The following is a 72,089-nucleotide window of genomic DNA, read 5'->3' as shown; positions in this document are numbered from 1 at the left end:
AGGGACTAAGTTCAAAGTTGCTAGCTACTTAGTTTCTGATATTGTCTTAATCTTGTTCATACTAAGTGTCGGTTTAAATCGAAAGGTACCTTCATTTATGCATATGACTTTCACGAACAGCTTCGCTCCTCCCTTCTATCCTAATTTTAACCCACATGGGAGATTATTGTTATTTAGCTCAAAATTATGCTTATTTGGAACCAAGTTCTTTAGCAAAATAACCCCTTTTTTATATAGTTATTTGAAAAAGCATTTTAAAGTGAAAAAAAACTATGTTATGAAAATTGTTTAGTCCTATATTGATCATCTTTGGAAAACTCCATGAGTTTAAATAGTGCAAGATGGGATTTAGGAGATTAAAGGGGCACTTTACAAGGTTAGAGAAAACATCAAATACTTTAGAATTTCACCATCAAGTCTTCATAATTTCTTAATTGCAGCAAAGGAACTAGATGTTCCAACTTTAAGAAAGTTAGTTTTGGGTGTCCCTACTAGATAAAATTTGACATACTTAATGTTGGAGATTGCCTTGATATATAATGATGTAGTTCCACGATATAATGTTGATAATGCATCATTTGATTGGTTGCTTGAAGATGAAGATTGGGATAGAAATCAAGATATATGCATTTTCCTCAAAGTGTTCTATAATGTTTCTCGACCTTTTTCAAGGACTCAATACCCTACTTCAAACTTGTTTTTCTTGGAGATTTAGAAGGTGAAGGAGGTATATGATAAAAAGGCGAATAAAAGTTTTGGCTTTATGGGAACAATGGCAAAAAAAATAAGGAAAAAGTTTGAGAAATATTAGAGAAGTTGCAATTTGTTAATGACCATTGCTTCAATTTTGGATCCCAGAATAAAAGATAATTTGGTAAATTTTGTACTTTCTATAATCCATTCTAACAAGGAAGAAGAAAAATATGTTCAGTTACTGAAAACTACATTGCAAAAGCTTATAATGATTATGTTGCTCAGCATGAGAGTCAATATACGATAGCAATTGATTTTAATATTGGTACTTCAAGCAGAAAGGACAACAATAAGGTTGGCAATAGTGGTCGGGATTCCAAAGCATGCAGTAATATTAGTAGTGAGAGTGTTGATTTCTTTGTTTTTTTAAGTAAGGCAGACAATATTCCTTTCCAATACAAAATCAGATCTTGCCATTTACTTGAAAGATAAATTAGCCAAATACAATATAGATGGACATTTTGGCATTTTAGCATGGTGGAGGGATAAAGAAGCAAAGTATTGTATTCTTTCGCAGCTAGTTTGTGAGATATTGAGTATACCCATCAACACAGTTGCTTCTTAGTCGACTTTCAATACAGGAGGTCGAGTGCTTGATGACACTCATGGTTCATTATTACCAAAGACAGTGGAAGCTTTAATTTGTACTTCAGATTAGATAAAGACACATCAAGTTGTTATAAATGTAATTATAAATCCACAAACTAAATATCTTCATGTTAATTTTTGTAGTTTTAATTTTTATTATGATTGATTTAATAAAAAAATTTGTTTCACATGTTGGTGATAATGAAGAACTTGAATCACATTTCTTTGAGCAGTAGACGCAAATGTATCACTTCACATTCATACCTGGTATACAATTCATTATGCATTTGCTTTAGTTATTTTAAAATTTTTATGTTGGTTTATTATCGTTAAACGCATTCAATTATTTCTTAAAAAATATTGTAAAAGGTAATGATCTTTTAAATGTAACCACACAAATGGCTAGGAATATTGAATTTTCTATATCATGATTATGATTATGATTATGATGTATGAGCAATGTTCAGGGTTTTGTTTTTAGCTGCTTTACAAATTTTAATGATTTATGACTTGAACAGTTGGACATGAGAATGATTTCTTTGTTTTTTATTTTTTCTAATAGGTCTACAATTTTGGCTATGTTTTGGGAGAAATAGAGGATCAAGGAGGGATCATGAGTTATTAGTAGTCAAACTGTACATAATTGATTATTTGATTCATTGTGGACTGTACATAATTGATTATTTGATTCATTGTGGACTGTACAAATTTTTTTATAAACTGTATAGAATTAATTATTTAATTACATTCAATTTTAGTTTCTTTATTTGATTCTCTTAATTATAGTGATTTAAATTACTATTTTATACATGATTAGGATTGTTTCAATAAAAAATACATGCTTAGGATTAAATATTGTGGATCCTTTAACTCATTGTGGCGATATCCTAGCTTTTACCATATTATAGTTGTTTATTGGACTGAGGATAACCACTTGATGGTCATGTGCAGATGTTATATACTATTTAAGCATTGATCTTTTGAACAATTCTGTCACTTTTTTATTTTTTTTGCCTTTGAAATTTGAAGAAAACTCAATTTAACTTTGTGGTTATAGTTTATAAGAAGCAAGGTTTATAGATCTAGACAATATGTTTAAAAGTAATAGGACATAAAGCAGAGCATGTTGAAGTATCTCAAGAGTGCTGCTAGATTGTGAATGCAACCATCTATATCGCAGTCAACTAAATTTGGATTTTCTCCTTGCAACTTTAATCTTATTCACTTAACGTGGTATCTTTTTCACTATGAAGATATATTGGTATTTTAATTTTTGTCCTTTTACTTGTTGATTTGGAACCTATGTTGATAGAGACACCAACAATGCAATACAGTTTGAGACCCTTCGTTCTCATGGTTTGAAACTTTGAATCTCTTGAAATGTCTTCTTTCTCTAATTATTTTATGACATCCTTGAAATTGACTTTAGGTTGGATCAAATATCTCAAATTGATTTTTCAATAATACCACCACTTTTTGAAATCATGCAACATACATAAGTAGTTGTATGTGGTTGTGAAGATCCATTTTTCTATGGAATGTAAGAATTGTTGGCATTTCAATGCTAGGACTAAATCTTTGTATGATGTGTTAAATTGTGTAGTTCAAACGCATGCACAAAAATGAAACATGCACATATGCACAAGTGGATACAAGTAAGGCTGGTAAATGTGCCGAATAATGAAATAGAGGGTATTCAAGCTTGGCTCATTTTTTGTGGCAAGCCAAGTCGAGATCAAGCTTTTTTAGATAATATTAGAGCCATTTTCTAGGTTCAATCGGGTGCCAATAACAGAGAATGTGACAATAGGTCAAGCCGATTTACTTGATTTTTGCTTGGGCTCAGTTATCACATGTTTGAAACTATAGTCGAGCCATAACGAGCTGACCCGAGTTTGGCTCGAGCTCGGCTATCACGAGCTGACCCAGCTCGGTTATCATAAGCTGACCTGGTTTGGCTCAAGATAAGTTATTACGATCTGACCCGAGCTCATCTTAGCTCGGCTACAAGCCGAGTTCGAACAAGACTAGTCAGGCTCATCTTCGAGCTCGAGAGCCATAACAATATACTTTTCAGTCGAGCTGAGCTTCTTGAGCCTCAACTCAGCTTAAGCCCGACTTGTATACACCCTTATCTGCAGTGGCAATGGTGAGAGTGTGGGAAGGATAGATGAGGTACTTGAGTAAGGGAAGGATGGCATATATAAATGAGGTGGAGAATATTTTAGAGTAAATAGAAGGTAGAGAATAATGTTGATGGTTCTCAGTTGAAGGAGATGAATAGGGTGAAAAGTGCAGAGGAAGATGCTTAGGAGTCTAAGGAGGTGAAAGATTAACCCTTAAAAGAGTAAGTGCATGCTCCGAGGAAGAGGTCGCAACAACAAACAAGGTTCAATGCTTGTGGACAAGTACTTTTTTCATTAATTATTATATGCAATATGTTTGTAAGATGTTTGCAATCAATTTCAATGTTATATTAAATCATTCATTGAATTATCATATATATATATATATATATATATATATATATATATATATATATGTATATATATATATATGTATTTGTGTTGATTCTTGCAATTCAATCTTTAAAATGCTATATATGTAAGTGAAACATGTATGTAAGATCACTATTTTTAATAAGCAAATCATTGATAAATTCATCGTATATATGTGAAGCATGTTTTTAGAATAACTAGTTTGAGTATAGATATACATTTATTAAATTATCATATGTGTGTGTGAAGCATGTTTGTAAGATAACTATTTTAAATATTGCAATTCATTGACTAATTTGGGTATGAATTTAAGTTTGAATTTGAATCAAATTTGAATTTAAATTAAATTTATATTATAAATTAAAAAATTTATTTTATGGGTTTAGATTTTCATATGAAACTTGAATTTAAATTTGTATTTTAATTTAGAATTAAAATTTTAATTTTTAAATTGAGTTTGAATTTCAAATTAAATTTTTTGCTTATATTATAATTTGAATTTAAATTTAAATTTTAATTTTAAGTTTAGATTTGAATTTTAGTTTTGAATTTAAAATTTATATTTAAAATTTAATTGTGACCTTAAATTTGAATTTGTATTTATCTTTTAAATTAAGAATTTGAGTTTGAATTGGGATTATGAATTTAGATTTAAATTTTAATTATGAGTTTAGATTTGAATTTAAATACTAAATTTTGAAATTTAAATACTAAATTGAGAATTCTAATATAAGTTTAAATTTTGAATTTAAAATTTAAATATTACAAACATTGAAGCATGTTTATAATATTGCAATTCAATGATTAATTTATCATATATGTGTATGAATTAAATTTTATTGTTATATTCAATAATTAAATTATGATATTTGATTAGTTTCATGCAAAATTTATTATGATTGCAGGATTCACAGGCTCAAGAGTTGAAAAATCCAACAAGCTCTATGCATTGATTCTACTAGTTTCAAGCACATGAGTGGTTCTTAACACTAGCAGAGGAAGCGAAGAACTGGTCAGATCGAATGCAGTTTTGAAAATTCTTGGAGCTCACACCATGGCAAATTAGTCATAGTCACGTAGATTCCATGGTGCAGTTCTAGAATCCAGTAACCAATACATTTAAGTTCTTTGGTTTTGAGATGACCATTACCTTCAAAGACGTGACACGCAACAGCAAACTAAAGTGCCTTGGAGAGCTAGTGAATGCACCTCGGTTTAAAAATTTCAAGCACCAATGTCAAGTTTTATTGGAAACACCTAATGATGCATTTGAAGGTGAAAGATTGAAGTTGTCTTCATTGAAGAATAAATATGATAGCAATAAGGTGAAGAGAATGAAGAGAAAATTAACTTGTGTTGGAGGAAAGGTCGGTTATAGGGTAGACAATCAGTTGAGGGCACTCATGCTTTACTTCTTAGGCACATGTCTATTCATTGACAATGGTGCAAAGTCGATCCATACATCATATATACAACTAGTTCAAGACCTGAATCGCATTGATAAATATGCATGGGGAGCAGTTTTACATGTGGTTGTTCAAGCCATGGACCTTGCAAGGAAGGACATTTGGTTTCATAATATAAATGAAGTTGAATGACAAATTGGCAATCGAGTGGTCTACCAGTTTGGGTATGCTCAACAACAACCTCATTACCCTCACGTAGTTAGTAGAAGTGTTTCAACTTGTTTGAAGGATTGGTCAAACAATTACCTCATGTTGTTCTCCTTTAAACTTGAAATTTGGTGTGACGGCAATAATGACATCGGCTTGTATTCCATGACACATGTCGGCCATGAGAATATAACTGCTGACAACCAAGAGTGTCCAAGTAGTTTCAATGCAAAGAGGAGCATTAAGATGGCACTGCACTCATACATATATTAACTCTATTTGTAAATTTACTTTCATTATAAATTTATTATCTTGTACACTTATATATACTTTGATTAAAAATGAAATGAGAAGAAGCAAATCAGAGCGATGAAACATAAGCAACGAAGGATTGCAAGTTGATAGATAAGCATTAAGATGATAATATACTTATACATATATTAACTCTGGTTATAAATTTACTTTCATTACAAATTTATTACCTTGTATACTTATATATATACTTTAATCTATGAAGGAAAGAAGGATGAGCAAATTGGGGTGAGGAGATAGAAGCTTAAAAGGACTATAAGTGGAGAGAATGCTGACTTAGTTCTTGCAAGAGCTAAACTCTAAAGGTTGCAAGATCTGCTTGAAGCAAATGATGTTACTATATATAATCAACAAAAGTTTTAGCAATCTCAGGAAATGTTGTTCTCTTACAAGAATAGGGAGCTTTAGGAGCTAAGAGCATAAAGGAAGGATATGTAACATTCACAAGAGTAGCTAGCCTTGGATTTATTGCAGTTGTGATCAAATTCACAACCAATTTTTTGTTGTATAGATACATTCACAACCAGTTATAAATTATATATCTTTTGTTTCATTGTTTAAAGGTATATATTATGAATGTGTAGATGTATATATAAATTGTAAAGGGTTTTTTAATTGAATATATGATTGTATGAATGAGCAAGTTTATTTTTTAATGCATAAAATGAATATATGGATGAGTAGGTTTATTTTGAATAAATAAATAAATGATTGTATGGATGAACAAGTTTATTTTTTAATGAATGGAATGAATGTGTGGATGAACTAATTTATTTTGAATAAATAATTGTATAGATGAGCAGGTTCATTTTTGAATGAATATATGGATGAATAGGTTCATTTTGAATAAATTAATAAATGATTCTATGGATGAACATGTTGATTTTTTAATTAATGGAATGAATGTATGGATGAGTAGGTTCATTTTGAATAAATGAATAAATAATTGTATAGATGAGCTGTTTTATTTTTTAATGAATGAAATGAATATATGGATGAGCAGGTTCATTTTGAATAAATGAATGTATGATTGTATGGATGAGCAAATTCATTTTTTAATGAATGAAATAAATATATATATGAGCAGGTTCATTTTTTATTGAATGAAGTATGAATGTATGGATGTAAATACACATTAGAGTGTGTGAAACCATGGACATTCACACATTAGAGTTGTGAACTTCAAGACATTCGCAACTAAGGACAACTTTATCAATTGGACAACATTCGTGCATAAAAATGTGTGAACCTCAAGACATTCGCAACTGAGAACTTAACCTTATCAATTGGATGACATTCACATATCAGAGTGTGTAAACCTCAAGACATTTACACATAAGAGTGTACAAAAGTTATTTTTTAACAGGCAAGAGGTTCACATACAATCGACACATATTTTGAAATATTGTCATGTATTTGCACATGTCCACTTCGAGAGTAGCGAAGGTTGAGACATTCGCATAGCATATTTCAGAACTACATGTATTTGCATATGTTATTTTTTTAGCTTTAAGTTATTATATACTTAAAGAAGATTTTCATACAACTAACTCGTGAAGGTCCTAACATCTGCAAATATGTGGTGCGAACATGCAGACCTCATCCTCAGCATAGACTTGCAAAGGTTGGGACGTTCATATCATATATTTGCGAACATAGGATTGTATTTGTGAATGTCCTCCATTTATAAACTATGACCTATATTTGTGAACATACGCTTGCATTTAGGAATGTCCTCCATTTGCGAACTATGACCTATATTTATTAACATAGGCTTATATTTGTGGATACCCTCTGTTTGTAAACTATGACCTATGTTTGAAAATATAGGCTACTATTTGTGAATATCCTTCGCTGCAAATTATGACCTATATATCTGTTAGTGTATAACTTTGTATAACCTGTGATCATATAACAAATGCATAACTTTGTAATCAAAGTAAATTTTACATAAAAGTAATAATAAAAGTAAAAACACAAAAGGACATTCATAGGTTAATAAGTATTTAAATTTACAAAATATCTTATTATAATATTGTTAACAATGACTCATTAAATCCCACGTTTCCTTCATGTCAGCTTCCTTATCAAGGTTTTCTACCCTAGACCTTTTGTGATAGTTGGCTTTGCTTTTCTTTTTCTTTATTTTTTGTTGTGCTCGTTTTTGTTTTGCCATCTCTTCCTTTACCTTCTTCTTGGCTTATTCTTTTTTCTTATCTTTCCTCTTTTTCAATTTTTCATAGTATCTGACCAGACGCTTCTTGCACTTTGTTGCATCTAACTATAAAATATTATTAGCAAACAACTATTTAGCCTACATCATAAAAACAAGACATACAAACGTGCACCTGCATGAAATCGAGTTTCATGTTTTTGTCCAAATATTGCATATACATCAGAACAAATATACTATAATCTATCATATAATAATTTTATACGAAGTCAACAATATGTACATATATGTATTGAGTTTAGATACATATAAAAAGTAATTACCCATTATCTTGTTGAGGAATACCAAAAATGGGGCAGGCCATTCAATCAGAGTAAGCATCGCAGCCAAAACACTATGCAAAAAAATAAACATGTAACCCAATATTAATCTTACCTAATATGAGAGAAAACCTAAGATATTAATGAATAAATAATGCGTTTGTATTAGATTTTTGATGTCCTAATCTGCATTAGTTATATTTTCTGTGGAATTATAGAGTCTGAACTCCTTTTCTTTCTTGGGCATCTCCCACATAACTTAGTGATGATTGTCCCAGTTAAGAAAAATTAAGATCTGCAACATAAATCTAGTTGAAAACATAAACACATATCATATGTGGTGCAAATGTAAGTATGTAATGTTGTTTAACGGATACATTGTCACATTCTTCATAACAATACAATAAATTTTATTTCTTCAAGAAAGAATAAGCAACTTCTTTCGTATTAAGACATTCGACCATTTGTTATGAATAATGTTAAGCAGTTAGTTTCTCTTAGTCAGTAAAAAAATAAGACTATCACTTTAGAGATTCAGTAAGAAATACGAAGTAAGGTAAATGGTCTTTGATAGTTTTGTTCATGTTGTCATGTCTTGAATGTGATTCTCAATAATTATTTTTATTAATCTATACAAATGCTACATAATCAACATATGTGAGACATTCATATTAGATTCAACCGAGTCTATATGCAAATGCAATATGCAAACCTAATACTTACATCATTAGTCAACAAAATTTTTATTCCAAGATCATGATTGTGCAACTCTACTTCTTGGGCACCATGTGGCTAGTTGTCATCAAACTGTTTTCAATGTCAATTGTAATTGAATATAAATGCATACATGTAATACCACTAATTGTATACATACATAACTTGTTTCATTTTACATTTTACCACAATTGGATCATTGCTTCAAGTTGGGGCTTTGGCTTCTTTGTTGTTGTAATGTTTTCTTCTATATGGTATATCATGAAAGACCTAAGATATACATAGAAGATATAAGACATTGGTGCAATTCATTAAAAAACTATAGAAACAGTGTGGTTCAACAATTCTTAATAAATACACACACAAACACACTCATTTCGCAATATGAGATACTCAAATATACTATTATGTCTGTTTTCACTTATTATGACCAACCTCACTATATATACTGCACTTGTATGGCACATTTTTTGGTGTTGTTTTATGTTGGTTCACCTTAAGTTGTCCTGATTTACGCATCACCTTCAGTAGAGATAGATACGATTGAACTTTGAAGTAGTTATCACAGTAATCCTCTGGTAACTTGTCTTTATATAAAATGCATGCAACCACATATTCACATAAAATCTCACTCATATGCCACTATTCATAACAGCAACCTCATACAGACATTGGTGGCAATGCACAACCATTGGTAGTTGTGCATCTCTCTTTTGTGCCTCTATCATTTATTTTATTTCAAGCACAATAACGTTTGACATTTTTTGCCTAATATTCTTTTTTTTCTTAAACAGTTTCATTAGCATGAGACGAACCCTCTTAAGAAGAGACACTAGGAGCTTGACACGTATGGGAAGAATTCAAGAATTGTACTCTGCTATATTAGATGTCAAACACCAATATCTTTTTTTTTTTAAAAGTGAGATATAGTACAAAACTGTGATTTCACATCCACAACAATATAATCATATGTAGTTGTATCTTGTTCTTGGAGTTTATCAAGAAAATATGTGCATTATGGTTTTGTGGCTGCCTAAGTTGCATTACACCAAAGTACACTAAGTGGTGAACCAAATTTCTTGTAAAAGTTTTATGTCAAATGCTTTATGCAATATCCAATATGATATCTAGAAAAGGTGTAAGGGACAATATACTTTAGACCAGGATGTCCATGTGAGATAATAGTCAATTATGTTCACTCGCTAAACTCATTGAAGTGTCTGAATTCATTTTTTTAGTGACTTCAAAACCCATGTCAATGACTCTTATACTCCTTATTTATAACTATAAATGTTATCGAAAATATCTCACAACATAATGTCTATCTGAGATAATATCCAATATGACATCTAGAAAAGGTGTAAGGGATGACATACTTTAGACCAAGATGTCTATATGAGATAATAGCCAATTATGTTTGCTCTCTAAACTCATTGAAGTGTCTGAATTCATATTTTAGAGACTCCAAAACACATGTCAATGACTCTTATACTTCTTATTTATAACTATAAATGCTATCAAAAACATCTCACAACATAGATCAATACTATAAGCTGACAACAATATACTCATGTATTTTTCTTTTAGGGATATATCATCCATCATAAGAACTAGTGGGCACCTTTTTAGAAAGTCATCAATGCATAGACGAAAGGATAAGAACATGTAATTAAATCAATTTTTTCTATCAGTCTTAGTGAATCCTATCATTCCTAAGTTTGCCTTCATCAAATGATCCAATTAAATAGAAAGCTTTCCTATTAGTCATATGAACAATATAGTTCTTTCTTTGTGTGTTCATGTCTACATAATGTTGATTTGTTACTAATCTCTACACTTCCTTGTGGCTAATGTCATTAATGATTTCTCTTGTAGTTAGCTTTGGGTTATCATGCAAGTGTTTGCAAATAACACTTACAATCCATGTAGCAGATACTTTTTCTACTCTAAGGTTGCCCAATAATGCACCATATATATATGCTCTCTTTCATACTTTCTTACTTGAAAGAATGTTGTTATATGTACCTTTGTACAATGGATCTTTCAACAACAATCAACCATAGTTTGTGGATTCTTTCTAGTGCATACAACAATCATTCTATTACTATCGCTCCTCACAAATTTTGATGTATAGTTATTCTTGATCACATGATCTTTTAAAAACTCATGACAATACTTTAAATCATTAAACATTTAGCCAACAATAATGTCTTTATCATTTGAGCTTGTTGTTAACCACTGAAAAAAGTCTCAATCATTGAGCTTTTTGTTATGCAACTCATCAATCAACTCAGACGCCTTCAATTTAATGATTTTTAATTGTTCTTCATTTTATGAGAATTCATTAAATGATAACATATTCAACCACGTCTCATTAATATAAAAACAAAAACAATTCTATTGCCCAATAAATGTGCATGTAGCTTGTACAACATACCAAGGGTTTGACTTTCTAATTTTCATTTGTACATCATGTGCATCTGCCATTAATTATCGTATGTTATCAATGTATTGATCATCTTCTATCATTTCTGAATCATTATTATCTGATATGGTATAGCTATCATCATCATCTGATTCTCTGCTATCAACATGATCGCTGCAATAACTAATTGATTGTTCATATGCACAAACTAAGTCAAAAGTCATCATATTTATCACTTTAATTTATTCCATGCATGCAACATTTTTGTATTTTCAAATTTCAAGATTATCATATAAATAGCATCTTCATCATCATATCTACATCTCAAACATAAATTATAAAGTTTAACAACCTGTACCTAGTTATGTCATCTACCCTAGAAGGTTGGATGTTATCAAAATTGTTGCAGTAAAGATCAATAGCATAGGTTTGTTGACATAGTTCCACATCCTCCGCAGTGATCTTCTCTAATTATGTATAACATCAATTATTCATAGAAGTTCTTTATTGTCTCTACATCAAACATCTATATTGGTTTGGGCAGTTGTATACCCTTTGTGTGTATGTTTAGAACATTAATATCCCTCACTATTTGGGGCAGTTGGATGTTCATCAAAGGATTGAGCTCAATAGATGGTGCTTGAGATACATGCATATTCTTTATAGGATTCTCATCATTCTTATCATCAATTGCTTCTTGTTTAACTTTGCGAGCCTTCAAGTAAATATCATCACTAAATAACATTAATTCTATATCATCATCGTTTAAAAAATTTATCAATATTTGTTGGTTATTTATGTTTGGAGAATAACTATACTGAAAGCTCAATAACTCTTCTGCATATCTGGATTTACGAGACATCAAGGCCACAAATTTTTTAAAGCTAACATTTTTAGAGACCAATATATATCTTCAATTAGTATGATCAGGGCTACAATATTGTACTTTAACCCTTTCAAAGGTCATAATTAACTGTTTACACCAACCACACAACATATCATTCATCCAATGAAAATAACACGTGACAAAAAGGTCATTCATATATCCTAAGTACAGTTAATTAACAAAACTACTTATAACAATCACTCTAAAATAAACTAAATACAAAACCTTAACCCCTATCGAATGCTTGTTCACAGACAACCCCAACCCCATCACATTAATTGAATGCTTGTGCACAGTTAACCTTAGTACCATTATTTTAAGACAAAGCCACTAAATATTAAATAAAGAACAAGAAAACAAACATAAATCATCTACAACACCAACAAATACAAATCTATAAAAAAACCCTAAACAAAAAATTGTGACAAATATTAAATAAAACAAGCAAATATGCATAAATCTTCCACGACAACAACCAAACATAAATATTGCAAGGCTGTATTAAATATATATCTACAAAAAAATTAAGAATGCAAGAAAATTATATATATATATATATATATGAAACTCACTTTAAGATCTAATCGAAAGATAGAAAAGTTGACCAAAAGGATATCACAACCTCACTAAAATGATGAAAGATGATTTCACAATTATCATCGCACAGAAGATAAAGGGAGAGAGAAAAGGGTAAGGGTTCTAGATGGAAAAGTGTTAGGGTTCTAACGAAACAAAAAAATGAAAAAATAACACCGCAATGACTTTATATATGAATCAACAAGCATACAGACATTCGCAATAGGTATTTATGAATGTTAGAAGACATTTTTGAACATCTTAGATGAGTATTTACTTATGTGAGGTTCGCAAGTTATATTCATGAAGGACGCCTATATTTGTAAATGTTGTACTGTATTTGCAGATGTCCACAAAATCTTTTTAATTGAAAGGTTATGAACTTCCTACAACATACCTATATATCACATGAACCTCAACAGGTTCGCATGTGCAAAGGGCAAAAATATCTTAAAAAGTTGGTCATCGACGATTTTGGATATGCAGGAAATTTTGTCAAATTGGTAGGTATTCCGGAAAGCTCCCCATTTTGTCAAATTGGTAGGAATTTTGTCAATCGGCCATTAAAAGTAAGTATAGGAAGTGAACCATAGCATCCTCCAAAACCAATCTGATCACATGTAAAAGCGCAAAAGGCTTTTCAGTATCCGTACACCCTCAGTGCAAGGTGCACACCTCTCAGAAAGAATGCATCTTCTATTTCCTGTGGTTAATGATGAGTGCACCCAAAAGAAATGGTTTCAATTGCCTTGAGACATATGCCTGCAACCATATAATCACACTGAGTGTAGAGATCTTCACAAGCTAAGCTGGAGCTGCTTGTGAGTGGCTCATCTTGTTGCCCACACTAATATACACAGTTCTTTGCCAAATAAATCTTCCGCTCCATAGTCGAGCTAATTGTCCACTCCTAAGGAACATTGCAATAGAGGCTGCCAGTACCTTTGCGCAGTTATGTAATCTCCTGGTGGAGCTGTAGGTAAAGCAGAATTTTTTAGTGCTCTGGTATATAATATCTGACACCAACCATCTGAGATAAAACCATGAATAAAATATAGCAGAAATTATTCGGTTTCGTTTACGCCTTGAAAATATGGATATTAAAGAATTCTACCTTGTTATGATAATTAGAGTACCATTCACATTGTGATAAAAAAATTTGAGCACATTGAGTTTGATCATCATTTCATCGCAGAGATATTTGGTGGAGTCGTATCCTTGTCATATGTGAAATCTTGGAAAGATATTTGTACTCTTCCACTAAGAGGTTATTTACCTTAATTCATCTCCACACTTGCAGTGATTCTTGTTGCACCCTCTCAAATTTGAGGAAGGTGAAAGTATACAAAGTATATACTCTTGTAATGATTCACATTATATGCAGCGTCACTGCATGGTGGGCATGCTGTGACCTGCCACCCATCTTGGCATTTCTCGGGATAGGTGTGGTATCCATCTCAAGAAATGTTAAGATGGATGGTCATCAAAAGCAGCGCCGCATACCTCAAGTACGGAAACATTCTCTTGCCCCTGTTAATCTTTGCAATCTTGTATCAAACTAACCAACCAGACATTAGAAACATTACTTTGCCCCCCAATGCAGAGATCAATAAAGTGACAGATACTTCTTCTATGCTGCAAAGATCAATTGGATAAATACTGAACTGTATCATGCTACACGGATCACATAATTTCTTGCAAGCCACCAAAAGGCACACTACATTACAGTTAGACATGGCAAACTACAAAACTGCCAGCTTCAATAACTTCTGAGAAAATAACCGATAATTGGAGCTATAAACACTTGCTTAAAGCTTATGTACAAGAGAGGAATTTAACTTCGACCATTGTGCACCCCATAACATGCATGGGGTATATATTCAAGCCTTCCAGCCATAACCCATGTCTGCTGGTTCACCATTGAATATCCCATTTTCTGCAAATTCAGGAGAAACATCCTGAACCAGCTCAGGCAGGTGGAGGTTCTCTGACACATCAGATCTTAAATTAAAGACCTTGTTGCCACCCAGAGTCGTCGGACTGTAGGTAGCATTTTTAAAGATAGTATTCCTGCTAGGCGTCATACCAATAACATTATTGGCTAAGTTGCTGTTTCCAAACCCTACCCTGTCACCAACCGCAACCCTTGAAGCCAAAATTGCTGAAACGCCTGTTGCTTGGAAAACATCCTCAACTGCATTTACATTTGCATTCTGCCCGCTAAGCGACTGCCCTGATGGACTTCCATTGCTGTTTAATACATCATGCATCAGTTGCTGAAGTACATGTTGCTGCAACTGCTGGGTTGGTTGAGAAGACGGGGGATGCATGGTCTGAAGCAAGTTAGGGTTCAGTGAGGCCTGATGAACTGTTGTCGATAGAGGCACATTTTGTAGAGAGATGGGCATTGAAGAGATAGGCCCTTGGAATGGTGATGATTGCGATGGCACTTGATTTGAACCACCAAAGGAAGAGGTATCCTGTGAAAGAGCAGTTGAATTTGAATTTACAGAGTTCTGTCTGAGTAAACTGTGATGCCCAGTCAATCCCACCACAGGGTTGGGAGAGCCACTCAATACTCTGCTACCTAGATGGCAGATATTCGTATGGTTGTTTAGACCAGAATGCATAGCCAACATCTTATCGGCCGATGTTTGGTCTGGAGCCATCCCCTGACTCATCATCTGGTCCATCTGCAATTTTGGTGTTTGAAGCTTGGAAGCGGCAGCCAGTTGAAGATAGCTCTTCAAACTTTCTGCAGAAAACACAACAATGGGTTTCAAAAAAATGTCCACTGGTAACATGTTGATTTGCATTATTGGAAGCCCATTTGATTGAATCAAAGAATTTTGCTTTATAAATTACATGAAACATGTCTAGAAAAAGCGAAAAAAGTAGAAAGCACTCTCTCAAGTAACAAGTTAAAGATCTTTCTCCTTTTTTCTGCATGAGATGGTTTGCATCAAAAGTGTTTCCAAGGAATCTGCTTCTAATTCACGATCTGACTGCTCTATTCAACAAATTAACAGACTACTTATCCATGTCATACAGTTAAGAGTCGTGAAGGGGTTGGCATGGCTGGCTGGGAGTCTAGAAAGAAATCAAGTAGCTGTTCACATTGTAAAAAGAGCTTTCAGGTACAAGTTCCAGCACTCATGCTTGGTGAACAACTTTGTTCTTCTTATCACCACCATCTGTAATGAAATGGTGGTCTTCCACAAAAGCACGAGAAATCTTCAAAAGAGTGTCTATTAGAGACACTTCAAGCATAACCCATAAAAGGATAAAAATGAAAGAACACACAAAAATAAGTAAATCTTTATTTCTTCACAAGAAATGCTTAAGAAGCATTGATACAAAGTGGAGGGGGATCACCCCTATTTATACAAGTAGAAGAGACGAATGAGAGCTTTAGAGCTCTCCTTGAGAGTCATTGGACAGCTCTAAATATAGCCGTTGGACTAGGTCCAATGACTACATTGCTAGTCAAGTCCTAGTTGGGACTTGACTAGAATGTAATGTCTAGTTCAAAATGAACTAGACAATAAATAAAAGAAAATAAAAATATACATAATAATATTATTATATATTATTATTATACATATTATATATGTTACATTTTACATTTTAGCACTCTCCCTCAAACTTACGGTACAATGAGCGAAAGTCTGCTTAAGAGAGTGAAATATGGGATAGCAAGAGATTTGGTAAAGAAGTCTGCTAATTAGTATTCTGATGTAACATAAGGCAAATCAATGGTTCCAATGAGATATTTCTCTCTGCCGTAGTGAGAGTCCATCTCAATATGTTTGGTGCGTTCATAAAATGTCTGGTTGCTGGCAATATAGATCGCACTCTTATTGCCACATCATATTCTTGAAGCTTGTATTGCTTCAGCACCCATGTCAGCTAACAGTCTGAGCCAAACAAATTTTATTGTCATGGTGGTTATGGCTCTATATTCAGCTTCGGTGAAAGAGTGAGAGATCTTCTGTTGCTTTTTTCATCTCTATGAAATTAACGATTCACTTAAGAAAACACAAAAAACAGTGGTTGAGTGTATATTATTGGATTCACCTTCCAAGTCTGCATCAGTATAGGCAATTAAATCTAAAGACGACGAAGCAAATAAGAAGAGTCCACGTGAAAGGGAAGACTTTATGTATCTAATAATACGCAAGATTGCTCCCATATGAACAAAAGTGAGGGCATGTTGAAATTGACTAGTGTATGCAATATGTGCTAAAGTGCTCTGATAAGCTGTCTATAAAGGAGCGGGATCATCAAGAGGTTCTCCATCATCAATCTTCATTTTGATGTTGACAACTTCTAGAGTGTCTACTTTCTTGTCATCTGTAATTTTAGACCTGAAAACAATATCAAAAACAAATTTAGACTGAGATATTAAATACCCACGAGAAGAATAAGCAACTTCAATTCCTAAAAAATATCTTAATAAACCTAAGTGAGTCATTTCAAAATAAGTTTTAAAAAGCGTTTTGATGTTTGCAACTCCTTGTTTGTCACCTCCAGTGATGATCATATCGTCCACATAGAAAAGGAGAACAATAATGCTTGCATCAGAATTCTTAATAAACAAAGTAGCGTCAGTCAAACAAGATTGAAAATCAATATCAATCATAACACGACTAAATCTGTCATACCAGGCTTTTAGTGCTTGTTTAAAACCATAAAGTATTTTTTTTAAATAAAGAGTTTTACCCTTAGGGATACTAATACCAGGTGGAGCTTCCATGTATATTTCTTCAATTAGATTTCATTGAAAAAAATATTTTTGACATCCATCTGAAATATGGGTCATTTACTAATAGAGGCCAAGGCTATTAAAGTTCTGACAGTGGTCATACGAGCAACAGGGACAAAAGTTTCTTCATAATTGATTTCGTACTCTTGAGCATAACCTTTGGCCACTAAACGAGATTTATACCTTTCAAGAGTTCCATCACTCTTGGTTTTTATTTTTTAGACTCATCGACAACCTATAGGTTTCTTACCTCGAAGAATATCTTGGATGGTCCAAGCGTTAGCCTTTTCTAATTCGTCTAATTTTGTTTTGATGGCCTCTACCCATTCTATATGGTTTTTGGCTTGAGAATAGGATGCGGTTTTACATATGATTGTATTAATGCCAACGTTGTGAAAAGCGTTGAGGCGTAGCGAGGCGCTCCACCAAAATCTGAGGTGAGGCACAAGCCTTGAGGCGTAAAGCGTAAGCCTCAAAAAAAAATTAACTTAAAAAAACTATAAAAAATATCTAAAATTATAAATAAATAAAAAATTCTTGATTGATGAAGCAACCAACAAGAAATAAAAAATCTCAAATAAATACTGAAAAATATGAGATTAACATGTAAAAGTAACATTAATGCAACAACTTGATCTATGTAAGTATCTAAAAAATAAAACATGGGCATTCATTAAATAAAAAATTAACATTAAAGAACATCCAAACGTGATCTCAATGTCCAAACGAATATTCTAAATCTTAATAAGGAGGAAAGAGGATAAAGACATAGCACGATATAATTTAATGCAGCAAGAGAACATCCAATGAATAGATTTTTGTTTTTTTCAACAAGGGAACATCCAATGAAAATAAAATGCTAATACAAATACAGCAAGGGAAAGGGAACAGAAAGTAGAAAAATACAACAATCTATTGTGTGCACACGCTAATAAAAACCAATAATTATAAATGAAATGCAAACGACACTCATTTCAACAATATAAAAACAAAAAAGGAAACCAAAAAAGAAACCAGCTAAGGTTTTTCAACAGATGGGATGTTGTTTATCGCATGGATGAATGGCATAAGGTTGACCTCTACCATCGGAAGTAGAGGTCACGCGTGGTCTGCAAAATCAATCAAATGCACTAGACGTGCCTGTGACAGCACGCTAACAGCACAGCAGTTGCAAAGTCGCTGATTTTCGCAGACACTCGTTGAAAGGTGGGAAGAGCATCAACGATTGAGAGAGGGGGGGAAAGAGCACACCTGGCCTCCGAGAGAGGGAGAGCGAGCTAACTCAATGGTGGCGACGTGGGCAGGTGAGGAGAGGGAAGCGCGAGCAGGAAAGAAGAGGGAAGCACGAGCCGAAGAGGAGCTGGAGGTCGAGCAGGCGAAGGTGGAGAGTGAAAATGCCTTTTTACTAACCTAATCAATTAAAATTGTGTGAAAACCCCTCATTTATGGTCAAATGGTGACTTTGACCCTCATTTGACTAAAAAATTAGAGGCGTATACACCTCGGCTTGAGGCGCGCCTCGCCCTGAGGCGTGCGCCTCAAGGCCTATGAGGCGCATGCCTTGAGCCTTTTGCGATTTATATGTGCGCCTCAAGGCATAAAGCCCCTCGCCTTGAGGCGAGGTGCGCTTTTTGCGCCTTGAGGCATGTTTTCAATAACACTGATTAATGCAATAATTGCCTTGTATGTGGGTGAAAAGGATTCGTATGACAAATTTTTCAGGAGGTCTAAAAATTCTAGATGACCTTCTGTTTGGTACTTAGAAAATGAGTTTGCTCTTCATTATCATCATTGTGTTCAACAACAATAGGACTTTGATTGTCAAAGTCACATTCAAGATCTCATTCATTGGATTTTGAAGTCAAATCTATTAAAAGGAAATATTCAGTGACTTCCTTAGGTTTTTAGAAATCAAAAAACTTTCTTTCTCTAGGAAAGATATATTTCTTGATATATATAATTTTTCATTTTAAAAATCAAAACACCTATAGCCTTTTTTATTATCGACATATCCTAAGAAGTCATAAGGAATCGCACGAGGAGAAAGTTTGTCATTCTTGTTGGTGAAAACAAAACACTTGCATCTAAAGACTCTTAATTTAGAATAATCAAGAAATAAGTTGACAAGTTTTACAATTGAAGTTATGTTTTTCAAAGAAGAAGATGACATTCGATTAATAAGATAGGTAGTATTTAGGGTAGCTTCCGCCCAAAAATATTTTGGAACTTGATTTGTTATTAGTAAGGTCCTAGTAGTTTCCATGATGTGTCGATGTTTACGTTCGCCCAGGCCATTTTGTTGTGATGTGTGTGAACAAGATATTTGGTGTGTAATGCCAATGTAAATTAAGATGTCTTTTAATTCTTTGGACATAAATTCTCTCCCTCAATCAGTGCAAAAAATGAAAATATCATTTTAAAATTTATCTTTAACCATTTTATAAAATGTTTGAAAATGTGAAAAAAAACTCAGATTTGTACTTAAGTAAATCCAAGTATGCCTAGAATAGTCATCGACAAAAATAACATAATACCTTTTGAAATAACTGGTGCAGGACCCTAAACATCCGAATGTATTAATTCAAGTGGGTCTAGAGGAAACAAAAGCTCAATCATGAAATGGTAATCTTTTCATTTTGCCAAGGATGCAGTCTTTACAAGTAAAACTTTCAGAATTACAAAATTTTCTTAAACTTTGAAAATGTTGGATTTTAGACATATGAAGATCACCAAGTCTTTTGTGTCATAAATTCAACTCTAGTTTCTGAACATTATAACAAAAGCATTCTTAGGCAATTCCAAAAAATCCATGTAATAGTGTCATTCTTTATGGTCTTTCCCAATCAGCTTTCATGACTAGCGATCATGTACCGAACAACCACGAGAAGAGATATTACACCCATAATCAGATATTTGATAAACAGATAAGAGGTTTAAATTCAATTTAGGAATATGTCTAACTTCTGGGATAAAAAAATTCTTTGTTTTAAGAAGTTTTTCAAAAAATTTTATTCCTTCTATTTCAAGAGAGATCCCATCAGCTATAAAAACTTTTGACACACTTGAGTTACTTTTAAGACATTCGGATAAGCTATTGACATTTGGGGTCATATGAAAGGAGGTCCCAGAATCAAGGAGCCAAGGTGATGCAGTGGAGGAATCGGTGTTGATGTTGTTGACGCTGATTGGTGAAGGCAACCTATTTCATTCACAAGTCTGCGCTAATACATCATTAGTTTAATAGGGTTACAATAATTCCCACATGGACAAAAATGCCCTTGTATTAGTAACTCATTACATTAAAATACAAAGCCTGAGAATGGATATGGATCCTTTATTAAATGGATCCATATCCAACCCATATTCTAATAGCGCGCAGCAAAGGGGAATCAACTTTGACACTGCTGACGTTGGCTAATGAAAGCACGACCCTCACGGTGGTGCGTTGGCAGAAATGAGAGAATGCCCAAAATGAGAAAGATGGGCCTCAAACTTTATTTGATTAATAAACCCAATGAATAATGTAAGTAACTGTAGACTGACAGGGAACTAACAATGAAAAGTCAAAAGAAAAAAAAGAAACAACTGATATGGTTGAAAGGAAGAAAACAATTAAAAAAAACAAAGGGAAAACTGTTGAAGACAAAATACGGCTGTTGTCAGTTCTGAATAATCTCTACCTGCGCACAAAACCCTAGAGGGGTTTTCAAAGACTTTGGCTGGATCCGGGTAGCGAGTCTAGCCCCGGAGCCGATGTTGCTCCGACATGATGTTGGATCTGGAGTTGTCTGACCCGTACTCTCTATGCTTGCCTGGAGTTGGTACACAGTGGTACCTCCCCTCCATGTCTTAGAACCAGTATGGGAATTGGATTCACTGCTTGGATCTGATTCTCAGAGTGCAAATCTAGTCCTCTACGTGAGTCACGCTGTATGAACCCGAGTCCATCCTGCTCTGCATCATTCTCCCCTGGTTGGGAAAAAGTCGGCTCCAACGACTTGTTCTCACAGGAAGCACTTAGATCATGCATAGTAAATGTAGGAGGAAAATGAGAATTTTCGTGCAGCTCAAGGAGGTAAGATCGGTCTAGTAGGTTCGCGAGCCAGGGAAGCCCCGGCTCCTTGGTGGGAAGAAGAATTATCTTATGGCCCTGAAAAACAAATGTGTATGTGTTCCTACGGCGGTCATGAATGGTTTTATAGTCGAACTGTCAGGGACGCCCCAAAAGGATGTGGCACGCACTCATAGGGACCACATCACACCACACTTCATCGTGGTAATGCTCCCCCATGGAGAATCGAACTAGGCAACGCAGAGTGATGGGTACATCGTTCCCTTTTTTGAACCATGCCATTGTATAGGGTTGGGACAGTTTTTTTGTTTTTAAACTCAAGGCGGACACAAGACTCTCGAACACCATATTCTCACATGCCCCAGTATCAATGATAACATTACATGCACGCCCCTCACAGTTGCACCGCGTTCTAAAAATATTATTCCGCAACCATTTTGTCGGGGTCAACTCTCGGGATGTGGTCAACACATGACGGGTAGTTAACAAATTTTCGATGCTGCCATCGAACTCTACGACCTTCACATCGTCATTCCCCTTAACAAGCGACTCATCCTCGCTCTCACTGTCGGACGCAGACTCAACAATGCCCTCTGCTAGATGAGTGTTCTTATTCATGGTGGGACACTTGGATGCAATATGACCTAACTCTTGACACCTAAAACAACGAACAGTGGACTCACTGGGCTTACCCTTGGATATGGTGTGGTACGCGGGTCCAGACTGATCGGGTTTGCTAGGGTCGACTCCAGACTGACTGGACTGATTACTACGGGATGTCCTATGTTCCTGCCTCCCTTTCAGTTTCTCCTCCACATGCATGGCATAACTACTTGCCTGATCCAATGACTCGACTATGATGCAAATGAAGTTGTCAGAAATAGTAGAACGAAGACCAGAAATATACCTCGTGACCTGCTGGCGGGCAGTCTCCTCGATCTGCACTTGTAGGAACAGACGATGAAACTCAGCGGTGTACTCTGCCACAGTATTGGTGCCTTGACGCAGGATCAAGTACTCCTTGTAGGCCCTCTCAGCGTGATCTGACGGCACGAACTTAGATTGCATCAACCGCTGCATCTCTTCCCAAGTTTGTACACACTCTAATCTTTGTCACTCTCTCGACCTCTGCATCTCAACCCACCATGTTTGTGCTAGGCCTCTCAACCGAGTAGAGGCTAGGGAGACACGACGGTGCTCGGTGACATCGTGGTAGTCGAAGAAGAATTGGACGGCATGTGACCAATCAAAGAACTACTCTGCATCGAACCAACCTGTGAACTCTAGAAGCTCCAACTTCACCCCATACGTGGAGGGACGCTCTAGTGCTCTCTGTTGTCGGGTCTCTACCATTCCTGCAGGATGCTCGTTCCAGAATGTGTCATCATCCCACATTGCTTCATCGTCGTGGTCCTATTCGCTTGGCTGCTGGGGTTGGCGGATTCCGACGACCTGTTGCCGGCGCTTTGGTTGCGCCAATCCTTGCTGAATCTGCCTCGGTCTAGCTGGCCCGTGGGCGGGAATCATCTGTGGCCGACGTTGGGGTACCGGTATGACAGGTGGTCCTGCGATAGGCGAAAGGGTTGGTCGGGTCTCGGGCTCTGGGTGGGTAGAAATTGGATAGTATGGGTTTGGGTTATGGGTCGGGTTAGGATAATGGTATTGGGTCGGGTATGGTATTGGGTTTTGGATCTAGGGTGGGTTAATGGGCTGATTCTGGTTCGGGAATTGGGTCTGGTTGGTATAATATTGGGTTGGTTCGCCCGATTAGATATGGATCGGGTACAGTGTTAAACTACTCGTCGGACCCAGATTTGGATAAGTTGGATCGAGGATCGAGTTATGGGGATAAGAGGCTTGGTTTTAACTCGATCCACGATCCATATGATTATGGGTCTAGTTTTTACCTGGCTCAAATCCAACTTGGAGCTCCGTCCGGGTCCGATATGAGTTTTGGTCGGCATTGGATCCATTTTGAGGGTCAAAACTAAAGGGTTGGGCCTGATTCAGGACAAACCGCGAACCAGATCCAACTGGGTAGGTCGGCTAAGGGAGTTCGAAACTCGAACCTGCTCCCGAAGACCCAAAGAATGGTCCCCGAGAACCGGATCTAGGTGCCGCTGCAAAATAATCTGGGCCAGACCCTCTCGGGGTTGGACCCATCCACAAGGGTCCGTGACCCCCTGCGCGCTGGTGGGCTGCAGCAACACCCCCACGCGCAACCTCGAAAAAAGGGGCCTAGTCAGCCCCCAGCCTGGCCGACGTTGTGGAGCCAGCACTCGGGCCCAATGTCACGTTGGAGCCTTGCAACCTGGGCCCAAGTTGTGGCACAGGCACCAAGGCACGAGGCCAGGCCTGTGCACCAGAACTTATGCTGAGATACACAGCCAGAGACCCCGTGACTTGGCTGACCAGCACCGACGACCTGATTGGTAACGGTGACAGGTTCCACAGTGGGAGACGGTACCAGATTTGGAGTGTCGGCGTGACCAGGATGGATCGACTGACCCGGTTCAGCTGTGGTGGCAGGTAAGCGACTGTATGTGTCGTCACCCAAGTTTGTTCATGTTTTCATCATTGAAGTCGCACGCATACCTCCGGATGACTCGACGATTACCAGTCGATCCTCAATCCCATCGATGCGCTTTGACATACCAGCCATATCTTTATTTAGGCGCAATAGGTTTTCCTACATCTGAGTTACGATGTCCAGCATCGGCAACACCAGATCTTCCACGACGGTTCCCTCCCGCTCTTTTCCATCGGTAGGATCGTGCCTCGCCTCTTGAGCCATCCGCTGACGAAGGAGGATGCCTGCACTCTGATACCACTTTGATGCAGTGGAGGAATCGGTGTTGATGTTGTTGACGTTGATTGGTGAAGGCACGCGTGCAGCGAAGGGGAATCAATTTTGACATTGTTGACGTTGGCTAATGAAAGCACGACCCTCACGATGGTGCGTTGGCAGAAATGAGAGAATGCCCAAAACGAGAAAGATGGGCCTCAAATTTTATTTGATTAATAAACCCAATGAACAATGTAAGTAACGGTAGCCTGACAGGGAACTAACAATGAAAAGGCAAAAGAAAAAAAGAAACAACTGATATGGTTGAAAGGAAGAAAACAATTTAAAAAAAACAAAGGGAAAACTGCTAAAGACAAAATACGGCTGCTACCAGTTCTGAATAATCTCTGCCTGCGCACAAAACCCTAGAGGGGTTTTAAAGACTTTAGTTCGATCCGGGTAGCGGGTCCGACCCCGGACCTAATGTTGCTCCGGCATGATGTTGGATATGGAGTTGTCCGACCCGTACTCTCTATGCTTGCCTGGCGTTGGTACACAGTGGTACCTCCCCTCCATGTCTTGGAACCAATATGGGAATTGGATCCACTGCTTGGATCTGATTCTCAGAGTGCAAATCCAGTCCTCTACGTGAGTCACGCTGTATGAACCCGGGTCCATCCTGCTCTGCATCACAAGGAAAGTTATCGGGATCGGAGAATGATGAAACAGATGCTCCAGTTGAGGCTTCAATTGAGGAGGATGCTCCTTTGAAAAGAGGTTGAAGAATTTTCATCAATTAAGCCATAAAAACCAGTGCATCTTGATCTTTTGATTCTGATCTGACCGATTCAACCTTTTTTTCGTTCTCTTTAGCTTAGGACATTGAGGCCCACAGTGCCCCCGGCTCATGACAATGATGACAAGTGACTTTTCTTTTTTAAAATCACCACCTTGTCTAACAAAGTGAGGATGCCTATAAGTGCGCACATAGTTACCCGGTCTAGACACAGCTAGAACGAAGTCATCTTCAGTTTTTTGAGTATTCTTCCTAAGTCTATTTTCCTCCATAGTTAGCTCCTCTATAGTTTCAATGATAGAGGAAACTTTTTCACAATATAAAAGAGCCGATTTGTTCGACTCAAATTCTAGTCTTAAACCGTTTATAAATTGATAAAAATGTTTCATATTGAATTGCTTTTGGCGAAGCTCGATATCTTCAGAACAATGCCATTTTGACTGAGAAGAACCAGTTCCTCCCAAAGTTCGGATAACTCGTAATATTCTCTTATAGTTATGTCCTTTTGAGTCATCATCCGAACTTTGTCTTGTAAATTACACACATGTGCAATATCTTTAAGAGAATACATATTTTTAAGATATTTCCAAGCTTTATCGGCATGCTTAAATTTAGCAAGACTAAAGTATTTTTTGATGTCAACGTTATTAATTAGCTATGAGATAATTTTGGCGTGTCCTATTCTCTATTCTTTCCATTTTTTCTCATAGGTTGCCAACGCCTTATTCTTCTCTCCTTCCGTGAGAGGTACTTCTTTGTCATTCTCAACTTTTGTGAGAATTAGTTTTAGTTCTGAATCGGAACCATCAACTATACCCCACAAACCTTTTCCCCAAATGTGGTGCTTCATGATTGAAGCCCACATTACGTAGTTGGTGTCATTTAATTTCATGGGTACGATGGTGATCTTATCATTGTCATCCATCTTTTACAAGGGTATGAAAAAATAATAATATATGAGAAAAGAAAAAGATAAGAGAGGAGAAGAACGAGCACAATCTCAAAATTTTGTAGCCAAGCTTCCTCCGAAGTCCTTTCCTTCTCTAAAACGATCACTTGAGTCACAAACAAGAAGATAAAACACTCTTTCCAAAGGGAGAATGGAAAACGAGGCGGGAATCTTTAAGATCGAAGGTTCTTCAAGGCTTTGATACCGTGTAATGAAATGGTGGTCTTCCACAAAAGCATGAGAAATCTTCAAAAGAGTATCTATTGGAGACACTTCAAGCATAACCCATAAAAGGGTAAAAATGGAAGAAAACACAAAAATAAATGAATCTTTATTTCTTCACAAGAAATGCTTAAGAAGCATTGATACAAAGTGGAGGGGGATCACCCCTATTTATACAAGTGGAAGAGATTAGAGCTCTCGAGAGTCCAACTACTCTAAATATAGTTGTTGGACTAGGTCCAACGACTACATTGCTAGTAAAGTCCTAGTTGGGACTTGACTAGCTAGAATGTAATGTCTAGTTCAAAATGAACTAGACAATAAAAGAAATAAAGAGAAAATAAAAATATATAATAATAATATAATTATAGTATTATTATATATGTTACATTTTACATTTTAACACCATCGTCATGACTGATTATGAACATCATTCTCTCTCATTCACCATCATTAGAACCACCATAATTATCATCTTCAACCATTACTATCACCATTACTGTCATTACTTTCCGTCACCTTCAGCAGGATCATATATTCAACAACAAAACAATCAAACCTCTCTCTCTCTCTCTCTCTCTCTCTCTCTCTCTCTGAACATCATTTACAGCACCCTCCCAACCATTTTAGGACAATTCCTTGGTTAAAAATACACAAGAATTGATTTGCAGTTGTGTGTGTGTGTGTGAGAGAGAGAGAATTGCAGTATCATCTTGCAATACCTAAACATGCTACTCATAAAATCCAGAAGAAACCTTTGGGATATTTTTTCACATCATGTATTTTCTATTTGGGAAATTTTCATTCAGAGACCTATTTTTGCCCCATGTAATTAAAAATCGCTAAAACCCCCAAAACACAACCGTCACTTTGAAGAAATTAGCAAATACAGTCTGTGCATCCATTTAACTCAGGTTATGTACATTTAATTTGATTTAATTTATAAGAAATTTGCTGCCCTTTCGTCACATTACCAAGCAAAAACCCTTTATGCACTATTGCATGATCGATGGGTAGAGCTGGTGATGAGGATGATAGTAAGCAAAATCAGGAGGAATCCAACCATTGAGTTGCTTCATAGATTGAGAATCATGGAGAGCATTGGATTGATTAGCTTTATGATCTTCTATTCTTTCCTTGATCAGGATCAGAGGAAAAGATGCCATCTTGTCATTGAAATCCCACTTGCAGGAAAACAATTACATTGGGAGGTAATGGATTCACATAGAAGCAGGAAAATGATGTGCCTGAACTCATTGATGTAAACAAAGCTAAGTTCTATGAACCTGAGCACATTGATAAGTTGGCTTGATAATACAGTGCTGTTGAGACTGCCAACAAGAGCATTACCTACCAAATCATTGGAATTTATTTCAACCCTGCCAGCAGTTCCCATCAGCCCTTCACAGTCAATCTTCATAATCTTCATATAAAGGCTCAAATTAAGGAGTCAAAGGTGGTCTACACTGAGATGAGTTCACGCATGGGAAAATTCCAGAAGATAAGGGATTTTACTCGATGTCTCTAAGCAGATCCATTCATGGATACTCCCTCTTTCTCAGAAAACTAGTCATAGTTCATAAAGGTATTTTCGTGAAATGAAACATATGGGTAAAACATTTTCTAAAACAGGTTAAATGACAACTTTAATAGGCCATAACCATCTTTAGGATACAGATGATTATCTTTTTAAAGAAATGAATCTTAATCTTATTCACTATGATGAAGGCCAACTTAAGACCATACTAACAATATAAAGGTTCAAGCCTCTATCCTCTCGTGGATTAGTAATCAGTATATCAATACACTATCCTACCATACAGTGAAAAATTACAGGCCCATGCGTTAGTATTAAGTAAATCAAATAAGATAATTTGATAAACATGGTTCATTTAATCAAATTATCATCTGGATCAATTTATTTTTATGTAAAAAAACTAGCTTTTGTACCCTGCCAGGCTATCTATTTTTATTTTCATTTGAGAACCTACTTAAAAATCAAAATGACTTGAAGCATGTATCTCCTATGCAGGCAATGATAAAGCTAAGTCCAAAGTGCAAGATATTAATCTGATCAGTCACAATTAGTTGGACTTGTTAGGCTTAGGCACTAAAAAATATATATTTATATTGTTATTGTTATTTATGCAGAATCACCACTGCAGTAACCTATTAGTTAGAATAAAAAAGTCAAAAGAGAACCAAAACTGACAACAGTGAACAATAAATTATAGTTTAGCACTTCAGCTCTTCAATAGAGGCTCAAATAGACACTATCTTGCCACGAACTATAACTCACTAATATGTCAACATAGCATAGCTAACTGCCTATAGAATGTTCCAAAATATGTAATTAAGAATTTTAAAAAATACTGCTATAAATCTCCAAAGTTATAAAAGCACCAAGAGGTATGAAAACAGTAACAGAACTTACCGATAGGCCCGACATTGTGCTCCCGGCTGAAGTCAATCAAATCCTTCATGCTATTGACAACCTCTGATATCTATTTGTAGTGACAGTAAGCAACAATGTTCAGCATACTAGTCCATGGATCAAAGAGAGAGAGAGAGAGAGAGAGAGAGAGAGACCTGCAAGCATCGAATATATCTTTTGGGAAATCCCAAGTCATTGACTGCCTGTAGATCCAGAACCCTTGCAAGTTGATGTCCTGCTTGAACAAACCTAAAATAAACCACCACCTCATTAATCTTGTCTTCGTTACCAAAGTTCAATTTAGTTTTTGCAAACTATCACACTCACATGCCACAGTTTGCCTGCAAATCCTGGGCTGAAAGCCCTGAAGATCCACTTTCAGATACAGCATTTTGATATTTCTGTACAACCTGTGCCAGCTGATTCACCTGAAAAAGGCATATTCTCTAAATATCAATGCTGGATCAAGATTCAGTCCTATCAAGAACCTACGGGGATGTCAATAAGAAAATATGCAGACATGCCACTCCAAACAACCCACAAAAAGCTTGAGATGAGCTTGTGCAAGCCTTGAAAATGACCAACTGAGCTCCCCCGAAGGTCTGTTGGGAAATTTATCTATTTATTTACTCTCTCTCTCTCTCTCTCTCTCTCTCTCTCTCTCTCTCTCTCTCTCTCTCTCTCTCTCTGTATATATATATATAACAGGCCATCATGTCTGTCAGACCCTAAGGTTGACAGCCTCCTTGACTAGAGATGATGCACCCTCAAAAGCACTCCTCATGCCATTTCCTTTATCTTCCCCTCCTCTAGTTCTCCGACTTTCTCTCATGGACATCTTCTCTTCCAAGCAACCCACCCACACAACCCATCACTATAATGAAATGAGGGATCACAAGTCATATCCCTAAACACGCAATAACAAGCCACTAATGGGCAAGATACATAAAGTCACAGGGTGTCTAGGCACAATAACACAAGAGAGCACAAAAGAATATAAAAAAATAATGTATTTTATTGATAAAATGCTCTAAAGAGCCATACATATAAGAAGAAACAAGGTCCCTTATTTATACAAGGGAGGGGAGCTCAATAGAGCCATTGGGAGCTCTCCAACGGTCACATTTGTGAAAAGACAAAAATACCCCTGAGGGTTATAGTAATACACAACTATATACATATATATATCAAAATATATATATATATATATATATATGTATATAATAGCATACATGAATACTTAAAAGCATACATTTTAACACCCTCCCTCAAACTGACGGTGAGATTACCGAAAGTTTGTTAAGCAGAAAAATAAAATGAGTGGTAAGGGCTTTGCTGAAGAAATCCGCAAGTTGATACTCCGATGTGACATACAGTAACTCAATAGTTCTTTTTAAAAATTCATCACGAACATAGTGGCAGTCCATCTCAATGTGTTTGGTTCTTTCATGGAATGTGTGATTGCTTGCTATGTAGATTGCACTTTTATTGTCACAACACAGTTTCGAGGATTTGGAGATGGAAACTCCCATGTCTTGAAGAAGAAACCTAAGCCAAACATGTTCCATTGTTGTCGTTGCCATTGTGTGATATTCTGCCTCAGTTGAAGATAATGAGACCTTTTGTTGTTTCTTACACCTCCAAGAGATCAACGAATCCCCTAAAAAATACAAAAAACAATAGTTGAGATTCTATCATTCGGGTTACCACCCCAATCAGCATCAGTATAAGCAATTAGATCTAAAGATGATGAAGAGGATAAGAAAAGCCCTTTTGAAATGGTGTTTTTAATGTATCACACAATCCTCATAATTGCCGTCATGTGCACTGTGGTAGGAGGCATAATGAAACTGACTTCCAGAATGAACAACATAAGTGATATCAGGTCAAGTGATGGAAAGGTAGGTGAGAGATCCAATCAATTGACGATATGGAGTAGGATCTTCGAGCAATACGCCATCTTCGAGTCTTAATTTTGCATTTTTGACTTTGGTGGTCTCCACCAAAGTTGTTAAATGCGATGAGGCGAAGCGAGGCGTTGAGCCTGTTATGAAGCGAGGTGTAAACCTCAAGGGGTTGAAGCGTAAGCTTCATGATCAAAATAATAAAATATATAATATTAATAAAATAAAAAAAATTAAATAAGAACTAATAAACAACAGTATAAAATAAACACTACTTTCCTATAATTAACTCGTATTATTCATTGATTTTAAATGGATGATGAAGAGTATTTTTTTATGAGATTGTTGCACATTATATTCTTAAGTTGTCGCAAATTGGTGCAATTATCAAAATTGCATGAATCTCGTTTCTACTGCAACAACATTTTTTGTCAAGATTACAAAAATTAAAAAAAGAAAAGAAAAAAGAAAAACAACAACAACCGTCAGGATTCTAGTTTCTTCTATATAAGGTCCGATCATATGACTATGATGCAAATAATTCTTTTCTCTGATCAGATTGAATATCTACGTGAAAGCTCCTTTTTTACTTACTGACTTCCTGGAATGGTATGTACATATTATAAGGCATTGTTGTCTCAAACAAGCACCATTTGGTCTGGGATCTTGGTGTGGTAAATGCATTCATTTCCGGAAGCGTTTGATTTCATTGAGTTTACAGTGTCTTTTAGAGGTTATGCTATTCTTCTACTTCATCTTTCTGATGTAATTATTTGTGGTGATGATCTATTGAAGGCATTCATGAGAAAATTGTAGATCATTGGCTTTCACAGATACAAGATTCTAACAGACCATAATTTCAACATGCACCTGCACAGAAGGTCATATATGTGATTGGTAGTTTGGTTGATTCCTATTTCTTGGTGAGATATTGGTCATGTGGCGCATAGAGTAGTTATTATCATGTAGTGCATGGAGTAGTTATTTTGCTTTGTAATATCTTTTATAACTGGTTAGTACTTGTCATTTTATTTGCTCTATGCAAAGCTTCATGCAATTCTTGTTGGCGAAGACATCAAATATGCTATTAGTATATATGTACTATCACTCTGCAAACAGTCAACCCCATAATTAGATGCTCTCATTGGCAGGCAGGCTGCCCTATGACATATCACCTATCAGCCATGTAGAAAAGCACAAAGCTTTCAGAAAGGGATTTTATTACCTGATGAGTCGTTTTAAATTTTCAAAACTTGTATTGGGACTTAGGATTCAAGTAAATGTCTTCTCAAGATCTTTAGTTGTTGCAAGAACCATTGCATAACAAGAAAATGATTAAATCCTGCCAAGGAACTAAAAATTCATGTACTGTTGTCTGTATTAGATGAGTTGGAGGAGGATCCATGTATTCTCAACCCTCACGAATTGTTGAGGTTGCTAGGAGTGTCACTAACTGTGTAGGTGCTCCGAGAAAGCCTTTGCCATAGGCAGGTACTCGTGAAAAGCCTTTGACATAGGCTGGTACTCATCAACTTCTTGAGAAATCGTATGAAAAACCTGATGCGTACGCCTTAGAAGCGAAGCGCGCCTCGATGTGAGGCGTGTGCTTCACCCATGTGAAGCGTGCGCTTCAAGACTCAAACGCCTCACTACAGCGCCTCAGTACCTTGAGTGTGCGCTTCGCCTGTAAAACCCGAAAATTTTTGTTACAAAATATTTTAAAATATGCAAATTGGGCCTAGATCCAAATTGCAGATCCAGCACCCATAAAGGGGTAATTAGGAATACATAATATCAAACATGATTTAATAACAGTAATAATAATAAATAGATAAAATTTTAATTATAAAATTTATTTATTTTTATTAATATGAGGATCCAACTTGTGGATCCATATCGGTTGGGGCCGGGTTACGGGTCTCGGGTCCGGACCCGAGCCGCGCCCTGTAGCAGCCCTTTTAAAAGAAAGGGGCAACCCGATAAGGGTTGCCCGATAAATCCTTAACAGAAAAAGAAAGGGGGGGCAAGGGGGGGTTACGCAGGGCGTAACCGACCCCGCACCCCTCGGCAAGGGAGAGGGCTTGGGGCCGATAAAGGGGGGAGTGGAGAGGGGGTCTCGCCCTCTTCACTCAGCCTCTTCTCTCCGGCCCTCTCTTTTCCCCCGTCTCTCTCGCTGTCAGTGTGCGCACGCCGGAGGGAGGGTCTTGTCTCCGGCGAGTTTTGGCCACCAGCAACCACCGAAGGCCGCGGCAAACAGCAGCCACACTCCCTGTCACGGCAGCAGGGAAGGGCGACTCTAGCCAGCTCGATACTTCCGCCACGGCAGCCCCCGATCGCCGGAAAACCAACGAAATAAGGTACGGTACTTCTTGGATTCTTGGGTGAGGGATCGAACCTGAGTTCGATTTCGGGTAGTGATTTGAGAGGTGGGGTTCTTGGCTGCCGGAAAACCTCAGATGGTAAGGTATTGTGTTTTTCGGTGGCTGCGACCCAGATTTGGGGGTTTTAGTGTATAACCCTAACCGAAGGTGGGATGGGTGTTATGGCTTCCAAAAACCCCAAATCAGGCCGATAGGGGAGGGGAAAAGAGGGGTCGGTTGAGGTAGTGGATGTCCCAACCATGGAGGTCCCGAGTTCCTTAGGGATTTTCCAGATTTGGGGGTATCTTAGTTAGGAAACGAGAAACCCCATGGTGCCTATTAAATTCGTGCGAAAAAAAAAAAAGGAAAAACTATTATGCTTGCATTGCATTTTTGACTTCCTGCAGTACTGTTTCCAAACATGTATCTTTTTCACAACAAATTAAATAGTTGTAAAATATTCTCCTGGAACTTACTTGGAAGGGCACCTCTTAACATACCAAAGTATTTTTTTTAGAAATATTGTTTATATTCTCTTAAGCTTCATTTGAATTTGCTGAAAATGCTTTCTCCTGGGATGCGTTTAATGGTAGTATTAAGGTTTATATGTGAATAAGAAATCTGAATGGATTGAACCTAAAATGAACCGTATCCAATACTTCACCCATGTGGAACAGCGTCCTTGCATACATTTCAGAGATTTTGATCCATTTATCTTTTAGGTGTGTTTGTTTTCCTGTTAATGGTTTGTCTATATGTAAGGAATCTGGAGGGAGTGGTCTTATAGTTCGTAACTTTGTCTGACTGTTTTTGAACTAAAATTTCTGAGCCTAATATTAGCATCCAAAACTTCTGTCACCTTAGACAGATTACTCGATATGAATGAGTAGTCTCACAGCTTAACTATTATCCAACTTGACTGATTCTAAAGTGAATGGCAATTGACATTAAGGCTGGGATTGAACTTGTGTATCTTTGTAGAAACAAAACTATTTTTCCCTTACTGAATAGCCTTAATAAAAAATTTGCTGGGAATGGACTAGTTAGGAACCCACTTATCTTTGGGCTGTGTTATATAGGAATAAAAAAATTCTGTTGTAAAACTGGGTGTTGTATGGGGGTCGTACGAAGGCAGCAATGGGGATATGAACAGCTTGAATGTTTGTTGGTACACATGCATTAGATCAATGATGTTCGAAATGGTCAACCCTATGTACCATGCAAATTTTAGGCTTGATATGCTTGCTTTACCTGCTCATGCCAGAGGGTTATTAACTTCGTCCCTGTAGTATATATATACATGTCCTGGTTAATATTGTCAGGGGTGATTTCCATACGTTTTCATAGTCAGTTGAATGTTGTTAATCGGTTTTCCTATTTTCATAAATGGACATACACAATCCTAAACCATTAAAGCATGAATAGTGTGATACACTGCTGCTAGGTACGTGAATTATTAAGGTCCGACAGGATCTTGCATGCATTACCTAATGTGATGTTGTAGGTTGTCTATTGGCATAAGATGGTGCTTGAGTGTGGTTTAAGCTCAAAATTTGTAAGATGTAGCGTGGGATCATTGAAACATAACCCAAATTCGTTAGCTGTTTATAATAGTGTTCATTTTATATTGTTTAGGGAGGATGGACACCTAAAACTGAAATTTTGTATGTAATGTATCTTGTTTTGTCGTCTCTAGCTTAACATTATACTTTTGTCTAAAGTCCATGTGTTATTTAAAAGCTTGTGTATTGGATTGTATGGAAACACTTGCCGTGGAGGTTTATGCTTTCACTTGACTGTTATGATTATGGTACGCATGAGTGTGAGCATGATTCAATCATTAGTAATTCTGCTTGAACATGTACGCTTGACTAATATGTGAAATGATACATGAACACTCACACACTTAAAGAAACCATGGATTGGTTAATACCCGTATGTGATGTAGGTAACACACACATAGTGGAAATGCATATGAATGAGCAATGGCATGCATATGTTTGGGTTTATGATTGCAGGAGTGCACATGCTTTTGGCTCTTCGGCTTAGTGTTATAAATAAAACACTACTTTTGTTTGTGATGTGGTGCATCGATGGCCTAAATGGACCATCATCGGCCTGGAGAGCCGTGGGTTTGGTTTTCTTTCACATATGTTTTTAACTGCATCACTTGAACCACATAAGATGGTTTGGCACTTTACTACACTGTTCTATGTGTTTACACGGGCTAGAGTCCCGAATGGGTCCCCGCAAGGGAGGATGCGGGTTTTCACTTTACTTTTGCATATGGTGTTGCGAACTTAAGGAATTAACTTTAATAAAGAAATAATAAGAACAGTGTAATATACATTCTGGGATATCTCATCTGGAGTATGAGAATCTTAGATATCCGGTCTTGGGGAGACTGTGAGGATACAAAAACTCTGTGTGCTGTAATTTTGTCCCCTGAACCCGATATTGAGGTTCTTTCTCCTGGTCACGGTTTTAGGGAGAGTCCGCCACTTTACCCGGGAGTGGTGTGTTGGTCACAGCTGTGAGTATGTTATGGTACCAAGAAAGTGGCACTTGTAGGCGTGGGGTGTCCCTTGTATCCCCGACATTAGATGTGCAGGTCTAATGTTCCGATGGATGGTGTTGTTTCCTGATATCGGTCGAGGGCTAAGTTGAAACCCAGTAATAAAATACAAATTGTGTGTTAAGCTATCCTGGAAACCTACTTGACCTCGGGGATTGTACATGTTTGGTGTATCCGCGGGCAACGGTAATTAAAAAGAGGAACTTAAGGTTGTGTGCATCTAATAGGGCATGCATATGGAAAGATGGAACTTAAATGAAAGATAACAGAAGAAATCATGCATTGCACATAATCATGCATTTTTCTGTTATGCATTAGATCATGCATGTTTGAATCATTCTTGATATCATGACATGATTTGGTGGTAGCATATGATTTACTTCTTAAAATCATGCTGCAAGGTTTAGCTATTTAGTTTCTGGTATATGGTATTGTTTTACTGTTCATGACTGGTGAGCATACGCAATTGTTGGTAGTTATGGATATTTGAATGTTGCAAATTTTATATCTGCACTCACTCAAATCACTGCATGAAATCTTATTCATGTTCTTTGTCTCACCTGGTTTCTTTAGAAGTAGTTGTGCTCCGAATTTCGGTTCTGACACCCTACTTTGTTGGTTTTTCACATGACATGGTGAACAGTGAGGCTGGACTGGCTACTGGGGATAGATGAGAGTCATACTTGCGCTTGTCAGTTTCAGCAGGGGACACAGTGGCTCTATTTTTGCTTCTTTTAGTTCTTTTTACTTTTGCAGTTGATTATGTCACTTTTGAGTGGTGTGTGAGACTCTTATTGGTTCTTTAATAAAAGAGTTTTAGTTGGTTCTTATGGATGATGATTGCAACTTCGTTTGTGGTGGTTGGGCTATCCAATGGAAAGTGGAACTGTGAGGACCCCAGATCTCTGGGAAGGTTTCCGCATTAAAAAAAAATATTCTGCATTTTTAAAGGGTATGGATTGGGGTCGTTACATCGCCTCTGAGGCGTACGCTTCAGGTACTGAGGCATACGCCTCTCACAACACTAGTCTCCACCTTTTCATTTGAAACACCTGACCTAGCACATATGTCAGCAACTAATTTCATTTGGGAAAGAATATATCCGCGGGGATAGTAGGCATCCTCAATTCTTAAAAAGTATCTCAAAAACCCCAAGTCAAACATATCAAAAGTTTTCTTTAAAATTGATTTAATTTTAATAACACCTTCTTTGTCATTTCCTATAACGATCATATCATCAACATACAGAAGGAAAATCACAATTATAGTACATGTTTTCTTGACAAAGAAAGCAATGTCAGTATAACAAGAGATAAATCCTAAATTAATCAAAACATTACTAAATTTATCATACAAGCCTTAGGAGCTTGTTTAAGACCATACAAGGCATTTTTAAGTTTTAAAATTTTTTCATTTAAATTAACCTGTGGAGGGGGTTCCATTTAAACTTCTTCACCAGTTCTCTATTTAAAAATGCATTTTTAACATCTAGTTGAAAAATGAGTCATTTTTTAATAGAAGCAATGGCAATAAGAGTTCGAACACTAGTCATTCTTGCGACAGAAGCAAAGGTTTCCTCATAATCTATTTCATATTCTTGGGCATACCCTTTGGTGACTAACCTTGCTTTATATTTTTTTAATGATCCATCACTTCTGGTTTTGATTTTAAAAACCCATCTACATCCTATAGGTTTTTTGCTTAAAGGAGGATCAACTATTTTCCATGTGTTGGCTTTTCTAAGAGCATTAAGTTCTATTTTCATTGTTTCATTCTAATGAGGGTATTGTTTGGCAACATTATAACAAGATGGTTCATAATAAGAGTGGACAGTTATTAAACATGCTCTAAATCTTGGAGAAAATGAGTCATATGGTACAAATCTACTTGGAGCACTAGAGATTCGATTTGATCTCCCAGGTTGAGTTTTTTCTAAAGGTTTGTTTTGAGAGAACTTGTCAAAGGCACATGGGTGATTACCTTCCCCCGTCTAGTATACACATGCATATCATTTGATACATTTGCATTCAAACTTTCATGTTGATAACTAACTTCATCACCAATCGGATTATCAATACTACACTTATTGTCAAAAGAATCAAACACCTCAATAGAGTCAGATTCATCATGTCTTGGTAATAGATCAAATAGAAATGAGTAATCAATTTCTTTAGGTCTTGGATATCAAACCCATTTTCACTTTCAAGAAAGGTGACATCTTTTAAAACATAGAGTTTGTTATTTATTGGATCAAATCATCGATACCCTTTTGAATTTTCACCATAGCCCAAGAAAATGCATTCAATGGCTTTTGGAGATAGTTTATTATTTTTATGAGTAAGTACATAACACTTACAACCAAAGATTCATAGTCTTTTAAAATTAGGAGTCATTTTAAAAAGTTTTCAAATAGAGAAATATTTTGTGATGAAGATGAAGGAGTTCTATTTATTAATTTGAGGTTAAAATAGCTTCAACACAAATTATTTTGGAATGTCCCTTGAAATTAAAAGTCCTAGTGGTTTCTATTATATGTCTATGATTTCTTTCCGCTAACCCATTTTGTTATAGAGTTTTAGGACAAGATCTTTGATGACAAATTTTATTTTGTTTCAAATAGCTTTGAAAATTATTTGACATGTGCTCCCCTCCTGAATCTGATCTAAGAATAGATAAGTTGCTAAGAAATTAATTTTTAATAATTATATAAAATTCCTTAAATAAAGAGAACACATCGGATTTATGATTTAGAAAATAAATCCATGTGTATCTAGTAAAATCATCAACAAACATAACATAATAAGAATAACCTTCTTTTGATATGCACTAATTCAAAAGGCCTAGTAGAAATAAAGATTTCATTTTTCCAAAAATACAATCTTTACAAGATATATCTTTTTTATTACATCAAAAAAGAAAAGAGAGACATCTTCGAAAAACTATGATGCTCAAGTCTCTTATGTCAAGTATCAATACTTTTGTCCTGTACATAATTACAAAATGACTTGGGTGGAAGGGACAAAAAATCCATAAAGTAAATGTTGTCTCTCTTATAGCCTTACCCAATCAGCTTCCCTAACTAGAGATCATGTAGGGTGCAATATTTAAATGAGAAAAAAAATTTGCAACCATGATCAAAAATTTGAGAGACGAAAAAAAGATTTAAATTTAATTTTAGAACTACTCTTATTTTTGGAACAAGAAATTTTTAGTCAAGTATTCCAATACTATTTATTTTTAAACAAGTTTCATCGGCCGTTGAAACATAAGATGAAGTAGAATTAGTGCAAACTTTGAAGAGAGCATTCTTATGAGGTGTTATATGAAAGGAAGCACCCGAGTCAAGAATCCACATATCAGGAGGAGATGAAGTAGATGCAACGGCAGCACCCAAAGTAGAAGATGACTTGTTGAATTGCCTCTAATATTTGGCTAAGTATATCTTTAATATTTCCTTCATTTTTTGCTTGTTTCTTCTTTTTTGGGTGTGATTTCTCCAACGAAAGTGATTTTGCCTTTAAGCTTTGGGCATACCGGTCTAATATGTCATGATTCATTACAATAGTGGCAAATAGCACCCTTCCTATATCCACTATTATAATTGAAACCACTATTATAGTTATTTTGTTTTACAAAGTGGGGGGCTTATAGGCCCTTACATTGGAACCCGGCCTAGTAGTAATGGTCAAACCATCATCATTCTTATTGGTCATGCCAAGACGAGTTTCTTCTTGACATACCTCGACGGGAGCATCTTCAAGAGGCATAGCTTTGGTTATATGAAGAAGAGAATACCTCACTTGTTCAAATTCCGGTCTTAGACCATGAAGGAATTGAAAAAAGTGTTCCTTCTCAATTTGCTCTCTTCTAATCTCAACATATTCAGGAGCCACCCATTTAAGCTCAAGAAGTGCTAATTCATCCCAAAGAGGAGACAAAATACTAAAATTATTCCGAACACATGTCCCCTTGCTTAATGGATCTTGTCTTGACAAAAATATTGTCTAGCAAGGTCCTTTTGTGTTATACATACCCTTAAGAAAAAATCAAACTTCATTGGCTCTTCTAAATTTAGCAATGTTGGCACATATTTTTATGTCAACATTGTTTATAAACCATGCCAAAAAATTTTGCATGGTTGTTTTCTCAATTTTCTACCTTTATTTGATGTTCATTTATGGCTTTAACAAGATCATTTTCAACAAGAGCTTTCTCAACACCTTCTTCGACCTTGGTGAGTTTTAATGATGGCTCAAGAGAAGTTTTCATCACAAAGCTCCAAACTTTTTTTCGTCTAAAATGATTTTACATAGACGAAGTCCACATCAAGTAGTTGGATCCATTGAGTTTGAAGGAGAACTCTAGTCTTGATTCATGCTCCATGACGAAAAAGAGATAGGTAAAGAGGAAGAGAGGACAACACACCTCTGTCACGATCTTCAATCACTACAAGCAAGACCTCCAAGATCAAGAGAACCCAAAGGGCTCTAATACCATGTAAAGAAATGAGGGATAACAAGTGATATCCCTAAACACGCAATAGCAAACCACTAATGAGCAAGATAAGGTGTCTAGGCGCAATAGCATAAGAGAGCACAAAAGAACATAAAAAAATAATGTATTTTATTGATAAAATGCTCCAAAAAAACATACATATAAGAGGGGACAGGGTCCCTTATTTATACAACAAAGGGGAGGTCAATAGAGCTGTTGGGAGATCCCCATGGTCACAGTTGTGACCATTGGGGAGAATCCCAACAGTCCTATAATATGGACAGTTTAGTCCATGGTCAAAAAGTGAAAATAAAAAAAATAAAAACTAAAAAAGAGAAAAGTCCCTAATGGACTGTGCTAAGTATATATGATAAGAAAGACAAAAATACCCTTGAGGGTTACATTAATATACAACTATATACATATATATATCAAAATATATATGTATATAATAGCATACATAAATACGCAAATGCATACATTTTAACAAGCACTCCCTATGCAACATTTTGCTTTGATGAACTAGGATTTTCAGAGTTGGGTTCTCATTCTTTTCTTTTCTTCAGATAATTTTGGTTTGTTTCGGTAAATCTTCATTTGAGATATGTTTGTAGCTGCTTTTTTCAGTTTTTGCTTGCTCATTTTCTTTTTTATTTCTAATATTTGGGTTACTCTTTGATTCTTTATGTTTTGACTTTTGATGAATCTTTTCACGTTTGAGATATGTTCCTGGTTTAATTTGGCTAATCTGTTCAAATTTTCACTTTATTAGACTACATTACCTGTGGCAATTTGACAACCCGAATTATGTTGATCCACCTGAGTATTTGGTGCATCCAAGGCTTTTTCATTCAGTCTCTGTGGATTTAGCTTTAAGCATCATCCACTGAAAAAATCTCAGCTACAGTGCTTGGATTAACACTTCATTCCAAAGTGGAAGTGGGTTGTAAAGAATTAAAGGAACTGAGTTTGGCAGGCAGTTCTTAGTGCACAAGAATTTAGAATCAAGTCACCCTGCTGCAGGAAGGATGAATGCTCACTATTATTGACTGCTATAAGCTGCCAGACTAAAGCCAAGGAGGGGAAATACTTTTACAATACAGGAGAGTGTCCCATATACTGAAAGTATTTCCCTAGGTTCTCTGCACCCGTATGCTCAGATACCATTCTTTGCTTTACATTATTTTGGTTTATGGTCAAAAGGTTACTCACAGTGGAGATGAGACCTTGCCACCTTTTATTCATGTTCTGCAACTGCTTTACACTATTTTAATGGAATTTTATTTTCTAAAAAAAATGTCGACCCACATGAGGGAGAGAGAAACCGAGGTGAGATTGGGAGCTCTTGATTATGATTTAGTTTGGAGAGATGAGCCTCCAAACCTCCGTACTGCCACCTTTCTCTTTTGGGTAAAAAACATTCATGCTATAGAGTGAGATGGGCGCTTCTATGGTGGTATTGTACCACCATAGCTTATGGTGGCACACACTTGATTTACATAGATCTAAGCTCCAAAAGAAAAATCTAACCGTTGGATCATGTTTACATATTATGTTTATTATTTTCATGTGTTAAAGTTGACTCAAATATGATGTTTTATACCATTTTTAAACTGCTCTTATTTTCATGAATTGTGAGCCATTGAGTTTCACCATCTCAAAAATAAAATCTTATGGTGTATTAAGCATGATAAAACCTTCTAATATGCTAAATAAAACATGGTAAATGGTCAGATTTACCATTTGGTAGCTAGATCTATGCGAACAACAGTATGTACCACCATATCCAAGAGTCTTTACACTGCATGAGGAAGGACAATATTGGACATAAAACCAATTGGGGTGATGGTCTCTTGGGAAGAAAGCATCTCAAGAAAATCTACACCTGTACCAATGTTCATTAATAGAAACAAATTTTTACCCCAAAAAAGAGTAATTATGCTTTCTAATTTTTTTCTCAAAAGATTCAACAAGAATCAACAAAGGTCTACATTCTCCTAGAACATTCCTTTTTTTCCAGAAGACTATAAGTGCAACGGATATTTTACCTTTAAAATTGCTGTTTTAATGTCACAACAATATCATGACATTGTGAAAAAAGGTGACTACACAAGCACACACAGTTGAAAATAACAACATATTTTCCTTTGATTGTGGCAGGAAATAACCCAACAGCTTTACACGTCTATTCATCTCTCTAAAATCATGTGGGCAAAATTGCCAACAAAATATTTGTAAAAAGATCCTCCAATGAGGAACTTAAAAGATTAACCCAAATAAAAAACAGTTGAAAAACTGTTCAATTTGTGAGCAAATAACATTTGTAAAGAAGACAATAAACACATATTAGTACCTGAGGTGCCACCAATCTACGAGGCAAAAGCTCCTCATGACGCCGAGCACAGAATTCCCAAGACAAAATCTGAATAAGAAAACAAACTCAGCAAATTCTCAAAGTGATGTCTACATGTCTCCAAAGGACCAAAATAGAATCTGAAATTCCAGTTCCATCATGTCATGCTACCAGATATACAAAATCAAAATTCCAGTTCCATCATGTCATGCTGCCAGATATACAAAATTAATGACAGTTTCGATTTAACAAAAAAGGTGAACAAAATTTTGGAAGGTGAATCATGGCAGCAGAGAGCTTATGGGACTCATTTAAACTTATAACTGGTTTAAGATATTATTCTCCTAAAACATTTAAAAGTCAGACAAATAGCTAAATATTGATGTCCTAGTTGCTTACCTTCATATCAGGACTGAAAACAATACGAAGTTGACCTTCACGAACAACACGGAGCTTCTCATAGACACATTCTTGTACAGCTTTTGCACACTCCAACAACATAATCCCAGAAGGAAACCTATGCTCCTGGGGCATGTCAAGAAACAAAAGCTCATCTAGAACTCCACTGTCAAACTTTATTTTGTTGAGCTTAGGAAGCACCTGAAAGGTAGTTTCTGTCCCACATCCAAGAGACAAAAAAGGTCTTCAGCAAAAAAAACTAGTAAAAGCAACCTCAAAATGGATAAACAAACTCTTAACATTCCTATGGTTAAGTTTGATGTGAATTATCTCAGGAATTGCAATTATAAAAAAAAATACAGAAGAAATACTCAAAATGAACTACATATCAGATAGAATTATAGAAAGAGACAACATATTGTACGGGAAGAGCAAAGAATACTGAAACCAATGATGTGCTATACTGCTATTGCAGATCTCTTTGAAGAGATCATTCATCAAAAGAAAAGATACAGAAATTAAAACAATACAAAACTGTTAGATGACAAGACATCATGCTTACAATAATCACCTACATATCTCTAGATTCCTTTTCTGCAACCCCTGATTGAGGTTAGATCTTAGACCTTTTCCCAGAGATTCGACTCACATCCTCAAAGAAACTGTTGAATCCTTCGGTATGGAACTTCAATGACTGAGGCTAAATATTTAAAGATTCTCTAATTCCTTCCCTTCAAAGTGTACCACCATATTAAGGGAAGCCACTGTAAGGAAATCAGAGTCTTCCAGTACAAACAAGAATGCCCACCAATAGGTACCAAATGGACAAGCACAAAAGAAAGCCACAAATAGGGATGGCAGTGGACCAGGGAGGATGCGGGGGACAAGGTCTCCACCCCCGCCGCGTCTCAAAATTCTACCCTCCATCCCCGCCTTCATCCCCACACGGGTTTTGATTTTAACCTCCATCCCCGTTTCAAGTCCTCCATCCTTGGTCCAAACAGGACAAGGCAGGGCGGAGCTCTGTTTTCCCCCTGGTCCACTGTCACCCCTAAAGGAGGTTGAACTGTCAAAGGGTATTTTAATTATTTTACTAACAGGGATCGGGGACGGGACAGGAGAACGTGTAAGTCCATCCCCGCACGGATCTTGATTTTAACCTTTATCCCTGCCTTCATCCCCGTTTCATGTCCTCCATATCTGGTCCAAACTGGGTGAGGCGGGGCAGGCCCCGTTTCCCTCTGATCCACTACCATCCCTAGCCACAAAGGGCATACTCACAAGTCATTCAAATAATTACATAATATGCATATCCACCTTTAGACATAATTGGTGTTGGACCACATACATTCGAATGAACTAACTCGAGTGGCCTAGTAGAGATTGAAAGTTATTTCATGAAATGGTAATTTCTTTGTTTTGCCAAGAATACAATAATTACAAGTAAAATTGTCAATATTACAAAAAATTTCCAAACTTGAAAAATATGAACTTTTTTAATACATTTGGATGTCCTAATCTTCTATGTCATAAGTCTAAATCTAATTTTTGGACATTGCAACAAAAGGTATTCTTGGGTATCTCTAAAAAATCCATGCATTAGAGGCCTTCTTCTCTATAGCCTTCCATAACGAGCTTCCCTTACTAGCAATCTTGCACCCAACAACCATTAAATAAGGAGATATTACACTCATAGTCCAAATTTTAAGAAACAAATAAAATATTTAAATTAAGTTTGAGAATATATCTTATTTTAGGAATTAAAAAAGTTTGAAGGTTTAAAAAGTTTTCTCAAAACTTGATATTCCTTTAATTTCAAGAGATGTACCATCGGCAATGAAAACATTAGGCAGACTTGAATTAGTACGACATTCAGATAAAATATTAAAATTGGGAGTCATATGAAAAGATGCACTGAAATCAAGAAGCCAAGGAAATTTATCAGAATTAATGAGACCACGACTCTGGTTGAAGTAGATGATCCTCTAAGGAGAACTTGAAATGATTCCACCAATTATAATAAAGACATAGCTCCAACAATAAGTATCTTGCAGGTTGCTCACGTCCTTATCTTCTTGAGGTGGACCAACCAAAGATGTGCCCCGGTTCATGACAATAGTGACATAATTTTTCGTTTATTGTCATACTCATTGCCTTGTCTCCTAAAATGAGGTGGTTTGTAAGTGTGAGTATAGGTTCTCGGAATAGATATGGGCAAAACAGAATCCTCATTCTTTTGTGGATGTTTCTTCAACCTATTATCCTTCATACTTAGTTCTTATATAGTATCAACAATAGAGGGAACTTTTCGTCTATGTAGAAGAGCTGACTTAGTAGATTCGTATTTGGGTCTTAATCCATTTAAGAATTGGTAAAAATGCTATATGTCAATTTGTTGTTGCCGGAGCTCGATGTCCAAAGGGCAATGCCACTTTGGTTCAAGAAGGGATAATTCTTCCCAAAGTTCGGAAAGACCATTGTATTATTTCCTAATGCTCATTTTCCCTTGATTCATGGTACGGGGATTATTTTGAAGTTTGCACATATATGCAATATCTTTAAGGGAATAAATTTTCTTGAGATAGTCATATACATCATTAGCATGTTCAAATTTCGCAAAGTTAGAACATTTCTTGATGTCTACGCTATTGATAAGCCAAGACATAATTTATAAATGTCTCATTCTTCATTCTTTCCATTTTTTCTCATAGTCGGATATAGCTTTGGTTCTTTCTCCATCCAAAGTCACTTCATTTCGGTTCTCCACTTTAGTGAGAGTTAGCTTAGGCTCCGGATCGGATCCATCTACTAACCCCCACAATCCCTTGACCCAAATGTGGTGCTTCATAATTGAAAACCACATTACATAGTTAGTATTGGGCATGATGGTAACACTTGCCTTATCTTCTATGATTTACAATAAGAATATATGAGAGTGAGAGTGAGAGAGAAAGAGAAGAGGTGAGAAAGAGAGATAGAAAGAGAATGAGCACAGAGAGATAGAAAGAGAATGAGCACGTCCACTTGAGCATCACGAGAACCCAAACAAAGAGTCAAGTCAATCTTCAAAGAGAGAGACACGAACACAAGCACACGAGCATATGGTTGTCAATCACCAACGATCAAGAGTACTATGTCTCTAATACCATGTAAGGAAATGAGAGTCTTCAAGTACAAACAAGAATGCCCACCAATAGGTACTAAATGGACAAGCACAAAAGAGAGTCACAAAGGGCACACTTACAAAATCCACAAAAAAGACTCTCACAATATAAAAACATAATATTTTATTGTTGTCCAAGTATGCAATAAGCATACTTACAAAGAGAGAATTCTCCCCTATATATACAAGCCAAAAGGAAGCCCATAGAGTCATTGGAGCTAGTCCAATCTAGCCGTTGGACTAGCTCCAATAACTAGATTTCTAGCCGTTGGACTAGCTCCAATGACTAGATTTCTAGCCGTTGGACTAGCTCTAACGGCTAGTCAACTATGTTTTGACAAGACAAAAAACAGACAACAACAACTACGCCTTCATCCCAAAACAATTGGGGTCAGCGATATGAACCAAAAAAAAAATTCATTTTGGGTCTTCCACATGAATCCTTTTCCTCCAATCATTTCTATCCAACGCCATGTCCTCGGTGAGGTTCAAAGCATTCATATCATTTCCTATCATCTCCATCCAAGTCTTCCTAGGCCTACCCCGACCTCTTTTAACTAATATATTTTCCCATTTCTCCAACCTTCTAACTGGAGCATCATTAGGCCTTCTCCGAATATGTCCAAACCACCGTAAACGATTCTCTCGCATCTTATTTTATAGAAAAAATTACAAAAGGTATTTATTTTATATACAATATGTATACATATGTATATATGTATACAAATACGTATACATACATGGGGATGTATACATATAAGTACATATATATATCATATATATATACATTAATATATGTATAATTTAACAGCCACTACTACCAAATGACAAACCACTCCTTGCCTTGCCTTGTAATCCACAAGGCCAAAATCAGAATTATGAAATTGGAAGGGTGATATCTACCTCCTCCTAGCCCCCATCACCCAATGTGTCAATTAGCAGGAGTAAGGTCACTCCCAGAATAAATAGGCCATCTCAACTCCCACAAGGCACAACATAAGATATCTAAAATATTAGATTTTGGTATCTTGTTGTAGTTTTAGAGGTGCGGAAGAGGAGAATAGGGGCTGGACATATTTCTGAATACATGTTTCCCAATGTGAGAACGTGTGAGTCTGCCTTCTACTTTATATAACCTTTCCTTTAGTAATGTTACAATATTAAGGAAAACACAAATAATGGGGGCAATAAAGGAGACAAAAGAATACTAAAAATGCATGTGAATATAGGTAAACATAATGACCCATACTGAATATATTGGATCTGGATCTGGATTCGGATTCAATCCAGATCCAAACCCAATCACATGATAATAGCCTCCCTCAAGTTGTACATGGTTTGCACCATGGACAACTTGTTCTTGAGATACCTCAATCTGTGTTGTAAGGCCTTTTGTGAACAAATCAGCTATTCGAATATCTGTTCCCACAAACTTTGCTTCTAACTCTCCATTTTCAATTTTTTCTATGATGAAGTGATGATCAATCTCAATGTGCTTGGTATTACCATGTTGAACTGGATTTAATGATATTTGAATAGCACTTAATTGTCACAAAATAATATCAACCTTGGAATTTTCTCCCCTAATTCAATCAAAAGATATCTTATCCAACTCAAATCTGATGTAGCTGTTGCCATAGCCCTTAGCACTTGACTTAGCAACAACCCGTTGATTCTGACTACTCCAAGACACCAAATTTCCATTAAGGTAAACACAATACCTAAAAATAGATCTTTCATCGGAATCTCCTGCCCAATCAGCATTGGAATATGCCATTAGCATTAACATATCCTCTCCTTGTGATCTCCTATATATCACCCACCTCCTCGTGTGCCCTTTATGCCTCCATATGATTGACCATTGGTTCATGCATGAATTGAGATACTTGATTTACAACATTTACTTTAGCAAACCTAGTAAAAGTGAGGTATTGAAGCATACCCACTATACTTCTATTTTCAGTTGGATTGCCATACAACTCTCTTGTGCAACTTAATCTTTGGTGTATTGGATTTGGTGTGGAGACATGCTTACAATCTTTCGAATTGGTATTAGAAAGCAGATCCATTGTATATTTATGTTGTGTCATAGCAAGGTCACCATTTTGAAACCTATCTACTTCCAACCCAGGAAACACTTCAACTTCACGAGATCCTTCATTTGAAACTTTATGGTAAGAACAATCTTGATCTCTTTAATATGCTCTTCTTAATTCCTGATATCATCAACATAAATAAGCAAAAATGTCATCTTTTCTTCTTGTAGATGAAAAGAGAGACTAAGAGGAGATCGCTGAAAACCATGATTGGCCTCTTTAGTCAGCAAACATGTGTCCTCGGGTCTTCAATATGGTACTTTGCGGGTTATTCCTATTGAGACGTGACACTTTGGGTCCAAACTGACATCCTAATGTATTTTAATTTAATGTATTTTGTTTCTTGTTTCAGTATTGCCCCTCTTACGTAAGAAACCTATATATTAGTCTTAAGGGCATTATTGTAAAGTTGTCTTGATATTAAAAAGGAACCCACGACTCACAATGGGAGTGTGTGGAGTCTTATGCTGCAGCATTACTTTTCTCATATTTCTCTTCTTCAAAAACATAACTCTTGCCTTCGAAACTTGTGAATATGTCTACACAAGTGCAGCCCATAGTTCCATAGTTGAGCAATCATCAAGAATGCTCGCTAAGACCTTTTGTGACTTGGTAGACGTGATATAGGCAACAAGTGCTTGATCATGTTTCATTCAGGACACATATTCCAGATTTCAAACTTGTATGGTGGTAGTGACAGCCTCATTTTCATCATTTTTTCCCACAAGACAAATTCTAATGGGATTTTAACCGTCCCATCCAGGTGTCCAGAGAGATCTTGGCTTCGAATAAAGGGAATTATTTGTCTTTTCCAAGTGAGAAAATTGAATGTAGTCAGTTTTTCTGAAACTAGCTGATTAAGAAAGCTAGCTGACATGGCCGAAGAAGAAGAATCATCCTTAGCCAAAAGAATAGCAAACCAAAGCACGGTTCGAATGTTGTTAAATAAATCAGAAAAAAACAATAGATTCAGTTGTAAATATTATGCTGGTCTGCAACTTTTTTTTTTAGGTAAACTCAGTCACAAAGAGAAAAATTTATCAGCAGCAGCAAAACGATACCTTCAGTATTCAAGCAAGAATAACAACTATTCATCAAAAAAAATTAGAAGACAAGGAATGGATCTTGTTTTGAAAGATTTGAATCGCCTGACTGAGATTCAGAGAATGAGGGACAGATCTGATTCTGATTCGGATTCGGATTCAGATCTAGGAAAAAAAAGGATATCAAAAAATCAAATCTGGATGGGTTTACAATTTGAAAAAGGAGGCAGATCTGAATCTTGATTCAAATTCAGATCTGAAGGCAATGGAATTAAAACACCTAAAATAAAATCAAATTTGAATCAGACTAAGGTTTTTGAAAGGAAGCAAGATCTGAATCTCTTGACCAAGATTAAGATATGAAACGATGAGAAGTAAATCATCAAGCAAGAAGAGAAAACAAAACTTAGGGTTTTTCAGATCTGAAAATGATGAAAAGGGAATTTTATGATAAACCGGAAGAGAAGAAGCAAGAAAAGAAAAGGGCACGAATAAGCCAAGATCCTTCAGAACTTACTAGGATGAGAAGATCCAAACCCAACCGCGCTCTGATACCATGTAAATCAAGGATGCGTCAATAGAAATTGAAAGAAGGAAGAAGAGAGATAGGAGAAAAGTAGGGCTGCAGCATAAGACTCCACACACTCCCATTATAGGTCGTGGGTTCCTTTTTAATATCAAGACAGCTTTACAATAATGCCCCTAAGACTAATATACAAGGCTCTTACGCAAAAGGGGTAAATACTGGAACAATAAAAAAACTACATTAAATCAAAATATATTAGGACGTCAGTCTAGATCTGGATCAGGATCCAAACCCAAAGTGTCATGTCTCAATAATTCTAGACACTTCTTCTTTCAATCTGCCATGTAAGAATGCATATTTCACATCCAAATGATTTGAAGACCAACTATAGTCAACAAGGGATAAAATCAAGGTACACATCTTGACAACAGGACTAAACCATACTTCTATGTAGCCTTTTGCCACAAGCCTGGCTTTGTACCTCTCTATCGAGCCATCGGGTTTATACTTTATCTTATAGACCCATTTTGAACCAACTACATTTTTTTCATTAGGCCTTTGTACAACTTCCCACGTTTGACACTCATGAAGGGCCTTCATTTCTTCTTTCATAGCCTCCACCCATCTCCGATTTTTGGCAGCTTGATTATACAACATAGGCTTATCATGTTAAGTTATCTCGGTAAAGAACAATTGATGATCTATAGAGAAGTCGTAACTTACTCATCTCTCTATTGGGTGTAGAATCCGTCCTGATATTCTTGGCTCAATAATGTTTTCTTGGGTTGTTGATCCTGGTTTTGCACCTTCTTTGCACCAGGGCTGATCAACGACATCTTTGTTAAAATGTAAAATTGTACATATAAATATAATAATAATATTATATTATTATATATATATATATATTTCATTTCTTTCTTTTCTATAACTTTTTTCCTTTATTTTTATTTTTTGTCTTTATGTCATCTAGTTCAATTTGAACTAAAATGGCAGTTGCTAGTCAAGTCCTGTCCAGACTTGACTAGCAATAGAGTTGTTGGACACAGTCCAACGGCTCTATTTAGAGTCGTTGGACTGTGTCCAACAGCTCTATTGAGTCTCTTTCAGCTGTGTATATAAAGGGGTACAGCCCCTCTTGTATATTATTCTAATGCTTCTTAAGCAATTGGTTTTTCATATCAATAAAGAATATCTTTTTATTTTTATTTTGTTTCCAATTATACCTTTTTTAAGGGTTATGCTTTAGTGTCATTCTTGACACTTTCCCTTGTGAATCTAAGCTCGTGTTTCGAAGATCCCTATTTCATTTCATGGTATCAGAGCCGCGGAAGTACTAGATCTTGAGGAAAATTTGCTTTGGTTTTCGTGCCCATTTGCAAAAGTGTTCACCACTTGAAGAGAAGTGTTTTATCACTTCATTGGGAAAGATTTCACATCTTGTTGTACTGTATTTTTCTTTCTTTTTCTTTTCTCTTCTTGTTTCTCTTTTATCCATATTCCTTCTCTCCTTGTAATCAATGGATGACAATGATAAAGTCACCATCATGCCTATGAAACTAAGCAATACGAATTATGTAGCATGGGCTTCAATCATGAAGCACCATATACGAGGGAAAAGGCCTATGGGTGATTGTAGATGGTTCCGATTCGGAACCTAAGCTATCTCCTACTAAAAAAGAGGGAGATAAAGAGGTTCCTCTATCGGAAGAAGAGAAAATCAAGGCTCTTGCCTCATACGAGAAGAAATGGAAAGAATGGAGAATATCTCATGCGAAGATAATGTCATGGCTTATCAATAACGTTGACATTGAAAAATGCTCAAGTCTTGCCAAATTTGATCATACCGATAAAGCATGAGAATACCTTAAGAATATGTATTCCCTCAAAGATATTGCACACGTGTGCAACCTCCAAGAAAAAGTTCGAATGATGACACAAAAAGACAAAACTATTCGTGAATATTACAATGGGTTGTCCGAACTTTGGGAAGAACTTTTCTTTTTAGAACCAAAGTGGCATTGTGCCGAAGACATCGAGCTTCGTCAGAAACAGCTCGATGTTGAACATTTTTACCAGTTTATCATTGAATTAAGGCCGGAATTTGAAACCACTAAATTGGCTCTCCTTCACCGGAGAAAAATTCCTTCTATTGTTAAAACTATTGAAGAGTTAACAAAGGAAGAAAATCGTCTCCGGAAAGGTTCTTCAAAAATTGAAAATGATTTTATTTTAGTCGTGTCTAGACCAGGGAATCGTGTTCGATCATATAGGCCTCCTCACTTTAACCGACAAAATGGTGATTATGATAAGAAGAAAGTTATTTGTCATCACTGTCATGAACCGAGACACTACAGGCCACAATGTCCCAAACTTAAGGAGCTGAGAGAAAAAAGAGCTGCAATTGCTGGATCAGAGCCTAAAGATCAGGATGCACCAGTTTCCCTGACCCAACTAATGGAGATTCTTCAGCCTCTCATCAAAGGTGCCTCTTCCTCATCTGAAGCTTCAACCGGCGCAGCAGCCTCATCTTTTTCTGATCTAGGTAAAATTTTCTTGGCTTCTTGACTCTGGTGCATCTTTTCATATGACCCCAAATAATCAAAGTCTATCCAAATGTGTTAAAAATAAAACAAGTGTGTCAAAGGTCTTTACTGCTGATGGGACTTCTCTTGAAATAGAAGGAATAAAAAAATTTAGAAAATATTATAAAACAAAAAAAAATTCTATTCCAGAAATTAGACATGTTCCCAAATTAAATTTAAATCTTTTATCTATATCTCAAATTTCTGATTATGGGTGTAATATTTAATTTTCTTCTCATGGTTGTTGGGTACAGGATCGTCAGTCAGGCAAGCTGATTGGGGAAGGTCATAGAGAAGGAGGACTTTATTACATGGATTTTTTGAAAATGTCGAAGAAAGCTTTTTGTTATAATATTCAAAAAATAGAGTTGAAACTGTGGCATAAGAAACTTGGTCATCCACATATAGCCAAAATCCAATATTTTTCAAATCTAGGAAAATTTTGTAACTCTGAATCATTTGATTGTAAAGATTGTATTCTCAGCAAAATGAAAAGATTACAATTTTAGAACGAACATTTTTCTCTTCAAGAACACTTGAATTAATACACTCGGATGTTTGGGGTCCTGCACCAGTAATTTCTAAAGGAGGATTTGTTTACTATGTTATTTTTGTCGATGATTTCTTCTGACATATGTGGATTTACTTTCTCAAACATAAGTCTGAAGTATTTTCATACTTTCAAACTTTTCATAATATGGTTAAAAACAAGTTTCAAAATGATATTGTTATTTTTCGCACATATTCAAGGGGAGAGTTTTTATCCACAAATTTTCAAAATTATCTTAAATTGCATGGCATCACACATCAAAGATCTTGTCCTTATACACCCCAACAAAATGGATTGGTGAAACGAAAACATCGTCATATTATAGAAACCACTAAGACTTTATTAATAGCAAATCAAGTCCCGAAAGACTTTTGGGCAGAAGTTGCCTTAACTGCCACCTATCTCATTAATAGGATGTCATCTTCTTCGTTACAAAATATCACTCCCATTGAGAAACTTATGAACATTTCTCTAGACTACTCTAGACTAAGAATATTTGGGTGCAAATGTTTCATATTTACTGACAAAAAAAGAAATTCATTTTGGGCCTTCCACATGAATCCTTTTCCTCCAATCATTTCTATCCAATGCCATGTCCTCGGTGAGGTTCAAAGCATTCATATCCTTTCCTATCATCTCCATCCAAGTCTTCCTAGGCCTACCCCGACCTCTTTTAAGTAATATATTTTCCCATTTCTCCAATCTTCTAACTGGAGCATCATTAGGCCTTCGCCGAATATGTCCAAACCACCGTAAACGATTCTCTCGCATCTTATTTTCAATGGGTGCAACACCTACCTTCTTAGGTATCTCCTCGTTCTGAATCTTATCTTTTATTGTATTTTCACACATCCATCTAAGCATCCGCATCTCAGCTACACTCATTTTTTGAATATGATGTCTCTTGGCAGCCCAACATTCCGTACCATCAAGTAAAGCGGGTCTAATAGTCGTCTTATAAAACTTTCCCTTCAACCGCAATGGCATTCTACGATCGCACAACACTCCAGTTGCACTTTTCCATTTCATCCACCCAACTTTTATCCTATGATTTACATCTCCATCAATTTCTCCATACTTTTGAATGATGGATCCCAAATATTTGAAATAATCATTCACCGGTATTTCTTGCTCACCAAGCTTCATTACACTCCCATCACTATTTCGTTGCTTACTAAACCGACATTCCATATATTCAGTCTTACTCTTACTCAACTTAAAACCTCTAGCTTCCAATGTCTGTCTCCATAATTCTAACTTAGCATTAACCCCAGCTCTAGACTCATCAATCAAAACAATATCATCAGCAAACGACATACACCACGGTACATTTTCTTGAATTGATCTCGTAAGCTCATCCATCACTATCGCAAATAGGAAAGGGCTTAAAGCAGATCCTTGATGTAACCCAACCGTTATCGGAAAATTGGTTGTCACCCCTCCACAAGTGCGAACATTGGTTACTACTTCATACATATCTTTAATTATACTAATGTACCTGAGAGAAACACCTTTCTTCATCATTGTCCACCAGAGAACGCCCCTAGGTACTCTATCGTATGCCTTCTCTAAATCAATAAAAACCATATGCAAATCTTTATTCCTCTCTCTATATCTTTCAATAAGTTGTCTAAGAAGATGTATAGCTTCCATAGTTGATCTTCCAGGCATAAAACCAAATTGATTCTCCGATATCGTGACAACCTTCCTCAACCTAGACTCAATCATCCTCTCCCAAAGTTTCATAGTATGACTCATGAGTTTTATACCACGATAGTTTGTGCAATCTTGTATATCACCCTTATTCTTATATAAAGGCACCAAAGTACTCTTCCTCCGCTCATTAGGCATCTTATTTGTTTGCCAAATCAAGTTAAAAAGATTTGTCAACCATTCTAAACCTTTCTCTCCCAAGCATTTCCAAGCCTCGATAGGTATACCATCTGGGCCAACTGCCCTTCTTGATTTCATTTTCTTCAAAGCCTCTGCAATTTCTTTCTTTTGAATCTTGCGCATGAAGTCACGATTTATCTCATGAAAAGAAATGGAGGTCTCCAAGATCTTGAGCATGACTATCATTAAATAGCTTATCAAAATAATCTTTCCATCTCTCCTTAATCTCCTCATCTTTGACTAAAACCCTTTGTGTTTCATCTTTGATACATCTAACCATACCCAAATCCCTCGATTTCCTATCTCTCGTCTTTGCAAACCTATAAATATCCTTCTCGCCTTCTTTGGTATCCAACTTGTCATAAACCTCCTTATATACCTTAGCCCTCGCGTTTCAAACTACTTTTTTAGCTTCCTTCTTTGCTATCATATACTTCTCCAAATTCTCATTATCACGACTCTTACTTAGATTTCTATAACACTCTCTTTTAACCTTAATAGCTAATTTGACATCCTCGTTCCACCATGATGTATCCTTACCTAGTGGTGCACCGCCTTTAGACTCACCCAATACCTCCTTAGCCACTTTTCTCATGCCACCCGCTATCTTATTCCACATTGATTTTAAATCATCCTCGAGACACCAATCAGCTTCCTTAACTACCTGCTCTACAAACATTCCTTGTTTAGCTCCTTTCAGTGCCCACCACTTAATTCTAGGATTTATCCTATGTCTATCCCTTTTGCAGCATTGTCTAATTCTAAGATCTAAAATTAAGACTCTATGTTGTGTAGCTACACTTTCTCCCGGTATAACCTTACAATCGATGCAACAACCCCTATCTCTCTTTCTAAGTAGGAAAAAATCTATCTGACTCGTATTAACCCAACTTTTAAATGTTACTAGGTGAGACTCCCTTTTCCTAAACCAAGTGTTTGCTAAGATCATATCATAGGACAAACAGAAATCTAAAATCCTTTCTCCACTTTCATTTCTTTCTCCTATACCATAGCCTCCATGGATACTCTCAAATCCATCCCTACTAATGCCTACATGTCCATTAAGGTCACCGCCGATGAAAAGTTTTTCTCCATAAGATATCCCTTGTACTACTCCATCTAAATCTTCCCAAAATTGATGCTTAATGGAATCATCTAAACCTACTTGAGGTGCATAAACACTAATAATATTAATAATATCCGTACCTAATACTAATTTAATAAGTAAAATTCTATCACCCTTCCTACGGACCTCAACTACATTATCTATAAATTGACGACTCATAACAATCCCTACTCCATTCCTATTCCTATTTATTCCTGTATACCAAATCTTATATCCCCAAGGTTCTATCACTTTTGCTTTCTCACCTACCCATTTGGTCTCTTGTAGACATAAAATATCAATCTTTCTCCTACACATAACATCTACTAACTCTACCAACTTACCAGTTAAAGACCCTATGTTCCAAGTGGCTAACCTAATTTTATGGTCTTGGACTAACTTCTTTACCCCCACCCGTCCAACAAAGTGAGGGAACCCTTGCCTATTTGACACCACACCCGGGCGCCGGTGTGACGGGTAAGGCTCTTCATTTAGAAAAAAAATTTTATGGTCTTAAACAGGCACCAAAAGCCTCGTATGACAGGTTTAGTCATGTTATGCTCGATATTGGATTCAGAACTTGTCTGACTGACAATACTTTGTTTGTTAAGATTTCTAATGCAGGGATTATTAATCTTCTTTATGTGGATGACATGATCATAATACAGAGCAGGACCAGAACAGGCCTATACAGCGTGACCCGGTCGTGGCCAGGGATCTCGATACCAATGGGAAGGACGATCGAACCCAGGTGATGGATCCAACCTCGAGCACGGAACCTCGACTCAAGGACGTGCCCTTGCGTACCTATTATACACGAGCGAAGGTCTGAAACGCGCACGTCCCCAGCATTCCAACACATGGGTGACCCAACGTCAGCAGCTTCGATTTGATCTCGGGTCTAGGGACTAGACCCGAGATCCAGATCCGTTGTGCAATCTATAAAATACACAGCCTTAGGGTTACGTGGGGTGAAGAAGATTGATGATTTATTTTTTTTATTGTTTCTCTCTTTCTGTGAGCATTTTGTTTTCCACTGCAGCTGTTATTTCTATTTCCCAAAATTTTCTTTATTCCTCATTGTAATTCATTACTTTTCAATAACCGAATTAAGGTAGATCTATTGTTCAGATCACCTGTTTCTCACGTTTTCTGTTCGGTATTATTTACTTCTGCATGGTGGATGAGTGTTGTGGGAGGTGCACCTAACGTCAGCATACAGGTGCATTAGGACCCCAATATCCCGTTGCATCAAAGTGGTATCAGAGCACAACCCCTCCTCCTTGGTCGACGGTATGGAGCAAGAAGCGAGGGATGATCCTGATAGCGAGAAGGAACAAGAGGGATCAAACACCAGCAACGAGGATCCCATGATGTGGATGATCGGCATGATGACGAAGATCCAAGAAAATATGCTACGTGTAAGCAAGGGCGTGGCCCTCGAATCGTCGGTGGAGACGCACGCAACGACCATGCTGAAAATGAGTGTCGGATTGGACGGCGATGCCGCAGGCCCCGCGGGTGCGATGGCGCTCGAACAAGTCAAACTGAACCCCCGTCAACCTGTTGTGCAACCGGATGGCACTGAGGCGGGCCTGCACAGGGATGCTGGTCGCGTGACACTCCAGCAGATGGTACCGTTTCTGAACTCTGTCACGGCTGCGACTCAGGTGGTCGGAGCCCTCCAGCTGAACCAGGGGGTCGTTGAAGGACCTCTTGACGTCGACTTGGGTGCACAGACCTGGCCTCAAGCCACAGCAAAGGGGCCCTGTAGGCCAGAGCCTACAGGGCCCGAGCGTGACGCTGGGCCAGGCTGTAGGCGCGACCGCGTCAACCCGAGCCAGGGCTGACCTATCACCCCTTCCAAAGTTCGTGCATGGGGGCACGATCATAGCCCACCAGCGAGCAGGGGGGTGTGGTCCCTTGTGGGTCGGACCGAACCCAACAGGTTCCAGCCCGGAGCGAATGGTAGCAGGGCCCAGACCCGAGACTTGAGGACCACCCTTTGGGTCCCAAGGAGCGGGTCCGGGCTTTGAACCCCATCACCCGGCTTACCCAGTTGGGTCCGGTTTGCGGGTTATCCTGAATCTGACCCAACCCAATAATTTTGATCCTAATGCGCGATCCAATACCGACCCAGTCTTGCATCGGACCCGAACGGAGCTCCAGTTTGATTTTGAGCCGGGTCAAAACCAAACCCATCATGTTATGGATCAGGGTTCGAGTTCTAACCAGACCTTTGTTCCCCACAACTCGATCAATGATCCTACCTATCCCATTCTGAGTCCAACGACTAGTATAGGGTTTGATCCGGTCCAGATCCAATCGGGTGAGTCATCTCAGTACTACACAACCCATAACCAATACCCATACAAAACCCCAAACCTGACCCAATCCATTATCTCGTCCCCGTTCCAGAACCCTGTCCCATATCCAACCCACTACTTCCACCATACCCCAACTTCCAACCCAAATCCATATTACCCCATTCCCACCAACCCAGAAACGATTCACCGACCAGTCCTCCCACCTACTATATCGGTGCCTCAACGCCGACAGCAGATGGCTCCCACCAAAGGGCGGGCCAGACCGAGGCAATTTCAGGTAGCAACTATGCAGATTCAGCAGGGACCAACGCAACCTAAGCGCCGACCACGTCACTGGAGTTCGTCAACACCAACCTCCAGGCGAGCACTATTATGACGAGGATGACGATGTCGTGATGGATGACGACGCCTTCTGGAATGAGTACCATGCAGGAATGGTGGAACCTCGTCAACAGAGATCGCCAGAGTACACCTCCACCTACGGGGTGAAGTCGGACCTTCCAGAGTTCGCGGGACGATTCGACGCCGAGCAGTTCTTCGACTGGGCCTATGTCATGGAGTTTTTCTTCGACTACCACTCTGTAGTTGAGCATCGTCGTGTCTCTCTAGCGTCCACTCGATTGAGGGGCCTAGCGCAGACATGGTGACTTGAGCTACAAAGGTCGAGGGAACGGCAGGGGCAAGAGCGTGTGCAGACATGAGAGTGCAGACATGAGAAGAGATGCAAAGATTGATGCAGACCAAGTTCGTGCCATCAGACCACGCTGAGAGAGCCTACAAGGAGTACCTGACCCTGCGTCAAGGCACCTGTACCATGACGGAATACACTGTTGAGTTCCATCGTTTATCCCTGCGAGTTGAGATCGAAGAGACAGCCCATCAGCAGGTCACGAGGTATATTTTCGGTCTCCGTTATGCTATTTCTAATGATTTTAGTTGTCACAGCATTGGATCAGGCCAGCAGTTATGCCATGAATGTGGAGGAAAAGTTGAAAAGGAGACAGGAATATAGTCTCCCGAAGTGACTCATCTAGTCGACCTAAGTCGAGTTTCCCAACCAGGGGAGTGAGCTCCCTAAGGAAGGAAGACTCAAAGTTCACCCCAAGAGTAGATCCTAGCAAACCTGACCAGTCCGGACCAGCCTACCATACCAGATCCAAGTCCAAGCCTAGTGAGTCTACCATCCGTTGTTTTAGGTGTCAAGAGTTAGGACACGTGGCCTAAAAATGCCCCAACATGAATAAGAGCGCCCATTTCATAGAAGGTGTCGTTGAGTCAGTGTCAGATAGTGCGACTAAGGGTGAGTCGTCGGTTGAGGAAGAGCTTGAGGTGGAAGTCGTAGAGTTTGATGGTAACGTCGAGAATTTATTGTCTATTCATCATGTTCTAACCAGTGTTGTGAGAGGCGTATGCCTCAGAGGCGAGGCGCACGCTCAAAGTACTGAGGCGTTGCTGTGATGCGCCCCTCATCAACCTCCGACCAGTTGTGACCACCGACCACCGGAGTTGCTGTGCTGCAGCTGCTGCTCAGTCTTCTCCGACCACCGGACGACCGGCATATCCCTCGCTTCCGTACCAGCTGGGCGCATGGTCCTTCTCTTACTGCCTCCCCTCCCACTGCTTCACTTCCATACCAGTTGTGAGAGGCGTACGCCTCAGAGGCGAAGCGCAGGCTCAACGCCTCACTTCGCCTCATCGCATTTAACAACCTTGGTTCTAACTGCACTTCGAGAATCGGGCCCCGCAAAATGGTTGCAAAATAACATCTTTAGAACCAGGTGTAACTATGAGGGCCATGCGTGTGATGTCATCATTGACACTGGATCTTGTGAAAACATGGTTTCTGAAAGCATTGTGTCCACCTTGAATTTGAAAACGAAAAAACTGGCTCAACCATACAAAATGGCATGGTTCAAAAGGGAAAATGAAGTTCCCATAAACCAGCATTGTCTAGTTAGATTCTCTATGAGGGAGCATTACCACGATGAGGTGTGGTGTGATGTAGCCCCTATGAGCGCGTGTTATATCCTTTTTGGGCATCCCTGGCAGTTTGATCGCAAGACCATCCACGATGGCCGTAGGAACACGTACTCAATTAATTTTAAGGGGCATAAAATAATCCTCCTCCCTATCAAGGAGACCGGTTTCCCCACTGTGGATAAGCCCGAGCGAGTTCCTCGGCTCGTGGGCCTATCATACCGAACTTTGTTGAGCCATTGCAAGGACGGTTATTGTTATGCCCCGGTAGCCAAATCGTCTATGAGTACGTCGTTGCCCGTTTCTGCGGACGTCGCGCCCCTTATCGAGGAGTTTCACGATATTATGCGAGACGACCTTCCCAATGGCCTACCTTCGATGAGGGTGGTGCAGCATGTCATCGATTTTGTCCCGGGGTCGAGTCTACCTAACCTCCCCGCGTATCGCATGAACCCATCTGAGCATGTCGAGTTGTTGAGACAGGTTCAAGAGCTACTGTAAAAGGGTTTCATTCGTGAGAGTGTAAGCCCTTGCGTAGTGCCCACCCTGCTCACTCCTAATAAAGATGGGTTCATGCGCATGTATGTCGACAGTAGAGCGATCAATCGCATCACCGTCAAATACCGCTTTTTCATTCCCCGGTTGGATGACATGTTCGATATGTTGGTTGGTGCCTCTATTTTCTCCAAAATCGATTTAAAAAGTAGGTACCACCAGATCCGTATCCGAGAGGGAGATGAGTGAAAAACAACGTTCAAGACACGTGACGGATTGTATGAATGGTTAGTCATGCCATTTGGTTTATCAAATGCCCGATCACTTTCATGAACATGATGACCCAAGTGTTGTGTTCTTGTATAGGACGGTTTGTCGTTGTCTATTTTGATGACATTTTGGTCTATAGTTCTTCGTTGTCTGATCATTTGAGTCATTTGCGTCAAGTCCTAGAGATTTTGAGGAAGAAGAAGCTTTATGTGAATGCCGAGAAGTGTGAGTTCATGACGTCAAGCGTAGTGCTTTTGGGTTTCATTGTGTCGTCTGATGGAGTGAAGGCTGATCCTGCCAAGGTTCGAGCTATTGTAGAGTGGCCTACCCTGCGAACTATAGGAGAGATCTGCAGTTTTCATGGGTTGGCCACCTTCTACCGTCGATTTGTGAGGAATTTTAGCACCCTCATGGCCCCTATCACGGAATGCCTAAAGGGTACTAGCTTCCATTGGACCTCAGCTGTGGGCAAAGCCTTCACACTCATCAAAGAAAAAATGACTAGTGCCCTCGTCCTAGCCCTTCCTGATTTTAGCATAGTTTTTTAGGTTGAGTGCGACGCCTCTAAAGTGAGAATTGGTGTCGTCCTGAGTCAGAACCGTAGGCCTATTGCGTTCTTTAGTGAAAAGTTGACTTAGTCGAGATGCCAATATTCTACTTATGATGTTGAGTTTTATATCGGTATACAAGCCCTTTGTTATTGGAAGCACTATCTCATTTATAAGGAGTTTGTCTTGTACACGGATCATGAGGCATTAAAGTATCTAAACAGTCAGAAGAAGTTGAGTGTGAGGCACGCCAAGTGGGTCAGTTTCTTGCAAGAGTACACTTTTACGATTCGCCATCAATCAGGTACTCTGAACAAGGTAGTTGATGCATTTAGCAGAAAAAATAGTCTTTTAATGACTATGTCCGTGCAGGTCATTGGGTTTGAGCAGTGCAAAGAGTTGTACCCAACGGATCCTGATTTTCAGCAGGTCTGGGAAGGGTGCCTCTCCTCTACCAGCACGGCAGACCCACGGTTCACTATACATAACATATACCTCTTTTGAGGTAATAAGCTATGTGTGCCCGCATTCTCCCTTAGGCTACAATTGATTTCTGAGTTACACGAAGGGGGGCTAGCTGGGCATTTTGAACATGATAAGACGTTTGCACTGTTAGATGAATGCTATTTTTGGCCCAAAATACGCAAAGATGTTGTCAAGTTTGTCGAGAGTTGTCGAGTATGTCAAGTGTCCAAGGGTGGACGTCAGAATAGTGGTCTGTATACTCCTTTGCCCATCCCTGAGCGGCCTTGGGAACATGTCTCCATGGATTTTATTGTGGGTCTTCCCAGAACCTCGCGTCGTTTTGACTCCATCTTAGTCGTAGTTGACTGATTTTCCACAATGATTATCTTTGTTCCGTGTAAGCGAACCACTGACGCCTCGTTAGTAGCCTCGTACTACTTCAAGGACGTGGCCCGCTTTCATGGATTGCCTCACACGATCACCTCAGATCGTGACACTCGCTTTATGAGTCACTTTTGAAAATCGTTATGGGCCTTATTGAAAACCAAACTCCAGTTCAGCAGTGCATACCACCCGCAAACCGATGGTCAGACCGAAGTCGTGAACCGCACCTTAGGGAACCTACTAAAGAGTCTAGTTGGGGAGAATGTCAAAACATGGGACCTAGTCTTGTCGCAAGTCGAATTCGCCTACAATAGTTTCATCAACCGGTCCACAAGCAAGTCTCCTTTTCAAGTGGTTTATGGGCGTTCACCAACCCATGTAGTAGATCTAGCACCTGTGTCTAGTCTCCACAACCCATCCCCAGACGCATTTGATGTCATTGAGTACATGCGTGATATTCATAGACAAGTCCGAGCCAAACTTGTTGAAAGTTACGAAACTTACAAAGCTTATGTGGACCAATGTCGTCGTGATGTCCAGTTTCAAGTAGGTCAGTTAGTATGGGTTTACCTACGTCCTGAGCGTTTCCCAGTAGGCACTTATGGTAAGTTGAGCCCTAAGAAGCATGGCCCTTTCAAGATCCTTCGGCGATTGGGTCTGAATGCCTACCTCCTTAAACTGCCCGAAGATTGGCACATTTAGCCTATCTTCAATGTCTCTGGTCTATATGCTTATTGTGGTGACAACAAGTTGTCAGAGCCGACTTCTTCCCAACCAGGGGAGAATGATGCAGAGCAGGACCAGGCCGGGCCTATACAACGTGACCCAGTCGTGGCCAGGGATCTCGGCACCAATGGGATGGACGATCGGATTCAGATGATGGATCCAACCTCGAGCACAAAACCTCGACTCAGGGACGTGCCCCTGCGTACCTATTCTAGACGAGCGAAGGTCTGAAGCGCGCACGTCGCCAGCATTTCAACACATGGGTGACCCAACGTCAGCAGCTTCGATTTGATCTTGGGTCCATGGACTGGACCCGAGATCCAGATCCGTTGTGCAGTCTATAAAATACCCAGTCTTAGGGTTACGTGGGGTGAAGAATGATGATTTGTTTTTTTTATTGTTTCTCTCTTTCTGTCAACATTTTGTTTTCCACTGCAGCCGTTATTTCCATTTCCCAAAATTTTCTTTATTCTTCATTGTAATTCATTACTTTTCAATAACCGAATTAAGGTTGAATAATACAGATCACCTGTTTCTCAGGTTTTTTGTTGGGTATTATTTACTTTTGCACGGTGGACATGCGTTGTGGGAAGCGCACCTAACGTCAGCATCCAGGTGCGTCAGGATCCCGATTTCCCACTGCATCAGATCATCACCGGAGGAGACGAACAGAAAGTTGAAAACATTAAAAAGCTTCTTAAAAATCATTTTGAAATGACTGATTTAGGTTTATTGAAATATTTTTTAGGAATTGAAGTTGTCTATTCCCCTCGAGGTTATTTATTATCTCAATCTAAGTTTACTTTTGATATTGTTTTCAAGTCCGAAATCACAGATGATAAGAAAGTGGATACTCCAGAAGTTGTAAACACCAAAATGTGAATTGATGATGGAGAACCTCTCGAAGATCTCACTCGTTACAGACAACTTATTAGAGCACTTTCATATCCCTCCATTACTAGACATGATATAACACACGATGTATACACAACTAATCAATTTCAACATGCTCTTACTTTTGTTCACATGGGAGCAGTTTTGTGTATTATTAGATACATTAAGTCTTCCATTTCGCAAGACTTTTTCTAACATGCTTTAACTTCATTAGATTTAATTGCTTATACTGATGTTGACTGTGGAAGTGATCCCGAAAACAAGCACTCAACCACTGGTTTTTGTGTTTTCTTACGTGAATCACTGATTTTGTGGCGGTACAAGAAGCATCAAAAGGTCGTTCTTTCGTCAACCGAAGCTGAATACCGAGCTATGGCCACCACAATGATGGAGGTAGTCTGTCTGAGAAGACTGTTGGCTGACATGAGAGTTGAAGTGACAAAAGCCTCACACGTGTTGTGACAACAAGAGTGCGATCTACATTGTCAGTGACCGAACATTTTAGGAACACACCAAACATATCAAAATGAATTGTCACTATATCATAGAGGAGTATCTATATGGAACCATTGATCTGCCTTATATTACATCAGAATACCAATTAGCAAATTTTTTCACCAAACCTCTCGTTGCTCTTAGATTTCATTTTCTCTTAAAAAAACTTTTGCTCATTGTATTGTAAGTTTGAGGAAGAGTGTTAAAAGGTGTATATACATATATGTATTATTAGATATAATACATATATATTTAGATATTATTTATATTTTTCTTTTTTTCTTTATTTATGTTTTGTATTTTTAGGTTGTCTAGTTCATTTTGAACTACACTCAAACTAGTCAACATTTTCATGTTGACTAGTTTGAATAGCCGTTGCAACTAGTCCAACGGCACTATCCAACAGCTACAAATAGTGTTGTTGGATTAGTTCCAATGATTCTTTTGGAGCCCCCTAAAGGCTTTTCTCTCCCTCTCTCTTATGTATATAAATAGGGGTAACTCTCCTCTCATTGTAACAATGCTTTTTAAGCATTTTATGTGAATGAAATAATTTTGTGATTTTCTTCTTGAGTTCTCTCATTTGAGACCTTTTGTGGGTTATGATTAAGGTGTCTTTAATAGACACTTGTTGTAAGCATTTACGCTTTCGTGGAAGATCTTAATTTCATTACAACCGTCACCCATTAAAGGCAAGAAGACAGAACCTGCCCAGACATTTCACCATAAAGTGTCATCATCATTACACAGGGAGATTTAGTCTTACATCATAGGTACAAAGGCAATTAAATCAACAAAGAATGGTTACACTACATATTACATCCTACAGTCTTCTCCCATGAAGATCATAAGCCCAATTCAAGGTGGGTTTTGGACAGGCTTATGTGCAGACTTGTGAATACCTGCACCCCAGACCAAGCCCAGAATTATTTCCCTTTTTTAATAAGAAATTCCTAGCACTAGGCCACTATATGGCCAGGGTCAAAGTTAAGGTCAAAGCCTGACTAAACCACAACCCTAACAACCTACCAGGCCAGGCAAGAATATCAGGTTCTTGCATGTCCAAGCCAAGCCCAGCTAGACTAAACATGATGTGTATCACCTAATAACAATGACACTCAAAAAGGGACAGAAAATTAGCCAGTGGAAAAGGGGTGCCTGAAAATGGGAAAGCACCCCTTTAGAGTGGAAATGAACATGCCAATCTCAATCTTCTATTGTAGATGCAGTAATCATAATTAAATAAAAGAACTAAAAAGATTATAGTAGTAATTACATATATTCACCCAGAAATAGATGGTCAAGCCCTAAGTTGATTAGAGAAAAACCCGTAGACAATTCCCATGGCTTTCTTGTGGACCCAATTTGAGCTTCAAAACAATAAATTAAACAATTCAAGTAGAACATCATTTAGGTACAAGTCACCTAAAACATGTAGACACAAACACTAATATTTCCCTTGCTAATATCAGCAATAATATTTCTCCTGACTTAAAAAAGAAGTTGGCTTCTCCAGAAAATGTCAGCATTTCTTTAAATAAAAACAAAAAAACCGAAAAATAATTTATTGACAAAAGACCTTTTCAGACTGATAATATCGCAATAATATCATGATAAATATATCAGTCACATTTTCAATTTATTGTGATCCGTCTGCCATTTTCCATTTCTGGAAAAAAAAACTAAAGACAACAAATTGGAAAATATCAAAAACATTTGGTGACTATCCATCTGAGTAAAAATGACAAATAAATTAGATGATGACAAATCACCATGGATAGAAGAACAAAAACAGATAGTGGAAGTACAGTTGCCATCCAGAAGGACCAGAACAACATGCTCTAACCCACAACAGAAATGTTGAAAAGAAAATACAACAAAGAAACATATCAAGAAACAACAAACAGTTTCTTGGCATTAGGAAGTTCATAAGCTACAAGCACATTTACCAAGTGTTACCAGCTTCATATGCAAACATCATGTTGAAGACAAGTAGAAAGCGAAAGATTTAATGTTAAGTTAGGTGTGTACAAACTAAGCACCATTTCAACTTTCAAGCAGAAGACTATTTTACATTTTAAATTTCAAGCAAGTACATAAAAGTAAACATTTTCCTGACAAAAGAAAAGCCACATATCATCATCATAGATAACGTTACTGCTTAAATGTACTAACCAAATCCCCTCCCTGATTTAGAACCGCAAATTTCACACTGCCACACCTCCTGCCAAAGAACAGCAAAACATATCATTCTCAACAAATCCAGAAAGCAGGCTCCAGGTTAAGGCATTTTAGGTAGAGTTTCTAACCTTCAAAAGCATTCACAGCTTAAATGCATAGCTGAACTTTCAACTAAGTTGCAAATGCAGTATATTATAAAGAGATGTCAGAAGCAAAAAAACTCACCATAGCCGATTGTGGAAACATGCAAGGGTTACTATGTCCCACATTATCATATGATGATAAGCACCACCTTTTCTTAGCCCGAAGCCCAAAATATTCAGCCACAAATTTTCTCCAGTAAAGAATACTATTGTCCTGAACAAGGTAAGAAATCCATTAGAAATGATGCAGCTATCTACAAACACTAATGCTCGAACTTGAATGTACAAAAAAGTCAAAAACCAATGGACAACACTCATAGAGGAAGTCTAGATAGTATGATTTCGTAGAAGGCAAAAGCTGCTTTACAAATACAATTGTAGACAGAGATAAATATACTCTTATTGTCATGGGAAAGTCTGTCTTTGAAACAACTCACAGCTGGCCGTTGGCGCTGATGAATTATGTACTGCATAAGGCGGCGAGAACAAGCCCCACTTTCATAGGGTTGCTTCATAGCAGAAGTTGGCTGCATATTCTGTTGTTGTAAATGATAGTGAAGCTGCTCCTGCTGCTGTTGTTGATGCTGTATATGGGTCCGCTGCATTAGTGACGTAGGCTGCAACAACTGCAGCTGCTGCAACTGATGCTGATGCCGCTGCAAAAGCCTCTGCTGCTGAAGCATTACTTGTAACTGGGGGCTAATGCCCTGTAACTGAAGGGAATCTTGCTGTTGGAGATGAGCCGCCAGCCCTGAATCTGATCTTTGCAGCAGCTGCTGCATGACATGTTGCTGCAACAGATCATCTTGTCGGGAATCAAGCCCACAGTTCTGCATTTGGTTGTGCTGAATGAGCATGTTTTTTTGGTCCTGATTAAAATTCTCAAGCGCCTGGCGAGTAAGCTGCTGCATGGCTTGCTGATTAATATAAGGTGTTTGACCAGTTTGCAAAAAAGACTGCTGGTGAGGGGATTGCTGTATTGTTGATTGCGATGTAGCAGATGAAGCACCTTGTTGCTGCATCTGTTGAGAATTCTGATCCTGATGGGACTCTATCCTAGTCAAAGAAGATCCGCTCTGCTGAATAATTGAAGATCCCTCCATGGTGGAAGAGCCGGATATGCTTATGTTACCGGATGAAAATGACATGGGTGATGCAGGAAGCCGCATGTGCGAGTCCGCATTGATGCTGGCACTTCTCTGCAGATGGGCACCACTAGAGAGAGCGGAATTGGCATCGGTGACCGACGAGCTTGCCCCAACGCTTGGTCCAGAGTTCCCCCCACTGTTCATGACACGGTTCATGTCGCCCGATCCTGGATTCCCCCTTCCGGGGCCAGGAATCGACACAGGCGAGTTCCCAAAACTAGGGTTCAGTTGGGAGTTCGCGATGCACTGGGCCTGGCTGTCTCCTTGGAAAAATATGCTGGAAGCAGATGAAGGTTGAGCTGGGGCTCTAGCCACAGACAGCACGGCCGCCAGCTGACGGCTGGAATCCACGTAGCTATCCAATGCCAGCTCTCACTTCCTCTTCAACCCCCGAAAAAAAAAATCCAAGCTTTCGACTGAAAATCCTTCTATGTGATCATCCAGCAAAAAGCCTTTAGTGCTACAAGAAAACCCTTATTTCCCCAGACTCTGAGCTTCCGGTATCTTCAACGAAACCTACGCAAACCCTTAGCTCAACAAAAAACTTCTGTGTGGAAACTCGATCGTTCTCACCCTGCTGCTCTGCGCACGTACAACCACTCCCAACTCAGAAACTCGGCCAAACCACCCAAACTACCTCAGCAAGAAAGAAATGCAGAACAAGCCACACACTGGAACAAAAACACTGTTGACAAAAACCCTAACGATAATCAGGGAAAACCTAAACCAAAAAACAAAAGCTCCAAACTCCACCACCTCAACAAAAACCCTAAAAAGATCAAAGCTCGATAGAAATTCGATCGAGCCACGCGATCAGAGCCAGAATTTCAAAATGAGAACCATAAAAACGAATTCCCCACACAACAAACGCCTTTTCTAGACAAACCAAAAGCTAAAAAAAAAAAAGAAACAACTATTTCTACACCTACAATTGATCAATTTCCATCCAACAAAAACAAATCTCAAAAAAATAAGAAAGAAAGAAGAGAGAGAGAGAAATAGGAGAAAGATTTGATCATTCCCTAATTCTTCGCATCGAGAAGGAACAAAAATTTTAAGAAAAAAAATCAATTTTTTCTTCTCACCGTCACCGCCCGAACGAAAAGATTCGCCTATGATTTCTATACAGGGGAAGCGTGGGGGAAATTTCAGTGACTGGCTACAACTGTCGATAGCCCGCCTTGGACGGGCTATAGCCGGTGGCCGAAAATAGCGTGCGGGACAAATAACGAAGCCACGTGTGAGAGACGGTGTAGATGGCTCTAAATTTCACCATAAGCCTAGATTCTTACACATTTCCTTTTCTCATTGCACTAATTTTTTTTTAACTAAGAGCCCGTTTCAAGATACTGAGACGATGACGTGTCGGTTAACTTTCCATCATCAGACAATAGTCGAGAGGGAACGGGTGGACGTAGGAGGGAGAGAATAACGAGTTCTCGGTTTTACCCTTATCAAATGTTGATCATGACATCCATGTCTTTTTTCTGGACTTGGATTATGGGCAATGGATCGGATCATCGGACACCATTAGGTTATCTTGCTTGGCCTGGGTCCGGATGGCTCGGTTGAGGTTTCGATAATTGGTCCAAGGCTCTGTTTGGGAGCTGGTAGTAGGAGGTAGCTGGGAAGAAGGAAAGTATGAAATTTGCAAATTCTGTGGATTTGGTAGTTCTCACATGCTTTTTTGGGAGCACCATCAAAATTTTCGCAAGTAGCTATTAAATCCATTTTGAAGTTTTTTGGAAAGATATGCGGATTTCATGGTTGCCTCTTAAGGTACCATCTTTCAAACAGATATGAAAATATGCTATCTACTTTTGATTGCCTTTCTCTTCCTTTTCATGACAAATTTAATTAACAGGCCTGCCGAAAATCAATAAAATATTCACGCCCAACTTGATTCTAGTACAAACTATTCGTATCTAAGTATAGTCTTTTATTATATTAAACTAAACAAACAATTATGGACTTGGGTTCACAAAGCCCATATTGGTCTTCCATACGATTAAGACGCAACATGGATCAAACTCAACTAACTTAGCTTTGGATCTAAAAAATTTTGACAGACATCTGCGCCTATTCAATACATCTTTTGTACTAGCTGTAGTCGTTTAAGATCTGGGTTGGAAAGCAGCTGATGTAGCATTGTTAATGGGTAAGGCTCTGTTGAACCTATGATCCGGATCTAACATATTTTTCTCACATACTTATTTCAAAATAAGTGCAACTGGAGTGTTGTGCGATCTTAGAATGTCATTGTGATTGAAGAAAAAGTTTTTTAGGATGACTATTAAGCACACTTTATTATATGATACAGAATATTGGGCTGCCAAGAGACATCATATTCAAAAAATGAGTATAGCTGCGATGTGTATGCTTAGATGGATGTGTAAAAACACAATAAAAGATAAAATTCAGAACCAGAAGATACGTAAGAAGTTAGACGTTGTACTCATTGAAAATAAGATGAGAGAGAATCGTTTACGATGGTTTGGACATATTCGGCGAAGGCCTAATGATGCTCCAGTTAGAAGGATGGAGAAATGGAAAAATATATTAGTTAAAACAGGTCAAGGTAGGCCTAAGAAGACTTGGATGGAGATGATAGAAAAGGATATGAATGCTTTGAACCTCACCAAGGACATGGCATTGGATATAAATGATTGGAGGAGAAGGATTCATGTAGAAGACCCAGAATAATTTCCTTTTTTGGTTCATATCACCGACCCCAATTGTTTTGGAATGAAGGCGTAGTTGTAGTTGTTGTACTGATTTCAAAATAAGATGCAAGTACTTATTGAATCGGATTAGGAATTATGTGGATAGAGTCCAACCTTAAAACTTGGATTTTTGAGAGCTGGCTGAAAGCCCTTTTTCGGGGCTAGAATAATATATATATATATAGAGAGAGAGAGAGAAATAGAGTTTGCTTCATGCTTCTCCCAATTGATGTCAAGAGTGGGTTCAATGGTGGGTTGAGAATAACGGTCTTCTTGATGGTGGGTTTCTTGGAGGTGGTGATGGGCTTAGAGGCTGTTTTCAAGGGGGTAATGTTTTTTCACACTCCCAAACAGCGTTGGATGCTGTGGAATCCACTCCGGTGACCTTCGACGGTCAGCTCCAAACAAAGCATAATTGAAATTCGCGGGTTTGATTTGGATGGATCTGAATATTAGTCACTCTCAATTGCTAGAAGAAAAAACTTTTTTTTTCTGAGTGGGCACCAGACCACTCAGGTTAGCTCGACTGGAGGGCCTGACCCGCCGAAAGCCCGATCATGCTCTTGACAGGTTTAAGCGCAGCCTAGGATTTATTGGACTGGGTTAGAGTAAAGTCAGATCCAACCCTTTGAAAAACTCAGTTGCGATGGTGTTGGGCTAAGCCAAACTCCATTGACTTACTACTTTACCCTCCACCGAAACTAAAACTATTTATTATAATCAGGTTGGATCAGTCTCCCATTTTCATTGAACTTTGGTCTACTGCGGCAGCCCAAACTTGGCCCATCTCATATTAGGTAGCCGATAGGGATGCAAACGGACGGGATCCAGTAAGACACTTTTATGATTTTTCGCGGTTCTGACTCGATCCGAATTGGACTTTCCTATATATAGCTGATCCGGATCTGATCAGTTTACATCCCTAGTACCTGACCGAACCCTATGCCTACCTCTACCTTCTTTTTCCTTTGTTTCAAGTTTCTGAAGTTATAATCAACCAGGGCTCCGCTCATCTGACAGGAGCAGTTATTGCAAGTTTCCATGTAATGGGACATTGCAAGTTCAAAACCCAACATGAAAATGTAGTCAGGAATGCAAACTAATGCGTGCATTAGGGAGTTGGTCTGAATTGCTTCTTGAAAAATGAATAGCTTAGTTTGTTTTTTTAATTCAAATTCAAGCTAAAAAATGTTATCATTCAAAGATGCACCTCTTTGTTTTGGATATACTAGCCAAGAATTACCTTTTGAATGGGAGGTCTAGATCAAAGAAGCAAGCAATCACCTTTCAATTGAAAAAAAAAGTACTACGTTACATGTGATGATCACCTCTCAATTTAAGAAAATAGTATGTTACAAGTGTTCAGTTTAGGCAAGAAACTATCAAAAA

General features: G+C 37.9%; 1 protein-coding gene across 1 annotated transcript; it reads right to left on the bottom strand.

The window, feature by feature from the left end:
* Positions 1 to 14,494: 14,494 nt before the first annotated feature.
* On the bottom strand, positions 14,495 to 68,664 carry LOC149833019 (putative transcriptional regulator SLK2). The gene is made up of 9 exons (XM_090014848.1): positions 67,267 to 68,664; positions 66,912 to 67,043; positions 66,681 to 66,729; positions 42,967 to 43,181; positions 42,568 to 42,636; positions 29,209 to 29,309; positions 29,037 to 29,130; positions 28,882 to 28,951; positions 14,495 to 15,613 (listed from the first exon to the last, which is right to left on the bottom strand). The coding sequence occupies exons 1-9, from the start codon at positions 68,131 to 68,133 to the stop codon at positions 14,739 to 14,741; spliced, it is 2,472 nt and encodes an 823-aa protein (XP_089870974.1). The 5' UTR covers positions 68,134 to 68,664; the 3' UTR covers positions 14,495 to 14,738.
* Positions 68,665 to 72,089: the final 3,425 nt, after the last annotated feature.

The sequence above is a fragment of the Nuphar pumila genome, chromosome 7 (genome assembly GCF_984573655.1).
Source record: "Nuphar pumila chromosome 7, dmNupPumi1.hap1.1, whole genome shotgun sequence".
Classification (NCBI taxonomy): domain Eukaryota; kingdom Viridiplantae; phylum Streptophyta; class Magnoliopsida; order Nymphaeales; family Nymphaeaceae; genus Nuphar; species Nuphar pumila.
Note: the sequence above shows the minus strand (reverse complement) of the source record. Positions and strands in the feature narration are given on the sequence as shown.

Coding starts and splice junctions, on each gene's coding strand:
- LOC149833019 (XM_090014848.1), bottom strand. CDS start 68,133: ATGAACCGTGTCATGAACAGTGGGGGGAACTCTGGACCAAGCGTTGGG. Junction 43,182..66,680: donor TAAATCAGGGAGGGGATTTG/GTTAGTACATTT, acceptor GATGTGGGACAG/AAACTACCTTTCAGGTGCTT. Junction 28,952..29,036: donor GATATATTCGATGCTTGCAG/GTCTCTCTCTCT, acceptor CACTACAAATAG/ATATCAGAGGTTGTCAATAG.